Source organism: Telmatherina bonti, assembly GCF_933228915.1.
Source record: "Telmatherina bonti genome assembly, chromosome: 1".
In the NCBI taxonomy this organism is placed as follows: domain Eukaryota; kingdom Metazoa; phylum Chordata; class Actinopteri; order Atheriniformes; family Telmatherinidae; genus Telmatherina; species Telmatherina bonti.
The window spans coordinates 31,675,444-31,730,637 of NC_136619.1; the positions used below are offsets into that span (position 1 = coordinate 31,675,444).

Consider the following 55,194-nt stretch of genomic DNA (forward strand, 5'->3'; position numbering starts at 1 on the left):
GTTTTCTTGCTATTTCTTGTAAGACTGTGCGGATCATTTAGACATTAAAGAGTCAGATGACTGGAAACTGACGGTGAGTCAATTATAACTGAATGGCAACTTAATACTGGACTGTTGCTTCACATCTGCCTGATGCACAAGTAAGTAGCTTGTTCTCTGCCAATGACAAAGTTTCACTTAAAACAATTGAAAGCAAAACATTCAAATCCTGTTTAGAGATGCTGTCTTTACAACTGCTTAAACAATGCACAGGACAAAATAACTGACAAAAAATTGACAAAAAAAAATCTTAAATAGCGTTGTTACTTGTAACTGAACTTTGCTCAACTGTCATCAGCTCATCACAGGGATGTGTCAGTAGCCTGTGTGACTCAACTTATAAGTCGGAAGATGAAGTGCCACTGTTAGCACCCTTTACTTGTCAAACCACTGCTGTCACTCTGTAAGTGGCTCCACCCAATGTGTTCTCCATGGTAACGGTGTATTTTAGCACAGTGTTGTGGAATCTTTGGTGAGTGAATGATCAGAGCTTCATCTTTACCCGGACCACCCTTCCTCAGTAAGTTCTAATGTGTCACCAGCGGACCAGCAGACGCTCTTTACATCCTGTGCAGAAAATTCAAACTGATTCAGACTTGAGCAATGATGAGGAGTAGGGAAAATGCTGACAATCTTATATTGTGTTGCTTAACTTGCTCAGCGATCACCCAAAGGCTGTCTGGAGAACACACTTCTGCATTTCTAGTTTAAGTCTGACATGGTCTTGCATTCTAGAAAATTGTTGGATTTATTATTTTTAATTATGCAACTCAAAGCTGGAAGCAAACAGCAGAACAGCTGTGCATGGGTGTGATAGGCCAAGGTTGCTGCTCATCAATGCCTCCACCTTTCAATTACATAAACCTACTACTGTAACCTCAAACTTTCTACCTCTCCTCTAAAGCAGCTACAGTTTCATTCAAATCATCTCCCAATCCATCTCTCCCTCCCCCAAGGTACTCAATCCAACTGTGACCATCTGGCACTCATTCTCTAGATTGCCCATTTGAAGTTTGGTGATGTTGGAGGTAAAGAACCGCACAAAAAAACCCCCAATTGTTCTCAAAGCTCTCCATCTTCAGCAGCTTTTTTAGAGCCTGGAGTCACTGGAGACTCCAGACAGCTGGACTTGCAACTGGTATTTCTTCTAGTTTAGATGTGGATGCCCTAAATCAATAGCCTATTGTTGTCTTCTGATGATTTCTGTTGCTGTACTGTTTGCCAATGCTAAGATTTGGAAAGCTGTATTCGTTTTTTGGTTTCCACTTTGAGCCTTGGGTGGATTTCTTGCTGGTATAAGTGAAATGATTTTACATCTGTCAGTTGAATATCAAGCCTGCAAATCTGAGCCAGAGGCTGGTTAGTTTAGCAAACCATCCAGTGATAAATAAACAATAATAGACTTTTAGACAAGAGGTATATGTGTTGAAGGAGATGTAAACTGACATTACAAATTACACATATCAAATTCTGTTAGCAGGTGTTAGAAACCACACTGGCATAACAAACCATCATATCTGAATGTGTCTGACTCAGCTCCTGGCCGATTTTTTTTTTTTTTTTGTATATACAAACTGAAAACACTCTTCAAACATTGTCAGTGTTTATTTGAAACTGAGAAAATAAGTAAGATTGCTGACATAAACGAAATTTGTGAAGTGAAGATTTGGCAAAAGAAGCCAAAAAATTACACAAGAATAATAATTTAGGTTAGAACTTTGTGTTAAGGGAGGGTGTGTGTGCGAGTGTGTGAGGCATCCAAACGAGAACTTACATGATGAAAATATAGAAGTGATTTATTTTAGGAAGAGAAAAACACACCAAGCAGGGACAAACTGAGAAGATGATGATGAACAGACCAATAAAACCAAAAGGTCGAGAGAGTATTTTCCCAATAAATGATGAGAAGAACCAGGTGTGTGTGTCTGGAACAGAATGAAAGTAAGAATAATCACAAGAACTCAAAACACATCTGGATAACGCAAACACTAGAAGCAAAACTAACACAAGTGAGCTGGGTCAGACTACCAATATGTTAAGCCAAAAAGTAGAGCTAATAAAAATCCAAACACGAAATCCAAAATGACAAGATCATACAAAAATACAAAGGAACACAAATCCTAGACGTAGCAGAAAACCCATAAACTCCTTTTCCTCTTCATAACATTAGAATCTAAGTTTTATTTTCACTAGTGGTCAAAACATAAACACATCTCAAAAAGTTTAGATTTTACCATTTTCAGAAAATAGTTAAACTTTTACTAAAAAAGAAATGAGTAAATACTAAAACCTAAAAACCCCTAAGAAAAAGATAATTGTTCTTTCTTACTAGCAAGCGAGAAGTAATCAGGAACAACTTTACTGAACTGCCTGTCAGCACGCCTGTAATAACTTTCAATGGAGGACCAAATCATACGTGTCAAATGTTTGAAGTTTACCTTTAAAATCAATTAAACCACCTCCTTCCATATATTGAGTACTTACCGGTATTATTAATAAATTTAGTTATTTTTAATTAAATTAGTATCACCATTATATGATCTCTGATTTTTTTTTGTAGCATATTTAATTAATTGAACCTAGTTTTATAGTTATTACCCTTAAACTCTGCACAAAAAGTATGCTACAGAAGAACTAGCTGAATATTACACTGAAATCTCAGTAAAGATAAACTGTGGAGGAAGCATCTTCATTTGGGGCCACTTTCTTGCTTCTGAGACTAGAAAGTTTAATCATTTGAGAGAAAAAGCATTTGTTCATTCCTTTATCTTGTAGGATTATGTATTTGTGGCTGTCTTCCAGCTGCAGTTTAACAAGTTGGGTGATACAGAAATATGAAAAAAAAAAAAAACTCAGATAAAGATATATGGTTTCAAACAATGAAACACAGACCACAACCATGGTGTGATATAGTGTGACCTCTACAGAGCCATGCACACCAGATTTCTTAAGAGTTTGGTTTATCTGAAGTCGCTATCAAGAAAAATAAAAATGTATATTTCCTGGAAATTTAATCCATTAAACCAAGTAATGCTTGTTTGACTTTATTGTTGCAAAATGATATTTGAACAGTTAATAAACTCATGAATTTACTTGAATTGAATTGTTTTCACCACCACTGCGAATGGAAGTGCCAGTGCAAGTGCCAGCTTTTTGGCACTATTATGTATTATAGTGTAATATAGTGGTCTCATTAACTGTTTATTAATAATACATTTTTTTGTAAGAGTTACTTGTGCACTTCAAATGGTAGCTAAAGACTTAATGCATACTGTACTTTATAACTTTTACCGTTTTCATAATATTGCTGCTTTGTAATGCACAGCGGACATTGTTCTTATCAACTTTATTTCTTGATCTGTCTCACATTTACATTAAAATGTAAATGTAAAGCAGCTTAAATCACAATAAACCAAAATGTTATACTTATGCATTGTTGAGTGCTGTTTTGATATTCACAAAAAATGGACTTTAAAAGTTAAAAAACAAACACTGTTACACTCCAGAAATGTTCTGCAGCATTGTCAGTACCAGTTATTATCAGCTCTTATACATAAATCACTGTGTGACAATTAGGAGTGGATATAAATCTTAGTTGATATATGGATAATATGGAAAACAGAAACGGATAGTGAGGAAGAGATGAGGTGAATTGCTTTGACAAAAGCCAGGCTGTCTTCCAGAGGCAACGACAGCTCATTAATTTAATAAGGTTGACCTAACATCCCTGGAAATGAAGTCATGCCCAATATAATAGCATTATGCTGAAGGCCTGTTCTGTTGAAATATTTATGTTCTTTTATGCACGTTTTCCACCTATGCAGCGTGCATGTACATTCACGAAGAAAGTTGTACATCAGTGAAACTGGAAGAAACAGTTAAGTAATACAGTTAAGTAATACTGGAAGGCTTGAAGTGTTTTGATGCTCCAGTGTTTGGCACTGTTTCACAGTGGAAAGTATGTAAAAGCTGTTTCCACAAAAAACTGGTGACTCAGTTTTGCTCACTTGAGGGAAAAAAGCAACAAAAAACAAACAATAAAGATTTTTTTCACCATTTTTCTTTTACTGTTTCCTCAAACCTCAGTTTTTTGCACAGCTTGTTCATTGAATCCTTTGACAGGAATTGTTAAACCGCAACCTCACACGCTGTAGCTGCTTTCCAAAACAGATCCATGAGTAACTTTAGTGGAACCAGTTGTTCGTGCACCATGACATGACCAGGCATGCTGTAGTCTGATTCATTTTTACTTTCCTTAATCATCATTGTTTTTTTTAGTTTTTTTTAAAGACACTTGTTTGTATCTTTCTACTCAGGATGAATGTCGTATTTATTGTGATCTTCTTATATTATATTATAGTATAGTATAGTATCGTATAGTATAGTATAGTATAGTCCAAATCATGAAAACAGATAGCAGTCATAAGTAACTAAGAATTTTATTTATTTTTACATTATTTAATGGAGTTATTTAGCAGCAATAATGTAATTCCGACAGAAATTAAATTGCTGGTTGGGATGCAATTGTATTTTCCCTTTCTGTCTTACAAGCTGCATGACAAATAAAAAGGAGGGGGAAACATGATGAATGTGTAGCAGATGTTGAAGAAAGAACCAAAAGTTGGAAAGAAGCTGTGTTTTGTGTTTTTGTGACTTTAGCCTGGTATTTTTTATGTCCTGCAAGTACTATTTAGCTGCAGGCTATAGGTAAGTGTTAGATTTAAGTTCTGTTTATTTCCCTCATTGCAGTTATCCACAGAATTACGACTACCTACATAACGTCTAACATATATGAAGTATATGCATGATTTATTAATTGTTAGGAGTTTAAACTTATCTAACTAATCTTATTTATTAAATCCCCTCTGTAACAGCAGATGTATTCCGGCATACAAACTGTGTCGGAAACGGAGAAAACACACAGCTGAGACGAAAATACTGGACTGTTTCTCCATGGTAACGTCGGTCTTATCTATGTTGGCTGTCGACAAAACTTGAACATCGGTGATTAACGTCCATCAAACACGGTCGAATAGAAAAACAGTTGCCCCGTGTGAGGCTCGAACTCACGACCTTCAGATTATGAGACTGACGCGCTGCCTACTGCGCCAACGAGGCAAAGCTAACAAGGCTAAACCTAATAGAAAAGATCAAACAAGAGCCAAAAGGGTAATTGCGTCGAAATAAATAGAATTTAAATACTCCTTTAGTCTAAAGTGTAAACTGAAAACCAAAACCAGGACGGTCAATCTACATAATATCTCTGCATCCAGCCTATCATCTCCCCAACTTATTTTCCATCCGTCCAAAAATTTGGAAGTTTAGCTACTCAAGTTACCATAATAACTTGTCCCTTTCATCTCTTGTGGTTTTTTTCTTTCCTTAAAAAAATTAAGCGAGGACCACATTTTGCTCACATGCGGGCGGATTATCCAAGCTTCAGCCAAATCCCTCCCCTTGAAAAGACCGGAGCGAGTATAAAACCGTCGCGCTGCCCTGTCCTCAGTCTGATGCATCAGCTGCGGGGCGGCACTCCGGACCGCCTGGTAGAGCAGCAACAGAAAGCTAAGGAGGAGGGCACTATTCAGATCTCTCCACGCTTTTTTTTCCTGCTCTCTTGCTTCTCTTTTCCCAGCTTTCTTGTCCTTTTACAGCTAATTAATATATTTTTTTTCTTTTTGGCAATCCTCCCTCATTCACAAAATGACCGGTGCCCCACTGACAGGGTTACTGGTGGCTTTGTGCATAAGCAGCACAGTCCACGGTGCACCAAAGAAGAGCAGAAGACAAACTGGCCAATTTCAGATGCTTCCTGAACTTCATGACACAGCAGCTGTTTCTCCAGGTTAGTAAAAGAAATTCAGCATCTGTGTTCCTGAGTTTATCCCCCCTTAGACATTAACTTTGCGCATAAAATGCATTTTCTAAAGTTGTTTATTATATCATACCAACTGTTTTTATATTGTTTGTAGAAAGATATTTTCTGTCATAATGAGTCAAATTCTTTATGAATGTTTACAATGGCCTTATATTTTTCCTAGTCGGTTGTGAGGAAAATGGTCATTCGTACAGAATGAATGAGCAGTGGGAGAAACCCTATCTTGGCAACACATTGGTTTGCACCTGCAGTGGAGCAGCAGGCATCAAGTGTAAAACCAAGCCGGATGGTTAGTGAGACCAGTGCATAAATTCAAAGCAGTATTGACTTTCTAAGACTTTTTGGCCTAATACCTACCATATTTCTATATACACTCAGTCAACTCATAATTTGGAATAGAGCGAAAGATCAGCACTGCTTAAATCAAACATTCAAATCACACCCGCCTGACCTTTTGGTGTTTGCTCTGCTTTTCCTCAGTGGAAGAGACCTGTTATGATAAGTACAATGGCCAGGAATACAGAGTAGGTGAAACCTATGAGAGACCAAAGGACGGGATGATGTGGGACTGCACCTGCATTGGGTCCGGTCGGGGCAAGATCAGCTGTACTATTGCAAGTGAGTTTAACATGATTAATTAGGCGTACAGCCATTTTAGTGGTTTCCCTTTCAAATTTCTGCCTTAATTTGTTTCCATGTTTGTATGCTATTTCTTGTCTAAGCATTAAATATTAGATAAGATTAGACTGATTAGATGACCTCTTGGTGCTTTGGATTATTCCTTTAATGATATTGTTTATTAAGTCTATTTAGTTTGATGTGATATTACAGATTCTTTTAACTCTGACACATTTTGGCATCCACAGATCGTTGCCATGAGGGTGGCAGGTCATATAAAATTGGTGACACTTGGCAGAGACCCCATGACACTGCTGACTACATGCTAGAATGTGTGTGCCTCGGAAATGGCAAGGGAGAGTGGACATGCAAACCTGTGGGTGAGTACTTTTACCCCATAGATTCAAACCAACAGGGCAATCAGCGTAGGCATCACCAAACCTTTGCACTGGTATAATTTCAGGAGTTTACTTCTAGCAGTAGGAGAGGACAGTAACAAAGGACAGTTGTTGTACACCTACATGTAAATCCAAATAGTGCAGTTTGATGGAAATGCAAGCTCCAATTTTCTCTGAATTCTACATTTAAAATAATTCTGAATGGTCTCTGAAACTCCCAGTTTGTTTCAGAAGTGAGGTGAGCAGCACCTGAAGTAACACACAGTCTGATAACAGCAGTGCATTGGGATTTAATGTAAGAACAACACAGAAATTCTACAAGTTATTACTGCTAACAGCTCTGAGATGTCGTGGTAAAAACATTTGATGTTTTATCAGTATTTTATGTCTTTGCCAGTGGTCAATCGGAGCAGTGGATTCCTTGAGGTCTTTCAGATGCTATCTGAAAAACTGAATGCAACCTAAAAAACACAATGTTAACACCAAGTAATCTTGGGTTGAGCTGGACCAAATGAAAGACACCATTCCATTTTATTTCAAAAGCACTAAAAACAACATAAAAGTTGATTTTTAAATAAGGTAATGAAAAAAACATATAATCAGCAGAAATTAAGTAAAAGGATTAAAATGCAAATGCAGATAAAGAAGAACCATGAAATAGAAAAAAAAAAAAAAAAATATATATATATATAGGAATTTTCCAATTTTAAGGCCATATGGAATGCCAAATAAGACAGTCTAGTTGATTTATTTCTCCTGATCATGCAACATGTTTGATTCTGTGATACAAAATCACCAAACCATATAGATTAATCATTTCAATCAATATGATGTTTTTCTTTTTAGCTGAACACTGCTATGACAACAGTGCTGCAGTATCCTATGTTGTTGGGCAGACCTGGGAGAAACCGTACCAAGGCTGGATGATGCTGGACTGTACTTGCCTAGGAGAAGGAAATGGACGTATCACATGTACCTCAAGAAGTAAGTGCAACAGAAGCATATTTGCATCATCACATACTTTTACTCCAGGGGCAAGTCCTCACCACTCCTGTTCCCCAACCAGATCGTTGCAATGACCAAGAGACCAGGAGGTCCTATCGTATTGGAGACACCTGGAAAAAAACAGACTCAAGTGGACAACCAGTGCAGTGTCTGTGCTTAGGAAATGGGCGTGGAGAATGGAAGTGTGAAAGACATTACACAGGCCGTAGTGAGTTTTGCTACAAACTTTTACATAAACTTAAAACTCTTGTGTTCTCATCCCTTTTACTTAAACTTTTCTGTTCGAACGTATACAGCAACAGGGTCTTTAGTGCTTACCCCAACCCAAACCCTGCTGCAGCACGTGTCTACTACTGAGGGAACCTGTCGCACCGATTCTGGTGCCTCTTACCACGACGGACAGCGCTGGTTTAGGAACCAGGGCAGCAAACAGATGCTGTGCACCTGTCTGGGCACAGGAGTCAGCTGTGAAGACTGGGGTGAGTGTGTGAAGTAAAGTATACAATAAGAAAAACAAAGTCAGGAAAAATTATTTAATCAAATCCCATGTTATTCAGAAATTTTTGCTCTAATTACAATTTTGGTGCTTATTGCTCTCTTGTTTGTTTAGAGGCCAAGAACCTGGTGTATGGCGGTAATTCAAATGGCCAGCCATGTGCATTCCCCTTTGTCTTCATGGGGAAGACCTACTATTCTTGCACTTCAGATGGACGTACAGATGGGCAGCTCTGGTGCTCTACAACGTCGGACTATGAAAGAGATCAACAATACTCTTTCTGTACTGAAAAGAATGGTGAGACTCCAGAACAGGAATGTACCAAGGGGTTGAATTTTTACAATCTGTTACTGATATAATAATGGTTATGTAGTACTGTAACCAGATCAGTTTTAAAGTGATCATTGTGTGCTTGTCTCTATCCCAGCTATTGTGGCAACACGAGGTGGAAACTCCAATGGGGCTCTCTGTCACTTTCCCTTCCTCTACAGTGGTCGCAATTACACCGACTGTACGGCTGATGGGCGCCGTGATGGCATGAGGTGGTGTGGTACTACTCACAACTACGATGGAGAACAGCTCTTTGGATTTTGCCCCATGGCAGGTGAGCAAGTACTGCATTCTTTGTGCTATTCCATGCATACAAATACTTTGTATGTTGAAAGTGAAACGTGTGTGTTTACTTATTGAGACATGACCACCAACAGCTCAAATGTTCACTGAATGTAGATTAGTGATCTCAGTCATTATTAGGAGAGCATGTAATCTAGTTGTGTAATTCTCTCCCCATTAAGAGCAAAATGTTCTGCTTATTTGACCAACATGGATGGGCTTGAGTACAGTTCTCCAAAAAACTAGTTAACTGTTTTTGCCATTGTCTTGTCTTTTTCTCACAGATTGTTAGGGCTGTTTGCTTGCAAGGGTCATTTGCAGACAATTGGGTCATAAATAAATGGTGCTCCAACTGGTCATGGGAGAGTAATTACTTTCAAGGGTACTTCATACCAATTAGATTACACACACAAACTAGACACTGGTCTGCAATAAATTAGGGAAAATACAAAACCCGAATCCACACAGCTGTGAATGTTATACACATACACACACTAAAAAAACACACATACTACAAGTTCACAAAGCAAAGTTTTTCCCATCTTTCTTTTACTAGCCCATGAAGAAGTATGTACCACCAATGATGGCGTAATGCACCGTGTAAGGGAGAAATGGGACAAACGCCATGATGTCATGGGTCACATGATGGAATGCACATGCCTTGGTAATGGGCGTGGCGAGTGGAGCTGCATCGCTCATTCACAGCTGCGAGGTGAAAGAAATGACTGTTCTTTGAAAACAAACAAGCAACCAATGAAATATGATGTAAGATTAGCACACGACTCTTGTGTTTTTATTCTAATCTTGTTTGTACATTTCCAGATCAGTGCATTGTTGATGGCTTGACCTACGAAGTGAACCAGGAATTCTCCAAACGCCATACTGAGGGATACATGATGAACTGCACCTGCTACGGGCAGGGACGTGGACGTTGGAAGTGTGATGCCATCGGTGTGTCCGTGGCTCATTTATTTGGCTTTTGAAAAACCTATGAGCTGTTGCAACTGAAAATTAAACGCCCCCCCCCTTTTGTTCTCCATCTGTTCAACTCTTACTTTTTCTATAATAGATCAGTGTCAAGAGCCCCAGAACAAGGCTTTCTATCAGGTTGGAGAAGAATGGGACAAAGTCCTCCATGGCATCCACTACCGCTGTTATTGCTATGGCAATGGAGTTGGGGAAATGAGGTGTGAACCTCAGCATACCTACCCAGGTAAAAGAAAATAATCTTCCCAGTACAATGAGCTTTTCACCCTATAACTGGGGAACAGGTCTATTTGGTAATTAGATATGGATGATGTGTTGTGTCTTGGGCCACATCAACACTGTTGGTTAGTTGTTTAAGCATCTCTATTTATCAAAGCACAATAAAAGGGATGCAGAAGCAAAGCCAGACTTTAAATAAAGTTTATTGATACAATTTGTGCGAAGAATACACGCCTCTGTTGTCAAATTTGAGTTTATTTAAACTATATAATATACAGTAAAGTAACAATTTAATCTACACAATCAGACTAAGCAGCATAGAAATGAATAAAAGTCTTCACAATTTTCTTCAAAATCTTTTCAAATAGATATTTTTGTCAGAAATTGCAACAGTAAAGGGAATTGTAAAGAAATACATTTTACTTAAATTTGAAGATAATTGCAAAAAATAGTGTTTTTATTGCCTTAGAAAAAGACATTTTTATAAAAAAAAAAAAAAGTGGTGTTTGTATTTATCCAAGTTATGTTGCATCACCATGTTCCTACAGCCACCCCAAAACTGGTCCTAAAGATGTTATCTCTTGTTTTCCATGGTTTTAGAAATAAGTGTTACTGATTCCGGTCCTAATAGAATCACAATCCAGCTGCTTTTCCACGTTTCCTGCTCCAACACACCTTATATAAATTAAGAAGCCATTGTGCAAACCTTGTTTGGCTGTTAGAGCAATTTAATTTCATTCAGATGTGTTGAAGCAAGAATACAGTAAAAATCTACTGAATTTCTGCTCTCGTTGGACCACACTGAATAAGCGAATCAAATCTTCTCCATGGCAACAATATGCCTATGCATACGATGTACATAAATAAAGGCAGGAATTTGAGCACATAGGTTATCCTCTCTGCAAAGTGCCTACTTTGAGTAACCGAGAGAACCCCAGAGAAGAGGGATCAAGCTGGTCAATAGGTGTCCTGCAGCCATGTATACTTCAGTGGGCATGACATACATGAAAATTACAGCACAAATTAAACTTTTCCTGTATTTTTTTTTTTTACAGACATAGCCATCTATTAGTTTCCGTATATGTACTGTATACAAATCTATATTATCAACATTGTAATTCCATACATATCAAAAACTTACGTCTATTGCTGCTGAAAAGAAATGCTTTGCTTGCCATGTTAGTGTAGAGATGCAGGGGTTTAGGAATTTTCCTGCCTTTGAAGTCTGACAAATACGAAAGTTTTAGCTAATAATGTCAATCATGTTTTCCCTTGTGGTCTCTTTGTTGTTCTTTCCCAATTGCTGTGGAGATTTGTTGGCCTTCTAAGGGCAAAGAGATAAATTGCTAGGCAAAGACGGTGGGAACTGGAAACTGTCACTTCCTGCCTCTTCTTAGCTGCCTAATTTGACACTTGGTGCAATAGCACACCATGAGTCCTCCATGAAAAAAGGTTACAAGCTCAACATTTATCTCATCACCAGTAAAAGAGGGCAGTGTTACCAGAGTGGAGAGGAGTCCAAGGCCATATGTTTGTTCATGAGGGATCAGTGGCTAGATGAGCTGTGGTGAATATAGTACTCTGCTGTTATGTCAAACTGTGAAAAGTCCATAAGTGTTGATCTGGTTTAGCGCCATTTGGTGGTTTGGGTCTGTCCAAAATTGACAAATGTTTTGAATTTTAGCTCAGTTAAAAGGAGCCAACTTTTGCCCATGCCTGTTACACCTAATATTGTCACATAAGTGCAAGTCTTTCTCATTGCTGACAACAGCTTTAGTCAATGCCTAACACCTGTAAACTCCACAGATGGCCACAGACCTGTCCAGGTGATCATCTCAGAGGCGGGAAAACAGCCAGACTCCCACCCGATTCAGTGGAACCCTCCTTCATCTGCTCACATCACACAATACATCCTCAAATGGAGAATTGTGAGTCACACTGCAAGCTATGAATAGCCTCCTTCATTACTTTTTTCTTAAAAGTGTATTTTAAATTCTTGACTAGTAGGGTCATTAAATGTGGATCATAGGTCTAAAGTTGGCCCCAGAGGGTCGCTGTCCTGCAGGATTTTGATGTATCTCTGTTCTAACACAACTGGCTTCCATTAAATGGATCCAATAGCGGATGAAGTTCGGCAAAATGACTGATTTGTTTGAGTCAGGTGTGTTGGTACAGGGTTACTTGGAAAACCTGCAGGATTGTGGCTCTCGAGGACTGGAGCTGGACACCCCTGGACTAAATGATCTTTGGCTGATGTTATCTGAAGTTGCAAGCTCAAACAAACACGATGATTTGACAGAATGTGGACTCTCTTTTACAGTTTGTTTTTATGCAAACACTGTGTAACAGCTGTCACCAACGTCCTCACCAGTGTGTTATGACCAAGCCAAGTCGTAACACACTATAACAGAATGGCTTTGCCTGGAGTTTGATTAGTTACTATAATGTCAAAAGACTTCAAAGTGATCAGCTTACTTTTTTATTCTTACGCTTGTAGAAAAATACTCGTGGTCCATGGAGAGAGGCCACCATCCCCGGCCACCTTAACTCCTACACCATCAGTGGGCTGCGTCCAGGCATCACCTATGAGGGTCAGCTGATCAGCATTCTACGTTACGGAGGCCGTGAGGTTACACGTTTTGATTTCACAACCACAACCTGTGAGTAAAACAAAGAAGTAACCCTTTCTGAATGCTGCCTATCAAAGGAATAAACAACTTTTTAAAACTTTTTTTTTTCTCTCGCAAGTGGAGACATCAGAGGGCAGCCGTGAAGCTGCTCTTCCTCCAGTGGTGGACACTTCTGAATCAGTGACAGAAATCACCTCAAACAGCTTTGTTGTGTCCTGGACATCAGCTTCTTCTACCATCTCCGGCTTCAGGGTGGAGTATGAACTCAGTGAGGAGGGATCCAAGAGAAATATTCTGGGTGAGAACCTTTGATCATCGCTAAAACCACTCTTACTAATAATTGTCCATTTTTTATGAAGTCCTGACTGATTTATCTTAGAATGTATGTTATTAAAATATGTTTATTCTGTTAGACATGAGCTGTATCGATAACATTGTGGCATATACTTACACTGAGGCATTATTAAGATAAGCCAATGAAATCCAGCTATTAATACTCTTACATGCAACATTACTTCAGTATCCACATTTAGACTCCAAATGCTCATCAAATACTCGCAATCTTTTGTGTGTTCCTCCAGATGTTCCTCGCACCACCAACTCTGTCACCATCGGTGATCTTCTGCCCGGACGCACATACAACATCAGCGTCTATGAGCTGGAAAAAGATAAAGAACCAACCGTTATTCTGACCACGTCACAGACTACTGGTAGGAAAACACCCTCTTCCTTCTACCTGTGAAAGTAAACTCCAAGTAGTGCAAAGATTTTTGTGCAGACAAACTGTCTTTTCATACATCAGCTCCGGACACACCTGCTCTTCGTAATGTGGATGAGGTTGAGGAGACCTCCATTCGAATCAGCTGGACACAGCCTGAAGCTCCCATCACTGGTAAGAAACTTGTTTCTGTTTGTCTGGATATGCAGATCTTAGATGTTTGTCTTATTTTGTTGGAATTTGTAACCGCATGCTTTTGCTTGCAGGTTATCGTGTGGTGTACACACCATCAGAGGAGGGCAGCAGCACTGAGCTGACCCTGCCAAACTCAGAAACCTCAGTGACCCTGGTGGACCTTTACCCTGGTGTGCTCTACAACATCAGCATCTATGCTGTGAAGGATAACCTGGAGAGTAAGCCAGTATTTGTGCAGGTCAACACTGATGGATCCCCAAGACAAGGTACGCATTTTTCAAATGCATATAATGTGCTTCAAAGCTCAAATTATGTAATTCAGTTCATGTTAAAGTTTTTTTTTCATCAAAAACATTTAAGGTTCAACTCTTCCTTACAAGACTCATTATTCTTTTTAGTTCATTCTTGGATTTTGATTGAGTTCAAGCTGAGCAGACTGAGTTTATATTTTTAGCTTGAAGATTCCTTATAAGGCCTGGAAAATTCAGCAGGGAACTTTCTGATGCTGAGTTAAGACACCTGTCAAAACATCACTTTGTCAAAAACGGCTTCATCATCTGTAACTTTACTTTTGTACTATTTCTTCTCATTATTGCCATTTCTTTTATTATTTTGGCCCAGGAATGACATTTAATTACGAAACACCTCTTCGTGTAGCCAAAACACATAATGTATGCAGCCAACAGCCCATATGGAGGCAAAACACCTCATAAATCCTCAGTTTGCAGTATATAACAGATTTTTATTTTTTAAACCCTCTTTATGTTTGGCACAGGAAAATTTACTGCTTGAAAAAGAAAAAAATACATACCTCAAGAAATGACCGTGCATCTTTACGTTATTTGTCTTCTACTTTCCGCTTCTTTTAAAGCCGAAATCTGCAAATATGTCAGCCTAGATACTTTGTAAGATTTTACATCAAACTATTTTTGATGTATGTTTGTTCCTAAATAATAATAATTCACAAAGTGATATTTCTAAACCCACCTAGATCTAAACCCAGGAAAGATATAGTTTTATTTAATCTATTTTAGAGGCATAAAGGTAATGTTTATATTGAATTAATTAGCTAGTTCTGTTGTCTGAATGAAAAGAGAGTAATTACGGGGGTAGAAACAACACCATAAGAAAGCCTTAAAGCATGTTCTTGTCACTCAAAGCATTTCCTCTCCTCAGAGGAAGTCCCTGCTCCCACGGACCTGCAGTTCTATGAGGTCTCAGATGTAAAAGTCACCATCATTTGGACTGGTCCACCCAGTGAAGTGACTGGCTACAGGGTTACCTTCTCCCCGATTGGAGATGACGGCACTGAGCTCCGACACCTTCATCTGCCTGTCTCACCTAATGCATATGCTGAGATCAGCCACTTGCAGCCCGGCACACTCTACCGCTTTTACGTCTATGCCATCAATGGCGGAACAGAGAGCAAGCCACTTGTGGGAGAGAAAGCTACCAGTGAGTAAACAAAAAAACCTAAACACATAAAAGCATAATTTCAGTTTAATATAAAACAAAGGTTTTCTTACACTTTTTTCCGTATTTTTATCCCATCTGCAGAACCGGATTCACCCACAAATGTGCGTTTCTCTGACATCGGCCCTGACAGCGCTTTGGTCATCTGGGAAGCGCCCCGTGCTGTTGTCAGTGGTTTCCGCCTCTTCCTGAGCATTGAGGGCTCCAGCCCCATAGAGAAAAGGATCCCTGGAGGGGTCACCCAATATCCATTAAAGAATTTACGTCCAAACACACAGTACACTGCCACTCTCCACTCTGAACTGGACAATGAGCTTAGTGAGGGTGTCACTGCATTTTTTACCACTGGTGGGTATAAAGAGAAACAAAACTTTAACAGTGACTAAAATAAATATTTTCATTGGGCTTGATATGGTTTTTCCAATTCTGTTGTTTTTCCAGCTCCCCAAATGGGAAATGCTCCTCCTTTCAGCACTGAAGTCACCGATACCTCCATCATCATAGCCTGGATTCCTGTTCGCAGGTTCAGCTACAAGGTAGAAACCTTTTTCCGCTTGTCACAAATAAAGCAGTAAATTGTATACAAAAAATTTTCCAATCTGTGTTTTTATACTGTCAAAGAAAATCGAGAAATTAAGTAAGTAGCAACAAAATGAGCAATTGCCAAACTCTGCAGCTTCCCCAAGCTCAGGGTTTTTGTCTTATAGCCTACAAAGTAAGTGTTCCTGATCAGTCTGGCTTTACTTATCAGGCTTCACTTATAACTATAGTAGTTACACAGTTCTCTAATAGTTTAGTATTGAGTGTCAGACACAACAAACATCCAGCTGGTGAATAGAGTATTCAGAAGGTAAAGAGTCTCATATTTCCCTCAGATTCTGGTGGAAATCTAAACATAGCTTGCAAATAAGGGTGCTGAGCATCTACTTTGGCAGGACTTAAAGCTTTTTGTCAAAATCTTAGTGTTCTTGCACATAGTTTATTAGCTGTGAACACAACGGATCACAGCTGTTCACAGCTCATGAGCTGTGAACTCCTAAAACCAGATTTTAGGTCATGTGGTATGCCTTTATTCTTAGTTTTTGACCTCTGTGTTGGCTTTTTCTTTTCTAGCTGTCTGTGCTTCCTAGCCAGGAGGGCGAATCTCCCAGAGAAGAGACCTCTGACAGCGGACGTATTTACATTACTGATCTGATTCCTGGAACTGAGTACACCTACAGTGTTCAGCCCATTTTCAATGGCCGCAATCGTGGAAACCCCATCACCCGCAATGCTGTCACTTGTGCGTATACTGTTTATTCTGTGAAAAAGGCAAACATGATGAATGCGTGTGACCAATAACCAGAATGAATTCATGCTTTTGTGTGCTACTGTGGCCTCTTTCTTTTTTAATGTGTCATGGTCTTATTTTCTCCTGTGCAGTGTTGTCTCCTCCCACTGACCTCAGAGTTGAGTCCAACCCCAACACAGGAGATCTAACAGTTTTCTGGGTTGCCTCCAAAACACCAGGTAAATATTGACTGTGGACCCCCACACACTGCTAGCCAATTGAATCACTACAAGTCTAGACTTTGGCCTTTGAATGTCACATTTTTTCCCCCACCTGGACGAATGGGTCTTCCTGGCATATCCTTTAATCACGCAGTGATTCAAAATCTGCAAACACCACTTTGCATCGTCCTTATTTGCCTTTCCCTTTCCTCTCTCTCTATGCAGGAATCACAGGGTACAGAGTGATAAGTATGCCAACCAGTGGTCAGAGAGGAGATTCCCTGGAAGAGTTTGTTCCTGAGGATAAGAACTCATGTGTGCTAGAGAACCTTAATCTGGGTGTGGAGTACAACGTTAGTGTGTTCACGACCAAGGGCAATGTGGAAAGTGTGCCAGTGTCCACTGTTGTCACGCCAGGTAGGAGCCAACTGGAAGACATTTACACGTTAAATACAGCTGTGTCCACAGAATATACCAGAAACGTCTGGTTCAGAGGAAGGAAGGAATTTTCATTTTGTCATTAACGATTGGGTTTGACTCAGACTGGAGCCAATTTGAATATTTTCACCCCCCTTTCAACAATATTTTGAGTCCCAGCTTTACAATACTTCAAAAAGAACTAAAGCTGCATTAGTTGACTTTTGGCCACAAGGGAGGAATGTTCCTGTGTAACAGGGGAAAAGACAGCAGAAGCTCTGCGAAGTTGTTTTCAGCAAGAAGATTTGGAGAAAATTATTCACTTGCACATGCAGGAAAGATAAAACCTTGCATGGTATAACGGCACCATCCCCAAAATTTGAGTTGTGTTGTTGTCTCAACCACCTCCTGAAAAAAAAGACAATATTTTCAGAATGCTGCAGGTTTATCAATGACAGCAATGAAATCAGACTGAAAATGAAATTCACTTAAAGAGGTCAATATTTTGTGCTGGTCTTTAGCTCAGCTGGTTAGCAGCTACTTCATCAATCAATGAAGGGTACAGCTCCTGAACCAGGTTAAAATATGCCAGACTGGCACCTTTTTGCTGCATGCACTCACTCCCCCCCCCCCCCCCCCCCCCCCCCCCCCTCCCCCCAGCCCACCCCAACACACACACCCCAACCTAATCTCTTTGACCCCTTTTTTCTATCTAGGTACTGATACAGATTAGGCAGATATAAAACCCAGACAAATACCTGTGAATCCTTATTTATAATAAAAAGTTACTAACATGAACACAGTCTAACTGATCATATGCATGGAAATTATTTGATAATTTCATTTTTTTCAGCATGGCCAAAAATATTAATCATTGCCTGCAATTTGTCTTTTATTTCTGATTTTTTTTTTCCCATCTCAGTGCTTTGAATGCTTTATTGGGTAATGACATAAATATGTTCTTCATGTAATTATTTTTTAATTTTCTGTCTAATTCTGCTTGCGCTTTGCACCTGGCCTAACCCTTTCAGAAATCCCCGAACCAAGTCACATTGACTTTGTCGACATTACTGACACCACCGTTGGCCTGCGCTGGATCCCTCTGAACTATACCACCATTACTGCTTACCGGATAACGGTAGTTACATCAGGCGAGAGCATGCCAATATTTCAAGATTTGGTGGAGGCCTCTACGGGTTATTACACCATTCATGGTTTGGAGCCGGGCGTGGACTATGACATCAGTATCGTCACAGTTACAGAAGAGGGAGAGAGCAAGCCGACCACACACACAAAGCAAACGCATGCTGGTGATTTATTCTTTCACTCCACAGTGGGGAAGGGCTTGGGTTTTAATCTAAGAATCCATAAAGGCAGTAATAGTGCTTTTATGAAGTGGGGACATATTATGCTCTTCCATGCTAATCTCATTGCCTGCTTTGGCAGCATCATATGTAGTTGATACTCAGAGTAACCATTGGTTTAGGGAGACACTATAGAGATCCATTTCACTAATTAAATTATCTGGTTTTTACTTTTATAGCACAAATTTTCCTTTTAGTCTGCAGCTTAACATATTTCAAGCACATATTATTGTAAGAATTATAATTGTTGTTTTAAACAGGGTTATTGAAAAAACAAGTTCTGTTGCAAAATGGACAGGAAAGCACAGAACAGTTACTAAAGTCAGTTTGGTGTCCTGCCACATGCAAAGCTCTTTTGGTGCTGTAAAGCTGGAAATGAGCATAATATGTCTCCTTTAATGCTTTAGATTCTACAGTATATTCCTGACATTAATCACATCAGTCACTCCTCTATGAGCTTAATGTTATGGGATTAAACTTGTTTTTCTGCATTCATTGTAACATAAGGTCTCATTCTTCCAGCAATGCCAGCTCCCACCAACCTGCAGTTTGGAGGGGTGGGCCCTGACCATATTAGGGTGACATGGACCATTCCCAGTGTTGCCACACCCAGTGACATCTCCCGATTTGTCATCCGTTACCACCCTGTGACCACAGATGATGACCTAAAGGAGGTTAATGTTGGTGGAGCCACCAACACCTTCTTGTTGCAAAGTAAGATGACATCCAATAAATACAGAGTACAGTGTGGCTTCATTTTGAAAAGGCTTTTTAGTTATTTACTTTGTGCTGCTTTGTGTAAATCTATTCTAATTACATGCCTTTCCTTCTGCATAAAGACTTGCTGCCCAACACTGAGTACAGTATTAGTGTTGTGTGTGTCTATGCTGAACGGGAAAGTGAGCCAGTCAAAGGAACTCAGAGGACAAGTAAGTATGACTGTTTTCCACAGTAGTGTAGCGAAACTTTTTCTCATCTATTTGTTACTTATTTTCAACAGCGCATTGTAGCTATAAAAAATACATGAACTGTTGTGTTTTCAGATCCACTAAAACAAGGAAAATCAAGAAATCACTTATTAAATAGAAGAATAACTGCAGAATAATTAACTGCAGTGTTCACTGATAGCATTTATGTTTGTTAAAAACAGCCTTATGACCGATATTATTGGTATTGTCAATGCATATTTTGTGGCGATAGGATTTTAAAGTTATTTGAGATGCCTTCCAATTTTCTATTGCAATCATAATTGCATGCAACTCAAATTTGAGCTCAGTCCAAACCATTTTTTTTTCCAGCTCTGGATTCCCCCACTGGTTTGGACTTCTCTGACATTCGTACCAACTCCTTCACCGTCCACTGGCTCCCACCAGCTACTTCTATCACTAGCTACCGAATTCGCTACATGAAGACAAGCGGTGGGCGAGCCAAGGACGAGAGGCTTCCCCCAACAAGGAACCACTTTACTCTGACCGGACTGACACCCGAGACAGAGTACATGATATATGTGTATGCTGTCAGCAACAATCAGGAAAGTCAGCCTCTGACTGGCACACAGGCCACCAGTAAGTTTCTTTTCTGCGTTCAACCATCTTTTTTTTAATTTCTTCTTCTTATGTTCTGCAGCCCAGAAGAGATAGTAGTTATTTGACTTCTTTATAATTTCATATTGTAAATGAACCTCTTTTTCACCACCCCTCTCTTCTATTCCTTTGTAGTCTCTGATGCACCCACTGACCTCAAGGTAACATCATCCACCCCCACCAGCATCAGTATTAGCTGGGATGCCCCCTCTGTTTTAGTGAATAACTACAAGATCACCTATGGAGGCACAAGTTTGTACTCATAATTTTTTGTATTCATTTGCACACATTTCCTCTTAACTGCAAATTTCTACATTTGACCCAACCTTATTCTTTTTTTAGGTGGTGAAACTCCTCAGGAGTTTACAGTCCCAGGCACCCAGACTACAGCCACCATCACCGGGCTGCAGCCTGGTACTGTTTACACCATTACGCTCTATGCTGTTACAGCACGAGGAGACACCCCCGCCTCCAACGCTCCTGTTTATATAACTTACAGAACTGGTACAGCTATGTTCAAATAAATACATTCCTAAATTTTTTAGACGTTACTGTCAACCTAAACATTGTTATGCAACCATCTTTTTGTAGAAACCCAGGCCCCCACTGGCATGACTATTACTGATGTGAAAGACAATGCTATCTCAGTGCGCTGGTCTCCAGCTCAGGGGCCAATCAGAGGCTACAGGATCACAAGCATTCCTAAGAATGGTGTGGGACCCTCCTATGTTGAGGAAGTTCCCCCTAGTAAGTAAAAAGCGATTCTTCCCTGCCAGGACAGTCAAATGTGATTTCAAATATTTAAAAAGGAAAATTTCCTTGTATTTTATCTTTCCCTCATCGGCTTCTTTTTCTGCTTTTTTTTGTAGATCAGAGAGAGATGACTTTTACAGGTCTGATGCCCACTGTTGAATATGTTGTGAGTGTTTATGCCCTGAGCCAAGATGGACAACCCTCTTCTCCTGCAGTGGAAAATGCCGTCACTGGTGAGTCTGATTAATAGCTGTTTATGTATACAGTACTTGCAAATTATATAGTAAAATATAATGACATTGAGATCCATATATGGGCGGTTCTGGTGATGGTCTTTTTTTTATTTATTTTTTTTAAATTTATTTGTTCATTTCATGTTCAGTTTAACTTTACATGGTTATGCATGAACAAAAAAGGACAGATAGAAGATTAAATATTGTATAATCTGCCCCATAAGGCACCTTTTGAATAATGATAATAGGTTGAGTTGACTTAACTAAATTACATTAACCTCCACCCTAACCATGTCACCACGCACTACTTCAGCAAAAAAAAAAAAAAAGAAAAAAAACATTTGTCTTGTGTATCTGAAGATAGATTCAATAAACTTACAATTGTGTATACAGTCTCATAATTCCATCCATTTATATATTTTTGAATATGAAAACACTTGTGCAACATTATAGCTCTTTGTTTAAGGAGTTCCATAACTTAGCTCCATAAACAGACACACACCTCTGCTTAAGTGTCGTTCGAGCAAACAAAGTCCAAAAATCATCTCTCCGTCTGTGAGAAAATTTCTGTGAACTGAAGGTGAAAAGTTTTTGAACAGCATCAGGTAAATTTCTCTGTTTAGCTTTCCACATGACAAATGAACATTTTAAATCAACCAGATCCTTAAATTTAAGTTGTCTGGTTGTCAAAAACAAATCATTTGTGTGCTCATTATACCCTTTTTTGTTGATAATCCTCATGGCTTTTTCTTTGCAACAAAACCTTCTGGCAACTTTGAAATACATTAAAATTGAAATACAATACAATTCATTTGAAGTTGTTCTGGAGAATCTGGTCTGATTTACAGGTACAGTCTGTTAAGAGCTGAAATGAATCCTCTGTTTTTTCTTTCTTTACTCTGCAGCGATGGACAATCCCAAAGAGTTGACCTTCTCTGACATTGACTCCACTTCAATGCGCATCACTTGGGACAGTCCAGATGGCACAGTAACATCATACAAAGTCTTGTACTCCAGCTCAGAAGAGGGCGAGAGGGAGTTGCGTCCAGCACCCAGAGGCAACCAGGACAGTGCAGTGCTAAGAGGCCTTCGCCCTGGGACCGAGTACACCATTAAAGTCATTGCCCTACATGGCCGAACGCCCAGCACACCGCTGGTGGGAACCCAAGCCACAGGTGCACAGAAAACATCACCTCACTGATGCTTTAGTTTAACATCACCGCTTTAATGTTTTGACTCATGATTGTGTTTCTTTATTTCAGTGATCCCTGCACCTACCAACATAGTGATCTCAGATGTTGGCTCATCGACCTTCACACTGTCATGGCAAGCTCCAAGTGCTCGCTTAACTGGCTATCGTGTGGTTGTCACCCCCAAGAACATCAACGGCCCCTGGAAAGAAATGAATGTTGCCCCAGACACCACTCATGTTGTGGTACCAGGACTCATGGTAAACATTCTTCTTCTTCTTGTCATCATGTATATATGAATTTATTAATAGTCAGTGATTAAACATTTGCACTGTCTGTACTCTGTAGGTTGCAACTCCATATCAGATTCAGGTTTATGCTCTGAAGAACTCTGTCACCAGTCGACCACTGGAGGGAGAGACAATGACGTTAGAAGGTAACTCCCAGCATACATTGGACTTTTGTATATTTATTACTGCTCTATTTACTGATATTTTTCTCATTTGCTCAATGCAGAAATAAGTCCTCCTCGGCGTGTGCGCATCATTGATGTGAAGGATAATTCTTTCACACTGACCTGGCGCTCCAAAGGGGAAAATATCAATGGTTTTCTTATTGAAGTCACGCCCGATGGCAGCTCTTACTCTACTCTCAGAAACACTGTTTCAGGAAATACAAACAGCTACATCGTCACAGGTAAACCACATCTTTGTGCTAATTAAATTGTCAAAAGTTTCTACTCTTTCTTTTTTTTTTTAATGCAGATGTGCTGTCTCAGTCTTACTAAAGACAATTTGTGCATGTGTATCTTTTTTAGGTCTGCAGCCAGATACCATGTACAAGGTTAATTTGTACACTCTGGTTGGCAACACAAGGAGCAATCCATTATCTCTCACGATTCACACAGGTACAAAACAAATCTGTGCCAATCCCTCTGGTATATGTAAATGTCAGGCTTTTCAAGAGGTATTGATTTTCCTGGGAGTACTGTATGTAATTGAAACATTTAACTAAATATGTCGATAGTGACAAATTAAGCCTTTCATCAACCACAACAGCTTTTTGCAGTGTGATCAACAATGGAAGATGTGCTCTAAGTCAGTATTTTTTTTTTTTTTTAAAGCTAAACCAGTGGTCGAGGCTCCCAGCAACCTCCAGTTTACATCTTTCACCCCCACCTCAATCTCCTTTACCTGGCAACCACCTGCCTCACACATCACAGGATACTACGTCACTTACGAAGAGTCGGGAAGAGCGCCACAGCAGCTCATCCCACAACCACATGCAGGTCAAAGCTATGCCACAATAACCGGTATGTTGCACTGAAATTATCCCTGAAATTTATAGCCTCATTGAACTTCACTGAAAAGATTGGTTGAGTCTTTATTTAGTTAAGATTAAAAACTCTTTATATGATTCACACTGCCATGTGGCAGTTTCAGCCCATTACTGCACATTAGTTGTATGATCACTTCTTCTTTGCTCAGGCCTGAAACCAAACACGGAGTACATCATCAAGATCATTGCAGTCCAACATGCACAGAGAAGCCCACCACTGGTGGGCAGGGCCAGGACTCGTAAGTATTCTGCCAGTTCTACTTCGTTCATGGAAATTTGATCAACCTAAGTGATAAAACCAAGTGCTTAAATAAAAAGAGTTTGCAGTAAACTTTACATAAAATGTCAAGATAGAATTGCTGCTTTTTGCTGCTCAGCCTGCTCTGTTGCTAAAAGAGTCCATCAGGTACAATGTGCAGCGTTTGGCTCCTAAAACAAATAATATCCCTTTTTTTTATTTTGAATGTCTTCATAAATGTCATTCAAAATACTGATGTGTGTTTGTAATAAAACATTATGACACACTTTGCAATATTGTCCCAGCAATTTTGCCTCCAGTTGGCTGAGATATCTTAGAGCAGCTGGGCTTTGCTGCTTTCCTGTCTTAACCTGCTTGCTTCCCTAACCCCGTCTCTCCCGCCCAGAGTTAGACTCCTTGCTTCCCCTGCCTCTGCCACTGCCCCACCGCCCTGGATCTGCTGGCACGCTGGATGTGCCTGAAACTAACTTGGACAACAGAGTCCAGTTAGTGGGCCCCAACAGCCAGGATGGGTTTGGCGGTCAAAGCCAGCATGTGGAGTACACAGAGTTCAACAACAATGGAGACAGCAGCGGGTATAATGGGAACAATGGAAACCCCCAGTCTCCCAGTGAGCAAGTTCGTGAGCCCCTGGTCTTTGTCCCCCTCCCTGATGCAGAGGGTCGCAGACAGCCCGTTGTGAAGCTTAATGTGCCCATTGGAGCCACATTTGGTAATGACACAAGGCTGCCGCAGGAGGCCCAAACTCAGACCAGCATCTCCTGGAAGCCTTACAGTCAGAGCAATGCCTACATAGTGTCCTGCCATCCTCTCACAAACTTAAATGAGAAGATGTTCCAGGTGAGAATAAGACCTTACATGCTAGATAAACATGCTGCCTGAAACCAGAAGGAGTAAGATCATTTTTCTCTCTACTTATCTAGGTCCGCCTGCCAGGCACAGCCACTACTGCTACCCTGATTGGACTCACTCCTGGATCAAACTATAATGTTATTGTGGATGCATTACTGGGTGCACTCAGACACCGGATACTGGAGCAGGTCATCACAGCTGGAAACACAAGTAAGCGTCAAACAGCAAGTGATGTGGGGACAAATTCTTTCTAAGCTAATGAAAAGATAAAGTTTAATTTACAAGTTAATTTTCTCACATTTCCACTATCTATTTCCTGTCAGTACCAAATGGAGTTCCTGCCAGTAGAGACTCCTGTTATGATGCCTTCACTGCAACCTACCATGATGTTGGTGCTGAGTGGGAGCGGATGTCTGAGACAGGCTTCAAGCTGTGGTGCAGGTGCTTGGGCCTGGGCAGCGGCCACTTCAGATGCGATTCATCAAGTAAGTTCCTGCAATACATACAGAAATACATTTTTTCTTTAACTTGGAATATATTTGGAATGAAATACATTTACTCTGTGATTAGAGTGGTGCCATGACAACGGTGTCAACTATCGCATCGGAGAGCGCTGGGATCGTCAAGCAGATAATGGTCATTTGATGAGCTGCACTTGTTTGGGAAATGGCAAAGGAGAGTTCAAGTGTGAACCCCGTAAGGCTTGTGATATATGTAGAGAAATCTTCTCAGTGTCATGAATTTTAGGTCTCACATGGAAATTTTAATTTGTCCACCCAGATGAGTCGGTGTGTTATGATGAAGGCAAAGCCTACCAGGTAGGCAACCAGTGGCAGAAAGAGTACCTGGGTAACATCTGCACCTGCACATGCTTTGGAGGACAACAGGTAAGACATGCCAACCTCTCTGGATTCCCATATCATGTAATAACTGTTTTAATTATGATTAAACAGGAGCTACATGAGTGATGATTCAGCTTTAAGATTGCATGTTTTGTTTCATCAGGGATGGAGATGTGAGAACTGTCGCCGACCAGGCTCTGAAGTTGATGTCAGTCTGCAGCCTGTTAGATATGGAGATCGCCCACTGCGTAAAGTAAGTAGAATATTTAAGTGCCTGAATTTGTGTAAACAAAAGTCAAGCTTTTTAATAAACTGAATACCTGCAGATGAATAATATTTATCTTTTTCAGAATAGTGCACACTCAGTAAAATCTAACCACTACTCTTTCTCCAGAACATTCACTGCCCCATCGAGTGCCTTCGACCCGACCTGCTGGCAGATGGACTTGCTCCTCAAAATTAATAACACCAGATAGATCGAACAATATCTGCTTCGCTCCATCACCATCCAGTTGATGCACTGTCTCACCTTGTAAAAGCCACACCGTTTGTGTGACTGAAACTGCATTCTCACTTTTCTGACACTTATATTCCATGCTTCTCTTCTGTCTGATCAACCTGGATCATTTTAACAAGTCAGGTTTTTCACTGTGTGTTTTACATTTCAGATCTGGTAAAAACTCCCACCAAATATTTTCTTCTACACACACTCAAATTTACAGTACCTTCTTACCAATCTGGCATCTGTTTTCCTAATCAAAACTATTGTCAGAAAGCACTGTTGAAGGACGCCAGTGTAGTTATTAACAATGTGGTTTTGATTGTCCATAAAAATGAGCTTTTCTTTCTGGAGCCCTTCTATTATCGAGGGGTTGCACTGCGTGTGATTGACACACTGATTTCTGCCTTTTTACCAACTTGTCCCTTTAATCTCATCTTGTGATTGTGTGAACAAGGATGTGAGAATGTGAACTGTTCTATTTTTGTACTCTGTGCCAAAGTGGTTTCCACCTTTGAAGAAAAAAATGTGCCTTATTTTAATAAAGCTGGGGAGATCCAGACAAGTATTCTGTGCATTTTTAAAAAAAAATATTTCTAAACTTTTGAATAAACAGGTGTCAATCTCTTTTTAGGTTATATACCTTTGCTTCCATGTCTTCTTTCAGACAACTAAATAAACAAACCATCAATTCATTTTTCAGTTTGTGGTGACTTGTGAACCACAAAAAATCCCCAAGAGGCTGAGGTTGGGTTTTTCTTTTGTTTGACAGGCTGCAAATTCTGCTGAGATCCAAAAAATGTTTTATAGCTTTCTGACAGAAAACAAACATGAACTCAGCACAGCATGCTCTAACTTGCAGCAAAGCAAAGGAAACATAAACTAAAAGTGGTCAACCCAAAAAAAAAAAAAAAAAAAAATTCATTAACCCACTTTTCCTCTCTTTAGATCAGAGTATAGAATAGTCACCATTTCAATATGGCCAATCAATAATCACTGATTTAAACTGATTATGAAAAATCTAAAATACATTTCATCTACTAATCATATATGGCACTTAGTTATTAAACTATATGTTGCACATTAAATTTATTTATTTTATTTTTTACTTCTGAGATTCATTCTGTACTTTTTTCAAACAAACATTTCAGAACACGGTCCAGTCCAGGATGTGCCAGGCCTCTTGCCTGATAACAGAAAATAGAAAATTAATGAACATTTATTATGCAAGTAATCTGATGAGGAAGTTTCACAGATACATATTTGTTAAAACTATGTACTGACAAATGCTTAACTAGAGAAAAATGGGATTTACCCATGCATATTTATAATCTGTATGCAAAGTCCGGAAAAATCATATGCCTTATTTCTGACCCAACGACCCGCTTGCATTTGAAAAATAAAAAGACTACCATGGAAATTAGGAAAAAAATTCTTACAATAACCTTTTCATTTTCTAATTCTATCTAATAATTAGTCTTATGACAATTTGATCTCAGCAGTGCAGATAGTTTGCCACAGAGAAATGTTTGAACACTTCCCAAACACATTTCTCTAATGAAAGGATTGACAATCTGATAATAAAAGACAACAGTCAGTCACCAGCAGTTTATTTCACTTATGCACATGAATGATGAATGATTAACATGAACAACTACTCCATCATTCACTCATAAGAAGGCAGCAGAAATGATATCAGCAATGTTAGAAAAAGAAGTTCTCTTTGTAGTGTCGCTCAGTGATGGAAGAGTCGCAGTTTGGTGTGGACCAGAGTGATGCCTTGCTCATTACAGGCATTAATCACAACTTCATCAGCAGCAGAGCCAGCTGGAGCTGCAATGTACTTAACACCACTCTAAACAAAAAGATGAAAAAAGGAAAGATGAAAAAAAACCAAAACTGTTTTCCAAATCCAATTTTTTTAAAACATACACTGCATATATGCATGCTTTGTGATATTTACCCGTTTGGCTCGATCAATGTTATCTCTGAAGGGAAAGAACGCATCAGAGCTGACAGCGACGGCCTGCATGGAGCTGATCCAGTTCTTCTTCTCTGTGTCCGACAAAAGCTCTGGTACTTCTTCATACATGGACTTCCAAACTGCTAAGTCTGGGCCCTGCAAGTCACAATACAAAATGCAGAGCTTTTCATTTACTTTCAGCATCTCATGCTTTAACTTGGACATCCCAGAGCAGAAAGAAGTGGACTTTGGGAAAATATCCAGCCAGTGAAGGAATCTTTACTGAAAGTTAGTAATTAGTAACCGAGCTCTGGGTTCTAGTGTGTTATTATATTTGCATGTCTTTCATATCTCAGGCTGCATAATATATTAATAATGGGTCATTATCACTGTATCAACAAGTATTTTAGTGAGGGCTGCATTATAATTAGAGGAAATAGTTCTTGTGTATGCTGACAACTAACTAGCATGCATGAGTGCAGGTGATAAATGCAGCCCTTGTTAAGACACCAGGGATGAGCAACTCCGATTGAAGTTGTCCTTTAAATGTTGCAAATAATTTTGTTATTATAGAATTAAATGTCTTCCTAATATCACAGTCATATTTTTGTCTAATAAAATGCTGCTGCCATGTTGGTCTGGCATTGTTACGACAGAAAACTGCTCGTCTCTTAAAACCGGAGAAGTCAGATGCATTTTGAGCACAATATGCTTATTCTAGTTGGATTACTTTCTGTGGAAATTCATCCAGAAATATATTCCTCTGCTTTACACAAGAAGTGATGCAATCAACTCAAAATGTACACTTTTTTTTTTTTTTACTGAAAACAGTACATTTACCAGAATTTATCTGTACTAAACAAGAACATTTACATGCAAATGTAACAGATTGCAGCACAGCTACAACGTTTCACATGACAAATTTCCTTTTAAGAACAACAGAATTATTTTGGTTTTTAAGATGCCTGATAGTCTGTCTGTGTGCATCGGTTTAGGCCAGCTGTAGCATCACTTAAGTGAAGTTTAACATTTTAGCTCCTCACCTCTCCAATTGTGTCGCTCACATACTGGTCGACAGTGTTGGCCATCTCTGCTCGCTTCACACCACTGCGAAATTTCATGTTCAGCACACGAGGGTGGTGCCTCAGCCACCAGTTATCAGCCTTGTCACCTGCCAGTCGTGTGCAGTGGATACGAGACTGCTGACCTGCACCAATACCGATAACCTGCACGACACGGAGAAGAGAAGCATGATGCAAAACTTTCACCTCATTAGGATTTTAATCCCCTTCATCCGACTGTTCTCACCTGTCCATCTTTAGCATAGCAGACCGAGTTGGACTGGGTGTACTTGACAGCGATTGTAGCCACAGTGAGGTCACGCACAGCCTCCTCAGGCAGCTTGTAGGAGTTAAAGAACGATCATTTTGTGAATGGAATCATATTTAAATGGTTTAAAGCAAAAAGGACACGGCAGCAACTCACCGAGCCCTTGGAAACAACATTGCTGAAGAATTCCTTATTAATAAGTCCCCCATTCCTCTTTTGTTTCAGATAGAGGCCAAACAGCACTCTAACCTCGGTATCATCAGGCTCATAGTCAGGATCCATCTGGGAATAAGACACATCACAAAAACAATGAGCAATTTAAGTATATTAAAAAAAAAAAAAAAAAAGGCATATAGTCTTTTTTTTTCTCTTAAATCTAAAACACAAAACCTGGCAAATTAAAACAGTAAACATCTGACATGGGCTGAATGGTTTATTTTTTTTATTTATTTTTTTTAAAAACAGACATTTCCTGTTTTTTTTCTCCAAATAAGTGGGCAAGTAAAATAGGTTATGAACACAGTTATAGTTTGTTTTGTTTTTTCGCTGCCCTCACCTGAAGCACGCAGTAGCTGCCATTTTTCTTTTTGGAGAGGATTTTCAACGCCTCTTCTTCATAACCAGGGGCAATAATACCATCCGACACCTAAAAAGGGCACAAATCAAGTAGCAAGTAGGCAACATAATGTTTGTTTTTCTTTTCCAACCCAAGTCTTTCTCTTTTATTTGGTTTTTACCTCTCTGGATATAATCTTGGCGGTGGGAACGTCGCACACGTCAGACAAAGCAATGAAGTCTCCGAACGAAGACATTCTGTCTGAGCCTGGAGATGCACAAAGACGTTAATATAAGTCCACACATACAGAAAATTCCTCATGGCAGTGTGTAATTCACCTCTTGCTCTTGCATATGCTGTAGCTAGTGGGGTGAGATCCTTCAGCATGTCATGAACCATGCATACTTTGGCCTCCTCCTCAGTCAGAGGAACTCCTACAGCAGCTCCTTCAGACAAGAGGTGCAAAAAAAATAATCTGATTTGAAAGTGATCTAGACTTTTGCACTGTTAGGAGTGTAAACGAAGATATCTTCATCTTACCAGCAGGGCTAACGTGTTTGAAAGAAGCGGCAGCAGCCATGCTGAGGGCGCCTTTCAGCTCTCTGACCAGCTGCCAAGCATTCAGAGCATCACACAGGTTGATAAAACCAGGAGAGCCATTGACCACTGAGAGGGGACAATGATAAGAATTAAAATAAAAGGTGGGAAATTCGTCAATTAATGAAAATGAGTGGAATTTATTTTTTTTTAACAATGACTTTCTTTCTGTCTTCTCTCTATGATTTGTCGACAAGGAAACATCCTGCACTTCCAGCTTTTTCAAAGTCCAACCAAAGACTTTTAAAATAAGTGAAGATCCATCTGATGAGTGTACCTTTAAGTGGGAGCTCAGACCGAAGGGTGTATATTTGGGCGGGTGCCTGGTGGGGGTTCATGCCATAACGCAGAGGCAGCTGGGACACGCCACGGCTGTACTGTCCACGGAAGTAGTCCGATATCGCCTCGTCATATTGCGCTGTGTGTGTGAAGGCCTGAAGAAATAAAAGACAGATTACAAATCATGAAAATCTGTTGACCAAGTTTTCACAGCTCAGACTTGTTTTACTCCGTTTCTATTGTGAAAGAAGCGTTGACGTTTGGAATAATTAGGAAAATCTTGTCTGAGCATGTCCTCATGTATGAGCGGTTATCTAGAAACCTGATGGCATTTAATTCTCACGAACCATTAAAGGATACAATGATTTTAGGCACAACTACTCAAATGACAGTTTATTCTCCTTCATGACAAGAATGTAGGTTTAGTGAGGACAGAAGATCCTGAGGATAAGAACAAGGAGGCTCTGTTTCCATTTGCATTTGTTCAGGTTTTGTTGTGTTTGTGCCGAGTTGAGACACATCAAGAGACAAAGTCCAGAGGTGACTTTTTATCACAAGTGTGGAAATATCTGTCAGAGGGTTTAAAATGTTTTAAACTTTGTGAACTCTCACCTGGACTGACTGCTGGGTTTGATATTTGTCTTTTTTTGCTTTAAATGGATGACCTACATATATACAGCATTTAATCAACTACGTTTACAATCTACTACTGCTGCATGACAACAATAACAGGATGGAAATATTCACCAGTCAGCATCATTTACTCATCTCTGTAATCTGATTTCTTTGAAAGCTTTAGCAGTTGGGTTCATAAAAAGTTTGTAAATGATCAATTATGTTAATTTTGCAGACAGATTATTCTGTAAATTCACCAGTTCTGATTGCCCAAAATATTCCAGGAGAGTCAAGATAAAAAATTTAAAAAAAAAACTATGAAAAAGAGTTTAACTTCTCTTTTTCCAAAAGAAACCTCACCTTTTCTGCTTATTTAAAATAGAAAATAAAATTCAAAACAGAAGATCTGTAACACGAAAACACATTTAGAACACAAAGAAAAAGAAACACAACCCAAACTACTGTTGACAACCTATGTGGTCTTAAGTTCAGACATATGTATCTTTATGTGCACCAAATAAATCTAAAGTACTGCTACAAAACTCAAACATCTCAGAACTTAACATTGATTTAAAGCTTTAAATTAAGCACAAAAATGTCTTAAAGGAAATATATAAAAGACAAAAAATACAAAACTTTGGGTTTAATATTAAAAACACTTTTAGGTCATAAAGCTGCAACAACAATGATCAAGTTCCACTTTCGATGTTGAGTGTTTTATAAATTCATCTCACACTTTTGCAAGTTAAATTTGTGAAGAAAACAAAAACAACAAAAAACAACTCTCACTTTAAGGGCCAGAGTCCGGCGTGTTTCCAGGGCTGTGTCTTTGTCCTCCGAATTCTCCATCTCCTTGGCAACCTGGGAATAGTCAGCAGGATCACACACAATGGTGACCCGAGCATGGTTCTTGGCTGCTGCTCTCAGCAGAGTCACACCACCTGAACAGAACGAAGAAAAACAATTTTTAAACAAATTATTCAAACATTAGTGAGAAGAAATGCTAAATGTACTCTAAGTCACTAAACTTCACAGCACTGATTTTGTTTTAGCCTTTTATAGACTCCTGCACTACTACACATGAAAGCCAGATCCTCAGCTCAACTTACCAATATCAATCTGCTCCACAGCATCCTCCACTGTAACAGTCGGGTTAGAGACCGTCTTTACGAAGGGGTAGAGGTTGCACACCACCACTCTTAAAAGGGAGACACGTGGTTTTCTTGAACAATGTAACCATTCTGACCGTGGACATGACAAGCAGTAGATATAAAACCCACTTTCATGTTCTGTGAGCCATATAAACTCATAATATTCAAGCGCTAAAATTACAGATGCTTTTCTCTGACAACACCGCTATCAAATAAGTAAAACTTTTCACTTATAAAGTTCAGATTAATATAATAATTTCACAACAAAGGCAGAAGAGGAAATGGTGCAACTCTGGCTGTGCATTTATCTAGATCATCAGGAGATTCATTCAAACCATTCAATGAAAGAAAGAAGTCATTGATTTATTCATCAAGTACATGTGTTAACCAGTCGTCATTGGCCATGTTGTATTTGTTGGTCTCAATCTAAACTGTTGCATGATCTGTCTATAGTCACACAGAAATCTGGGACCTAATCACATTCTTCTTGACATAAGCAAACAAGAGTCACAAGGTGTGCATCGTTTTCCAATTATCCAGCTCCTAAATCAATGACACATGTATCGTGATTACAGAAACAAGCCTGCACCCAAAGCATTGGAGCTTGTGACATAGGAAGCCACGTGCTACACATTGTTTTAATCATCTGAAATTTGTAGTAATTTAGTCTATTTCTGCTTTAAAATTCACATTCAAATGGTGTTTCCTATGCTGCTCAGACCATTTTAGAATATGAGTGAAAAATGTTTCTGTTTTTTTCTTCCTCCTCTCACCTGACCAGGCTGTAGCCCAGCTTCTCCATGTCTGCTGCGTCAGAGGGGGTTTTTCTGGCCAGGATGCCTCCATGAACAGCAGGATGCAAAGTCTTCACTCTGCCTCCCAGCATCTCTGGATGTCCAGTCAGCTCAGACACATCCCTGACACACAGCAGAAACGCTGACAGGTTAGAAAGACTCCTCACAATGTGACAAACAAGATGTAAATACTAAAACACAGTCAACCTGACAATCAGTCCAGCATTCCGCAAGGCTTTGGCCGTGCCTCCTGAAGCCACCAGGGACAGCCCCACATTCACCAGCCTTTTGGCAAAGTCCAGCAGTCCAGTTTTGTCCGACACGCTCAAAAGTGCTGCGATGCAAATGCAAAAAACAATCTTCATCTATTTCACACGCACAACATCAGGGCAATGTTTCACTGACGCAAAGCTGTCCACGTTGGCTAAGGTTAGCAACAGAGCTAACACCATGCATGTGGCTAAGTAAAACTTTATAATGGCGACATTTATTTTAAAAAAGAAAAGGAAAAAAGGAGAAAAAAAGTTTAAAAAAACAAAACAAAAAAAAAACTCACCAAGCTCTGAGGAGGCCATTGTTACAGTCACAGTATCAAGACTAGGCTAGTCTGGATGGCGGCTGGCTTTCTGTGCAGGTTTTCCTGCAGAAGTAAACCAAGGAGGCTGAGACAAATCTGCAAGTTTTTTTTTTTTTTTTTACAGCTTCATCATGTGCTTCAAACCAAAATGACCCGCCCTTCTGAATTGCGCACCCCGCCCCTGCCACAAGCGCACCCAAGAGAGCCACGCAGCGCAGAAAATGCGCATTTTTTTGTGCAAAAGTTAGTATTCAGTCGGTATAATTACTTGCATTTTTAATTACTTTTTTTTTTATTTTTTATTTTTTATTTTTTTTTTATCAAGTCAGACGTCAATGATTGGGTTACTCTGGTTTATTTATGAATAAATACATAAGAACATGGGAGCATCAAGCAAATTGACGCATACAGGCCGATGTAAGGTTGTAGGGCCAGTTTACACATTCCTTCATTTATATGACAAACAATAAAAGTTTTATGCTATTTTTTTACTAAATTTTTTTTTCGATTTCTGTAACTTGAAATTTAAATCTCAAATGAGGGGAAGTCTCTTATAAAAATAAATAAATAAATAAAATTGGTGCTTTCTATCAGTTTATTTCCGTAATATATATTCAAAACATACCAGATTTAACAGATGAAAAACTAAATATATTGTTATGCCACGTGTCTAGATTTGCTGCTGAAACAAACGGAATAAACGCAAGAGAAGTAATCTGCTATTTTGCCACCAGAGGGCAGACATGAGCCTTGTACAAAAGCTTGACTCGTGGATGCATTCAAGGATGTTTTTTCCAATACTGTACCAGTGATATTTCTGTAAAATACAGCTTTCACAGTCTGTTTTCTCATTCAAATGAAAATATATAATATAGACTAACAATATATCAATATACAATATAATTTGCAAATGCAAAATGCAATGAACGCAAAAGTACACGGACCGACTTAGAACAACTTTAATTTATTTATATATTGCTATGAGCACCAAACATACATGTATTAATCCATTGAAATGTGCAAAACTAATTAACATTCAAAAAGTAAAAGCTCAAAATATCTTGACTCATTTTTAACAAGACCACTTTACAAGAACTTCAAGTCAAGTTTGTTTAGAGGCCCACAAATATGAAGAGTGAGAGTGAATTCAGTATTGACTAGGCTATCTCTTTGGCACTATTACTTTATGTTTAAAAAAAAATTACCTTTCCAATAAAATATGGGTTTCTCTGAATCAGTTTACAGTAGAATCTCCAAGTTTGCTATTCCATATTTTGCAAAGAAAATGATGTAATCAGCAAGAAAACAATTAAAACCAGAGTATCAGTACTTTCTTTTCTTTAATGAAGTTTGGCTCTTTCTGCTGACCAGTGTAAAGTGAAGGTTACATTGACACTAGCTGGGACACTATCCTCACTATAATTGGTAAAATACCTGTAACATACATTTCCTGCAACAATAAATGACTCTCATGAATACATTCACCCTGAACACGCCTTTTCAATAAACTTTACTGGCAAAAACACTGCCTTTTTCTTGCTTTAGAACAGCATTTTAAGTCAGACAGATGTGAATTTATTGGGCCCTGCCGCTCACTGCCTTACTTGTCCATTAGTTAAGTGACAGGACAGGGCCTTGGGAAAGCTGCAGCAATACGTGTGATTACGTTAAAAGATCACACAATCTGTTCATATTTACGTAATGAGCCCAGCATTTTGCTGATTGATTAAACTACAGGGTGTAAATATTTTAAGGGGTCCCTGATTTATAATCCAACAAAGCAAAAAGAGACCAATTTATTTGTGTAACTATGAAAATGGGGATTTCTGGTAACCACTCTGACATCTCAGGGGTGACTTGAGTGATTCAATAGACAGTGAAACGTTTTTATGGAAAGACTGACTCACTATGCATTATTGGTTAAAAAAATGAAAGAGGTAAAAAGCTGTCAGCACTTTTGTCAGGCAGCTCCTTAGAAAACTGACAGCATTATCAGCAGTAACTGTAATTTACGCGGGGAATTTTAATCAACATCACTGCTGTATTCAGATTAGATTAGAGGAGAAATAGAATCAATGACCTTCATATATTTCCTCTGCTGCTTTATCAAGTAGTTGTGAATTTTGTACTCTGTCAAAGAGGCCTTTAGTCACTCAGCTGACAAGTCACACAACTAAGTGAGCCTCTATTGATTCCAATATTTTTCATCAGCCAAATTAAAAACGTGTCGTTTGATAGAAGTTCAGTCTAAAAAGGTTGTTATGAAGCATTTCTGTTAGCTCCTTTTAAATCTAAAATGTTAAAACAGCAGTAATACCTTTTTGGGTTAAAACGGATACAAAGCTGGGGGATGCAAATGATTTGCAGAAGTGTTTTATTTATATATATATATATATATATACACATAGCTTCCTACATAAAGCCTGGGATAGTTGATTATAGATATTAGGATGTGTTGATAATTACAATCTGTTCAAACTAACCAGCATCGTTTGGGTTTCAAATTATGTGATTATTGCTTCCAAAGTTTACTGGTATTGAACTGAAAAGATTTATTCCATATACTAATATAATAATTCTAAAGATTTTGCTTTCATGCAGTTTTTGACCTATTTTCTCCTTAGAAACACAACTTTGTGCACTGGAACAGACAGCATGCCACCATTCCTGACTCTGCTGCTCTCTGTATCTGACCCTACTGTTAGAACAAACCTTCAGGAGTTAAATTATGAAGCTTTTGAATGAAAATTCCTGTTTTATTATATATTTTTTTCTCCTTGTGCATCGTGCTTTGCTTGCTGCTGCTTACTGCAGGACACCTGGTTTGCTCATTGGCGCCACCTTCTCCTTGTTAGTTACACTAGTTATTTATCCTCAGTATATACATATATATATATATATATATATATATATATATATATATATATGGCTGTAGATTTATGTCCAATCTATGATAAGAGAGATATTTTGCAACTTGTTTCAGCCATCTCACTGCGATTTGAATAATTATGCATATGTCAGTCTTCTTAGTGCTCTATGATATTTTGCTGCTGCTTCATGAAAATTTGGAGACAATTCATAGCAAAAAAAAAAAAAAATCCTAAGTTTCATGTGCGGTTGGTGTTAAATGGCATTTCTGATCACTTCATTGTTCTGCTCTTGTCAAGGAGGAGACAGAGGCTGTCCAGCCAGTTAGGAATGTATTTAATCACCATATAAATATTTGGCTGTGGTCTGAGAGGGGGTGAAATGACACCACACCGCATGTCCTACAATCTGCTCCTTAATCACAGCCCTGACATGGGTGCCCAATAAAACGCCCAGCTGCAGCTGCACACACTCATCATGCTGTTGCTCTTGGTAATTAAAATGGGTCCGTGTGATCACTCACCATCAGGCTTTTGATTGCTTTACTTCCTATTCATTAGCTTAATTATTTGGCTATCAGTAAACCCCACCAAGTAATTAATATCTGAGAAGCTTTGTAATAAATAAAAGCTGGAAAGCGAGAACTGGTTTTGCTGTGCTTTACAACCACAAGAAGCAGTTGGAGGAAGCGTAAAACAGAGATCGTTAATAAAACCATGAAACTCTTCAATGAGAGATTTATTCATTCATTTGTGGTGTTTCTTTTTGAGCATAACAAGTCACAATGCACTGTTGGTGAAGAGCAGCCTGTCTGCCATTTGAGTTCAGTCTAAAATAAATTAGGAACTGTTGGATGGACTAAGAATTTGGTTCAGATGATTTGTTGGGATGAATATTAATCTTGTCAATAATTCAGAGTTTTCAGTTGGAAAAAAATCAATCTATTTATGATAAGGCAAAAAACAATGCCTGTTTCGTTCTTGTCCACTGCTATAATAACAAATGCCTGTGTCCTAACACACTCAAACAAATTAGCGACCAGACTAAATAAAGCTGAATGTCATGTTGAGTTTTTAGCTAGTATGTCGCAGAGCAAGCATAACAGAATTTTAAAGTACTACTAAATTTTTGGTAGATTTTCTCACTGTAACATCTCATAATGAAGCCTAGTTTGGTATCTTTCTTGCATCCTGTCTCTTCTCTGAGCTCTATATCAGTCCAGTGTTGACTCATCGCTTTGTCACTTTTTCTCTTTCTTGCTTCCTCCCACAATATCTTATTGTGTTTCTTTGCTGAATCAGTAATGATTCACATGGCCAAAGTGTTGATATAACACAAAGTTATGAAGTGTGGTACCTCATCTGCAGGCTGCTGCTAGGCAACGATGTGCATTATGAATGTCAATGTGCCATCAAACATAGTCAGAAGATTAGAAACATATGAAATGCACAAAGTATTGTTTTAATATTATAATATGCCCTTCGTCTGATAAATAATGATAATAGCAAAATAAAAAATGAAACAGTAGCAGAGACATGTAGGCTTTCTTTTCGAACAAATACACTATAAACCTTTTTGGAGGCATAGGTCTGTCTGTTTGTATTAGGTTTTTTAAGTCACTCTTTTTTACAGTCATTAAACATAGTTAATTTGTGTTATTAAATGCCAGTAATTTTAAACAGGCCTTAAAAAAGTGTATTAGTCTTAGAAATTGAAAAAACTTGGCTGTGTTCTGAAAAATTATCACAGCTCAGATCTGTGAGCAGCGCCATATGAATCATTTTTACCCTTTACATCCAGGTGCTCTCACAACCACTAGAAGTTACAAATGCTTTAAATGTCATTACACCCTGCATGGACACATTTTGCTGAGGACAGTTTAAATAAAAAACAGGATAAATCAGTTGGCCCATTCAAATTGTTGTAGACATTATATATTTAGTGGCTTGCCCTAAATTAAACCAGGTTAAAACATAGCATATATTTGTTGATATAATGATAATAATAATAATAATATTATTATTATTATTATTAATAATAATAATAATAATAATAATAATAATAATAATTAATAATAAATAATAACAATGCACTGTCTGTATCCATCTTTACAGTTAAAAAAAAAAAGTCAAACTCATTTCAAAACAGCCGTTTTCTTTGCAGATCAATTATTTTTCATTGATTGCATACTAATTATCATTGAAAAAACTTGGAGAAGTTGTGGGATTATAGGTCTGTTTTTGCATCATTGTCCTGTAGAAAAAGTTGTCCTCTCTTTAAGTAATGCTGAATTAAAGTTGTATCTGCTTCTGGCACTGGTTGCCAAAACCTCTAAATGATTTAACAGATGTCAATGTGATCTTGTCATTAAATGAAAAGAGATTAATCAGTCCAGAACACAACTGACTTTGTTGACTTTCTCTGACTGGGACTCTTTAATGGAGACCCTGTAGTACATCAATAATTAACAATGAATATCTGGAATTGTCATTCCTGCCTTCCTGCGCTGCTGTGTTACTAACCAGAAGACTTACAGCTTCACTGATTTTTTTAGTATCTGTATTCAAGTTTTTTTTTTTAGTTGACATGTTTTTTTTCCAATTACAACTTCTTGGCAACATTTCATATAATGTAATAATAAAAAAAAGATAAACAAACTCTAAAGTGATGATATTTTTTTTTATTTTTATCATGCCTAGTTATCCATTTAAAATAAAGTTTGTTGGACTTCAATTGTAAATATTTCCCAGAATCAAATCCACAGCATGCATCTCTATTAGGTTAAACTATAGACCTGTTTATATCTTCTAATGACAATGAAGCTGATCAGCAAAGACATTGAAAACTAATCAAAGTCAACCAAATTACTGATTAATCATTTAGTTGCAATTTATAAAATAAAAAGACCATTTTGCGTATTTCAGTAAATGAAATAAAAAGGAGGACATTTGAAGAAAAGTTTATTTTCTTTCTGCTGGTGTAAATCGTCACGATCTGTTTGCCATAAACATTTAGTCAAACATAAGCAGGAGCATCTTTTAAAAATCAATCTCTTTTCAGTCCTTTTTTGCCATTTTGCGTTCACTTTTTTTCACAGTTTCACAGTTACACAACAAACAAGTTTAAAATGAATACATGTATAATTAATCTTTACAATCTTTCAAAATAAATTAACTTTATTTACATATAAGTGACAGCAACAATATCAATATTGCCAAGGGGAAAAAAAACATTATACACATCTAATGCACATAAGTAAAGCAGCGCATATTATACGCTGCACAGTTTTGGACCGGAAACATCTAGAACATCTAAATCTTTCAGCTTGTTTCACTGCAGGGAGTCTACAAACTGCTCCGATTGTTCATCCTCAAGCTGAACGTCCAAATGCACAAATGTTCACTTTGTCTCTTACATTCTTCTTCACTGAACACCTGTTGATAAGATGAAGCTCCAACTGTCAGCAGGTGTAACAAAGACAATGCTACATGAGGGCGATTGGCAAATGTTCATTTTAAGTGTTTTTTCAGCATGCTACAAAATGTACAGTACCTAAAATGATTCTATTTATAGATTTAACAGTATATACGTCCTATTCTTTCTCCTGTATGTGTTTGAATGTCTATTTGTGATAACAATGACAATTAAAATATTCATAGAACAACCCAGACAGATATTTAGATTTGGAAACAGTCTTTCAAGTAACAACAAACACTGACATTTTGAGACACGTTACTGGTGTTAATGTCTCTGTAACACTCAGGTCATCAGCCGGGTGTCTTCTCACAATCCTGCTCCAATCTTCCTGTCTCCTCCTCCTACTTGCATGCCGTCAAGTGCATCATCAGAGAACGGGCTGTGGGGATCGTAGCCAAGGTTGTTGCCGTGCTGCAAGAAGTCTGTGGACCTTTGCATTGCAACTCTGTTGCCAATAGCAACAGGATACCCATGTTGGGTTTCCTCTTCTTCGTCTTCCTCCTCCTCTACATCCTCTCCATCTACCTCTTCTCCATCATCCAAGATGAGATCTATCCCTCTGTCATCCGGATTTACAGCTCGCCTGTTATCAGATTTGTCGCTGGTTATTTTTCCTTCGTTGCGTAGTCGCTCTGTCTCAGCCTGGTTAGAGGTGGTAGCCTGCTCTTTTGCCTTTCTGCTGCGCTTCCACTTCATCCTCCGATTTTGGAACCAGATCTTGACCTGCCAATGGATGTTAGAGTTCAGGAAACATATAAGACTAATAGAGAAAATACAGTTCAGAGTTTTCCTGCAAAGTTTTAACTACTTATTGCTGCCATTAAATGTATCAGTAAGTTTTGATGATGTTTAAAATAGTTTTTCTCTATTCAAACCTGAAGAGAGGTACTCCTTTTGTTGTTGTTGTTGCTCAGTCAAATCTTATTCAAGTCAAAATTCAGAACACAAACAAATCAAAGATAATTAAAGATTAATTAAAAATGTTTTGTTTTTTTTTTACTTTAAAAAAAAAAAATTCAAAGCTTTTAGATATTGATGTTTTTTATTAGATCATCAGATAATGGAGACAATACATTATAGAAATCAGGACAACTAGGAAACCACACACACTAAGTGGACTCAGACCATTTTCTATGTTCTTATACCTAAAAATCACATCTTTGTGATGGAGAGCAAATTAAAGACCTTTTTAAACCTGAATAGACATTTTTATATTAATTTGCTAAAGGCTCAAAATTTCTAAATGAATACTTTGCCAAAAAATTGCCAAAAAATTTTTGCATTTTAATAATGACACATTTCTCTCACAGTTTTGTGTCAACATATGTCATTACCATTGCCAGTTAAACAATTGTTACATTTGTATAAAACTGTGAAAAAAGACCTTTCCTGTTGAAATCCTGTGCCTTGAATCAAACTTCGAATCAAACTTTATTTATAAAGCACTTTTCCTACAATAAAATGCAACACAAAGTGCTTTACATGATTTAAAAAAAAAAAAAAAAAAAAAAGTAAACCCAACAAAGAAAATCCATCAGCCCCTCCCTTCTCACATTCAGACGCATACACACTCATACACACACCCAAACAACATCAATTTCAACAGTACTCTTAAACATGATGCATGCACCTACTTAGTTATTTATTCCTGAGCACAGATGAGCCTGGTAAGGAACACCATCGCAGGAGCCATCTGCACCAGGAGTTGATCAAACAACAGTATCAGGGGCACCGTTACAGACCAAAGCATGAAAAGTGCCCCTGCAGCCATGGCCATTATGACACCCAGTGCAGAGGGAATGAGTGTTAAATGAGTGCAGTTTCTGGACTAAGTTGCAGATTTTTGCTCCAAGAAATCCCTCCCTCGAGGCATAGTTTTGTACATATGGGGAATATTTCATGATGAAATCTGGAGTTTGCCAACTTACTTGTGTTTCAGTCAGCATGAGTGAGGTGGCCACTTCAAATCGTTTGGGTCTGGACAGGTATTTGTTTAGTTTGAACTGGTTCTCCAGCTCCAGGAGCTGCTGACTGGTGAAGGCAGTGCGAGGCCTCCTGCATTTCCCCAAGAGGCCGGACTGAGGGCCCGCTGGAAGACGTGGAGAAAAATAGTTAAGTCTGTTTGGCTGAGTGCAAGTAAGATCTGAGATGATGTTATAAAAACTTACTTCTTATTGGCTGAATGAAAATTCATATAGCTGAGTGTTAATATATCCCACAACATCTAAATATTTTTGTTTCAATTCGCTGAATTTAAGTCTAAATATTTGGTCGGACTCTAGAACTGAAAAAAAAAAACCACCAAGGACATAAGATTTTCACTGTATGGTGGGAACAGGCACACATATGCCAGCACTCTCTGGCCATCATTAACTGTAATAGCTTCACTCCAGTTTATTGTTGACGGGGGGACACGGCAGAAGCAGGCGCAGGGGCCATAAAAACACAGGCATGCCATTAACTTAATGAAAATTCAATGAAGGCTTTTGGGTTTTTATTGATGAACTACAGAACGTTTTAGGTGTTTGTTTATAGTTTCTTCGTCACACAAAGACAATTTTCATCTTGTTGGCGTTTATAGAGAAATAAATAGGGCAAAATTAAAATATGACACACAGATAAGCAGTAAAACGAAAGCCACTGAGCTGTGAGGGACGATGCATGGCTTTGAAGACCAGCATATGAATTTGAATGAAATATTCTGTAAAGCATGCTTTAAAAAATTGACTGTAAATTACAGTGCTAAATGTTTATGCCAAGGGGCAACAACACAAATAAGGGGGAAAAGGGAAACTGAAACAATGTTTTTATTTAAGATCTTAAATACAAACTTGAAAGTGTTTTTTAAAATCTATAGCTATTTGACTTTCTGATTAGGCCTAATAGACCTGAACTATATTTCATGCTACCTTGTAAATCTGGTGTCCATATTTATTTTTCTGCATAGGGAAAAAAAAACAAAACAAAAAAGGGGAAAAAAAACCCAGTGATATCTGGACGATTAAGTGCAGTGTATTTATCATTATTAGGGTCCGAGCCATACGAAGTATGGCAGGGCCCTATTTTTATTGAAATGTTTATTATTATTATTATTATTATTGTTAGCACAACTCGGCCATTTTTGACCCCCTTGGACCCCGTGAAAAGTTGCGAAACTTGGCACACACCTCAAGCGAAAATGGCGATATTCTAGTTATCATTATTATTATTATTAATAATAATAATAATAATAATAATAATATAATAATAATAATAATAATAATAATAATAACCCTTCTTTCCCAATTGTCCGATATAAATGGCACAGTTTTTAGTTTTTATTAAGTCTAATATTAAAATACCTGGAAGAAAAAAAAACAACCGTTGACATTTTTCTCAATTTCTTGTACTTTAAAGTTTGTATTAAAAATAATCTAATTTAATTTCACTCACTGTTGTAATCTGGTAGCCGTGGCATCATGATCCCGGCGCGGATCCAGTGCTCCAGAGGCAGAGATCCCGCCATGGCAGCCGCCTTCAGGTGCTCCGGGTAGGTCTGCGTAAGCTGTGTGAAACCGGTGTATGCGAATGCAGGATGCTGGCCGCCCAAAGCCGACAATGGGTACATGGGTGCAGGATACATGCCGGGAATCGCACCTTGAGGCAGAGAAGCAAGTCCTGGATGCGGGAGATTTAGAACAGTCGGCTTGGGGATTATTCCGGTGTGCAGCTGCGCGGCCCGCGGGGACGGAGTGTCTGCTCGGCGGCAGGAGACCGGGCTTCCTCCAGGGCTGTCGTTGCTCAGACCAGGAGAGAGGTCTCGGCTGCACCGGTTGGTCTCATCGGCGAGCAGGGCGTCAATTCTGAAGTTCTTCGACTTTTCCATAACTTTAGCAATAAGTAACACCGACAAGCGTTGAAGGAGACACTTGGGAGGTTTCGGAGCACACCTGTGCCGAGCAGCGCTCGCAGACAGCTGAGTGTCGTCTGTCTTTATCTTGTATTCTTTCTTATCTTGGTATAAAATCAACCTGAATGCTGTGAAGTCTGCTCCAAACCTTGTATTAATTAACTAATAGTAGCCTACAATAAACCAAAATTATTTTTTAAATTATTACTGCCGGTTCTCCATACCTCCATCAGTTACTTAAATTACACTTTTTCGCGCCACATTCCGTCCCTCTCCAACTATAAAAGTGGCCCATGTGTCTCTCCGTCAGCCACCCCTCTCTATCGCTGGGTGTGCTGGGATTGGCTGGAGGTTGAACTGCTCTGACTGGCCTCTAATCAGCTAATTACTCGCTCGTTTCTCCCCCCAGAAAGCATTCAGAGTGAGGTAATGTCCAACCCTTGTCCCGCCTGCGAACACCTTCAACTGCATCAAAGTGCAGAGGTACATTAGAAGATTGGCCAATTGTATTTTCAGTCTCTCCCTTCCTGCCAGTGAACACTACTCACCACAGATAGCTGCTACCTGCTACAAACCCACCGAAAATCAGCACCCACACAGCAAAAAGCTCGCCGTTTCAACACCAGTGTTATTTGGATACTTTTGAATGAGTGATACTCCGCAAACATTGCGTCCAGAATTTAAATCTTCAATATGAATTGCTTGCTTCGTTCTCATACCAAGGGCATACCAATGCCATTAAAGTTTACGACCAAGAATTGCACACAAACCGTATAAAAGCGTAATGACTTGGCAGGGGAGGCTATAAGTTAATTGGCCTTCTGCTTAATGTGGACTAATGCAATTTTAAGACCCGGAAGAGTCGAGGTGCATCAGCCATGGTTTTCACACAAATGGCATTGCAAGGGACAGGCATCATAACTTATATAAAAAATAAATAAATAAGTTGCAATTAAATAAAACGCCGAAGAGTGTTCGATTTTTCATAACGTATTAAAACATGTCTTCTTGTAGGAAAAAAAAATATTCTACTGAGATTATTATTTTTTTATTTAACTTTGTAAAAAAAAAAAAAAAAAAAAAAAAAAAAAAGAGAGAGAGAGAGAGAGAGAGAACTACTGCTAAAAATAAGCCCATACTCACTCTTTTTTTTTTTTTTTTTTTAAATGAGATGCTCGTTAAAGACAATATCGTATGGATTGCAGTAGGATAGTAGGCTTAGATGGATGAGTTTATGGTCGGAAACCCTCAACAACCTGCAGCTGTGGCCCGCGAGGCCTTGGTTTGCATGCCACTATAAGCTATTACAGAATAATACGAAGTGCAGCTTTCAGCCCAGAAACATCCACATTACTAGTGCAAACTGAAATCCACCTCAGCTTGTAATCGGTTAGTGCACGTGCCGGGTCTAGTTGACCTACGGAAAATTGAAGCCTGCACTTGCGCAACTGTCCCTCAACCGTAGCTCGCGCGCAGCTTCTGGCGCAGATTGATACAGGTAATTTGCTCAAAGGGAAATCAGCGCCGCTTTCTGTGTGTTTCTCTCAACCTTTCCCCCTGCAGAGCCTCGTTTCCGCGCTTTTATGATATGAGGGTCATTTAAATAACCAGGCAACGGGTAAATCCGCCATCCAAGCCGCTAACAGAGGAGCACAAATGAAATTGAATCAGGGCCTCAGACTACTTCCAGTATGAGCTGCTTTTTTAAAACATAGCCTGCAGAGCCTCTGTCTTTATCCATGAAAGCAAATGCTGCTTTGTCTTAAATAATTCAAAGATGACACCTTCACTCCAAACTCAGACTTTTCGCTGAAAGTTTTTACTTTCAAATATTCCTCTGAAGATAAATCTCTGCAGTAGTCACACAAGGGCAACATCTGACCTCTTCTCTACAACCACTTATCAGGTGCAGTCAAGAAATTTGATTTGTAATTAGTTCTGCGTTTAAAATAGTTATAGTCGGACCTGTGATTACTGTGTTTAAAGCCAAAGCTACAGATAGAGATGACAACATAAAACAGCCCAGAATTCACTCATGTCTCCCTTTAGTTGAATTTGAGCACCAAAGATTTTCCATGATGATCAAGTGCCCAGCATTTTGCCTCATTGTAATAACAAAAAAGATATTTTATATTTGTAAAGATTTATTTTGAGTTTAAAATCAGCATTAGATGAGCAAAACAAGCACTTTTGTTGCCTGACATCCAGTATGTAGGTTGCTAATATCATAAAAACTTTTGATATCTATTTTTTCCTAAATTAGTTGTGTCAAAAGGAGCAAAAAGTTATTTTAGAAAACTCAAATGTGTAACAATTCGAGAAGGAGAAGAATCCAAATGCTGGACTTCCAGAAAATTGGCAGATGGGCAAACTAAACAGCAATTTTTATTCTTTTTAAACCAACAGAAAGTGTTGCTCTGTATGTTTAAAGTACTAAAGAGAAAACCAATGAAAACAACTCAAGACAGACTGACTATAACTATGATAACAGAAATAATCTGGCAAAGAGTAAAGGAAACTGAACTGAAAAAGACAGGGACAATTGACAAATAAGGAGCAGGTGAAAATACATCATATTACACCAAGAAAAACTTTGTGAAGCAGACAGTTTAAACACATAGAAGACCCCACATGAACTCAAACAGTTTGACCTAATAGGAAATCTCACCTTGCTGTTTGCAAGATACTTTTCTTAACATTATCTCATGACAATCAATAGAACTATTAAGCCACTTAACATACTCCTCATATGTCATTTATATCCTCCTGACTACTAGTAGTTCAATTTGTCCTCTGTGGAGGACCTTTGTAAACCTAAATATTTTCATCTCCCTGAACTAACACCTTTTTGGTCTTTAAAGAGGACATTTAGTGCTTTTAAATGGTACCTCATTTGTGGGGGTGGGGCTTTGTGAACTTTCTTTCTCTCTTCAAGAAAAATGGCCTCCATTGCAACAAGCATGTTTTATGGGAAGAGCAAAAGTGCATAATACTTTTCTTTGTGCTGATTTTTACTTGAAATTTTGTAGTTATATTTTCATTGAATGTCTTATAACCACATGAAATCGTTTTTTAGATAAATATAACTACATTTTACCACTATATTTAAAAGTTTAAGCAATGTCCTCCATAGTGGACATTTGTAGTTACACATTTTTTTTCCTGATAGTCAGGAGGATATGCATTTTTAAAGGTATCAGCATGTCATTTTACATGGTTTAAATAGCACCCCAAACAGGGTTGGGGCAGTGTGTCATTCTCTCACTGTATATAGTGTGAAATGCTCCAGGGAAATGTAAAAACACATGACATTACTTAGTATTTCATAATTATGCCTCTTTTATAAGACAAGTCTGCCTTTTCTCTGACTTTAAAATTTTCCATTTAAATGAGAAAACAAAATGTTTCCTCAGGAAATTCGTCAGGCAATGTTGGTAATTTTGCAAATTTGGTTGAGACAGATGCTTTTTTTAACCATTGGAAATGTTTTTATTTCTGCTTTATTTTCATATTCAGAGTTGTACAGTAAGAGGTTTATGAAAGTGCATCTTTAACTCCAATAACATTATCAGACTTAGCTCAAGTGCAGCTTCATACAAAACTCAAATTGCTGTGAGAAACTTGTTTTCCTCTTGCTTCACAGCTATAAACTGTAGCTCCAGTTAATGTGATCAGATATTGATCAATGATAGAAAAACCTTTGAGAGGTCACGACCAGGTCTGGCGCAGCAAAATGGAACAAAGTCTGGTTTACTGTGTTGATGATGTTCACAAGCGTTCAAGGAAGAGCAACTGTAACTTCAGTCTGCAAAGCTCCTCAGCTGAGCTTTGCTGGCTCAAACCCATGCAGGTGGAAGATTTAAGAAGCGGCTGAATTTTGACTGTGATCTGATCTAAATTATCATTACCTCTTTTTCTTTCCTCTGTCACACATGTCCTCACACGCACATGCCCTCTTGAACCTTTAGCAGAGCTCTCAAAACACAGTGCACACCCTTCGTACTGAGAGCACAACTGGTTCAAAGAGGCCGCCAGCCCTTGACTACAAAGCCAGAGTTTATCGACAACTTATGTGTCAGTAAACTCAGCGGCCAACGGGAGTTTACTGAAACATTAAAGAGCTTATCAGCAATTACAGGCATATTTTTCAATCATTACCACAGCTCTGAGACAGTTTACCTCAGCCTTAAACTAATCCAGCTATGCTTTTGTGTTCTCTGTGTACTGGCCAAGTGAGAGCAATATTCTGTCCCGCAGGGTCACCGATTCCCACTGATTTACTGAACCTTTCAATGAGATAATTCACATTTCAGACAGATGAGACTGAAAAAAGCGGAAATGAAGTAACACATCTGAAGCTTGTATGGTTTCTTAGTTTGTAAAAATCATACTGTATTACAGTGGGCTCCCGCTGGGGGTGCCCAGAGTTATCACGGGGGGGCTAAATAAAACTTGAGAGTTTTTACACTGGATAAATTTGTAAAAGTACTCATTGGAAATGATGATAAACCAACAAGAGATACTTCAAGTAATAAAAAAAAGAGAACAAACTATGATGGAGCATATCTGTCCCTGCTTGACAAGTAATAGTAATAGCCAAAGGTAGGTAATAATGAGACTATAGTCATTTGGATGTACCAAAATATTATCATCTAATATAATGAAGCATGAAGCCAAACAAGTTACATCACCACTTGGGTACGTTTCATCCTCAACACAAAGAAAAGCCTGCAGGTTACTTTAGAAATAAACAATCCAACTGTCATATATAGCAGAGTTGTTTTGCTAAAGCAGCATCGTCTCAAGGAAAACTCCTCTCGCCTAAAGTAGTTTGCAGAGATTCCTGGTTTAAAATGTTTCATACTAAAGCAGAAGAATAGATAATAGTACTGACACGGTTTTAATTATAATTACCTACAATACAACTACTAAAACTAAAGACGCATTTCTCAGTATGTTTCTTCAGTTCATGTGACGGGTGGGGGGGCTCAACATTATTGTGGTCGATGAAAAGGGGGCCCTGCAGAAAAAGTTTGGAAACCACTGCTGCATTAAAACATGTCAAATACAGATAATATGCCATCAACTGTTAAAGATTATTTTTGTCACTATTACTGACACACTCCAGGCTTCATGGCTGTGACAGTGTACATTCCTCTATCTGCTCTTACTGCAGGCATGTTGTGACACATGAAGCGTCCAGGAACACTGTCCACCAATGGCATCTTTCCCACCAGCATCCAGTCCATGGCCGTGTGATAAATGATCTGAGTGCACAATGAGCTTTCTGTGAAGTGAAAATCAGCTCTCTACACCCCTGGTAATTAGACTAATTCCCACAGCGTTAAATGCACATGATAAATCATCTTGCTTTCTGCCAGACCTTGAGACCAAAATTAATGTTGTCTCATTATGGAGATAAAGACAAATTTATTAGAGTTTTACTTCTCGTCCCAGTCTCTGTACCTCGTCCCCATCATTTATTAACCAATATTGAGCTTTACCATTTGACATCCAGCCCACTGCATGTGAATCTCCTTCTGTCTGCCTTTGCTACTTTGCCCCCTTCCCACTCCCCTCTCTCTCCGTCAAGCGAATATCCGCACTTCCATGAGCTGCTAGCAGCGAGAAAATTAAGCTGTTTGTTTGTTCAGCCTGGACGTCATGTATTTGTGCTCTATTTGAGTTTTCCTTTTTGTGCAATTTGTTGTTGTGAAGAGCTGTTGGCAGAGCAATGAAAACAGGGATGTGCGCAGATATAACAGATATAACAGGCCTAGATAACTGCATACACTTGTATTTTCAGATGCATTTGTGTTAAACACTTGTTTCACTCCTAAAATATTCTAATCAAATTCAGGCAGACAAAAATAACAAAATCAACCAAATGATAATAAAAATAATTGTAAAAATAGAAAATTTTCAGAAAGCTTGTTGAAAATAGTGAATATTCACCCCTATTTAAAAGTAAAACCTTCAGATGTTTGCATCTGAAGCATCAAGGTCTTGACCAGTGTAGCATGCAAGCATTAGAAGTTGGCCATATGAAAAATCATTAATGTATTTGGGAACTTTCTCTTCTTGTAAAACTGCCAGGTGAGAAATGAGGTAAGTGTTGCTGATCATCCACAACTCTTTTTCTGGCTTCCTAATGTCCTTGGGGATTTCGTTTCCTAGTCAGCCATGTCTTCATCTTCATCTTCTGCCGCTTATCCGGGGTCGGGTCGCGGGGGCAGCAGCCTAAGCAGGGAAACCCAGACTTCCTTCTCCCCAGCCACATTTGCCAACTCTGCGGGGGGGGGTTCCCGAGGCGTTCCCGAGGCGTTCCCAGGCCAGCCGAGAGATATAATTCTTCCAGCGTGTCCTGGGTCTTCCCTGGGGTCTCCTCCCAGAGGGACGTGCCTGGAACACCTCACCAGGGAGGTGTCCAGGAAGCATCCTGACCAGATGCCCAAGCCACCTCAACTGGTTCCTCTCGATGCGGAGGAGCAGCGACTCTACTCTGAGCCCCTCCCGGATGACTGAGCTCCTCACCCTATCTCTAAGGGTGAGCCCGGCCACCCTGCGGAGGAAACCCATTTCAGCCGCCTGTATACGAGATCTCGTTCTTTCGGTCACGACCCACAGCTCATGACCATAGGTGAGGGTAGGAACGTAGATCGACTGGTAAATCGAGAGCTTCACCTTCTGGCTCAGCTCCTTCTTCTCCACGACAGACCGGCGCAGAGTCCGCATTACTGCAGATGCCGCACCGAACCGTCTGTCGATCTCGCGCTCCATCCTTCCCTCACTCGTGAACAAGACCCCGAGATATTTAAACTCCTCCATTTGAGGCAGGACCTCACTCCCGACCCAGAGAGGGCAATCCACCCTATTCCGGCTGAGGACCATGGTCTCAGATTTGGAGGTGCTGATTCTTATCCCAGCCGCTTCACACTCGGCCGCGAATCGCTCAAGCGAGAGCTGGAGATCACGACCAGATGAAGCCAACAGGACCACGTCATCTGCAAAAAGCAGGGACCCAATCCTGAGGCCACCAAGTCGGATCCCCTCAACACCACGGCTGCACCTAGAACTTCTGTCCATATAAGTTATGAACAGAATCGGTGATAAAGGGCACCCTTGGCGGAGTCCAACCCTCACCGGAAACGAATCCGACTTACTACCGGCAATGCGGACCAACCTCTGACACCTGTCGCACAGGGACCGGACAGCTCGTACAAGGGGGTCCGGTATCCCATACTCCCGTAGTACCCCCCACAGGAGCCCTCGGGGGACACGGTCGAATGCCTTCTCCAGGTCCACAAAGCACATGTAGACCGGTTGGGCAAACTCCCATGCCCCCTCCAGGACCCCAAAGAGGGAATAGAGCTGGTCCACTGTTCTGCGACCAGGACAAAAACCACAATGCTCCTCCTCAATCCGGGATTCGACTATCCGGCGGACCCTCCTCTCCAGGACCCCTGAATAGACCTTACCAGGGAGGCTAAGGAGTGTGATTCCCCTGTATTTGGAACACACCCTCTGGTCCCCCTTCTTAAAAAGAGAGACCACCACCCCAGTCTGCCAATCCAGCGGTACTGCCCCCGATGTCCACGCGATGCTGCAGAGGCGTGTCAGCCAGGACAGCCCCACTGCATTCCAGAGCCTTAAGGAACTCCGGGCGGATCTTATCCACCCCTGGGGCCTTGCCGCCAAGGAGCTTTTTGACCACCTCAGCGACTTCAGCCCCCAAGATAGGAGAGTCCACCAGCTCTGCTTCCTCATCGGAAGACGTGTTGGTAGGATTGAGGAGGTCTTCGAAGTATTCCTTCCACCGACCCACTACATCCCGAGTTGAGGTCAGCAGCTCCCCACCTCCACTGTACACAGTATTGATGGAGCACTGCTTCCCCCTCCTGAGCCGCCGGATGGTGGACCAGAATCTCCTTGAAGCCGTCCGGAAGTCTTTCTCCATTACCTCGCCGAACTCCTTCCATGCCCGAGTTTTTGCCTTGGCAACAGCCGAAGCCGCATGCCGCATGCCGCATGCCGCATGCCGCTTAGCTCGTCGGTACCCATCAGCTGCCTCCAGAGTCCCACAGGCCAAGAAGGCCTGATAGGACTCCTTCTTCAGCTTGACGGCATCCCTCACTGCTGGTGTCCACCAAAGAGTCCTGGGATTACCGCCACGACAGGCACCAACGACCTTACAGCCACAGCTCCGGCTGGCCGCCTCAGCAATAGAGGCACGGAACACAGCCCATTCGGATTCAATGTCCCCCGCCTCACTCGTGACATGTTCGAAGCTCTGCTGAAGGTGGGAGTTGAAGCTCGCTCTGACAGGAGACTCAGCCAGACGTTCCCAGCAGACCCTCACAACACGTTTGGGCCTGCCAGATCTGACCGGCTTCCTCCCCCACCATCTGAGCCAACTCAACACCAGGTGGTGATCAGTTGACAGCTCCGCCCTCTCTTCACCCGAGTGTCCAAGGCATGTGGCCGCAGGTCCGATGATACGACTACAAAATCAATCATCGAACTGCGGCCCAGGGAATCCTGATGCCAGGTGTACATATGGACACTCTTATGTTGGAACATGGTGTTCGTTATGGACAATCCATGATGAGCACAGAAGTCCAATAACAAAACACCATTTGGGTTTAGAGGGGGGGGACCATGCCTCCCAATCACTCCCCTCCAGGACTCACTGTCATTGCCCACGTGAGCATTGAAGTCCCCCAGCAGAACAATGGAGTCCCCAGAAGGAGCACCCTCCAGCACTCCCTCCAAGGACTCCAGAAAGGGTGGGTACTCTGAACTGCTGTTTGGCGCATAAGCACAGACAAAAGTCAGGACCCGTCCCCCCACCCAGAGGCGGAGGGAAACTACCCTTTCATCCACCGGGGTAAACCCCAACGTGCAGGCACCAAGCTGGGGGCTGATGAGAATGTCCACACCTGCTCGGTGCCTCTCACCATGAGCAACTCCAGAATGGAAGAAAGTCCAGCCCCTTTCGAGCGTACTGGTTCCAGAGCCCAAGCCATGCGTCGAGGTGAGTCCAACTATATCTAGCCGGAACTGCTCAACCTCGCACACAAGCTCAGGCTCCTTCCCCACCAGAGAGGTGACATTCCACGTCCCCAGAGCCATCTTCTGCAGCCGGGGATCGGACCGCCAGGGTCCCCGCCCTTTGCTGCCACCCAGCTCACATTGCACATTACGGCTCGTCCCGCAGATGGTGAGCCCACGGGAGGTGGGGCCCATGTAACCCTTTCGGGCTGAGCCCGACCGGGCCCCATGGGCGAAGGCCCGGCCACCAGACGCTCGCTCTCGTACCCCACCTCCAGGCCTGGCTCCAGAGGGGGGTCCCGGTAACCCGCGTCCGGGCAAGGGAACATTCATGCCCAGGTTGGTTGTTATCATAGAGGTCGATGAGCCGTGCTTGGTCTGGTCCCTCCCCTAGACACCTGTTTGCCATGGGTGACCCTACCAGGGGCATAAAGCCCCCGACAACATAGCTGCTAGGATCTTCGAGACATACAAACCCCTCCACCACGATAAAGTGACAGCTCAGCCATGTGTGTGTCTAAAATGGCCAGTGTATTGATATCCAGTTGCTGGTGTGTGATGTCGTGCTGTAAAGTGAAAAACAGATGTCATGTGATGTTCAGGGCTGGATTAAAAGATGCAAAGTGAGGTCTCTCATCCCTGGGACCCTGCGGGGCACCAACAGCACCAGTGGGCAAAATGTGGGCACAGTATGTCATCAAAATGAGCCACAAGCACAGCGTTCAAAAGTCAAACTTGCACGGTAATTTTTTAATAAACTATTGTCTAACAAATATAACTATCATGCTAATCTCTGAATTTCCTCATTTTAAGTTTCTGCGTGAGCATGTTCACAGAGTTTTTCTCACAAGTTTTGCTGCCTCGTAGTGGCTTGTACAAAGCTGGTAAAAAAAAAAACCCAAAATGCAGGTGATGAAGTACAGAGGGAAACTTCTGACTAGCCAGTGTCATAAGAAATGCTTTGCACAAAAAAGCAGCTTTCACATATGTAAAAGAGTCTTATTGAAGGAGTGAAAATACATATTGTTGTCTGTAAAATTCTTCAAAGGAAGAGAGTGTTCTAATTAATCAGATCTCAAATGACTGAATGCAGACATCCCAGGGCCTCGACACATTGCTATGTTTGTAAAGGGGAATAACTAAGCTTAAGTTCTTCATGACCTTTTCAGAAAGCCCATATATGAAATATATGAAAATCTAAGTCAGAACATAAAATTTCCACAACACATATACAAGATATTAGTTTTAGTCTTAGTAAATAAAAGTAATATGCTCGTTGAAACTTTAAAACTATGGACACACAGTAATAAAGTTTCCAAAAATAATGAATACCTTAGATAATTATTTGATGTAACTGGCTAATCTGAAAACTAGTGCATAATCAATTTAAGTATTAATGAATAAAAAAAAAATAGATAGTGAAATTAGCCGTACTGCATGTGCTTCTCTGCATGACTTTTTATTTTGGTAACACCTTGCCCGTTTGAACCAGTTGTTCTGCAGGTGTTTCCACATACCTGATCTGAACAGCTCTCTTATGTCTCTCATTTTCAATCTGAGTTAATTAATGGCAGCTTTCTAAAGTTTCACATGTATGATAAAACTACAATGGATGTAGAACAAATAAAAAAGCCTGAGTTCAGAGTCTAAATTGGGGAATTCTAACCTTCAATCCCTCCAATCTGCTTCCAAGCTCACCTGTTTTCTTTTCTACAGCGGAAACAAAAGCTTCTTTTCAACATTATCCAACCCAGTGTGACTTTTATGACCATTTAATGGGTCCTTCTATCTAACAGCCCATGTTTTATTGTCACCCATACAAGGGCTCCATTGTGCGAAGATATGGGAGATACAAGATAAATACACTTTATCAGCCACAACAAGACATCATTACTTTCACCCTGCTATCTCACCATCCCTCTCCATCATGCATTATCTGGCCACTTATGAGGATATTCA

At 39.8% G+C, this 55,194-nt stretch overlaps 3 protein-coding genes across 3 annotated transcripts; 1 reads left to right on the top strand and 2 right to left on the bottom strand.

The window, feature by feature from the left end:
• Nucleotides 1–5,559: 5,559 nt before the first annotated feature.
• Nucleotides 5,560–26,673, top strand: fn1b (fibronectin 1b). Its single transcript, XM_079240548.1, has 45 exons — nucleotides 5,560–5,884; nucleotides 6,081–6,206; nucleotides 6,398–6,535; nucleotides 6,784–6,915; nucleotides 7,780–7,917; nucleotides 8,000–8,146; nucleotides 8,235–8,417; nucleotides 8,549–8,731; nucleotides 8,862–9,038; nucleotides 9,603–9,758; nucleotides 9,869–9,997; nucleotides 10,116–10,259; nucleotides 12,059–12,180; nucleotides 12,750–12,912; nucleotides 13,001–13,180; nucleotides 13,464–13,592; nucleotides 13,685–13,774; nucleotides 13,867–14,061; nucleotides 14,972–15,250; nucleotides 15,353–15,616; nucleotides 15,710–15,804; nucleotides 16,382–16,550; nucleotides 16,691–16,777; nucleotides 16,985–17,176; nucleotides 19,063–19,254; nucleotides 19,380–19,469; nucleotides 19,839–20,105; nucleotides 20,259–20,375; nucleotides 20,466–20,627; nucleotides 20,715–20,870; nucleotides 20,993–21,109; nucleotides 22,015–22,284; nucleotides 22,372–22,559; nucleotides 22,648–22,735; nucleotides 22,816–22,995; nucleotides 23,117–23,206; nucleotides 23,423–23,611; nucleotides 23,787–23,876; nucleotides 24,282–24,736; nucleotides 24,820–24,958; nucleotides 25,072–25,233; nucleotides 25,319–25,444; nucleotides 25,529–25,635; nucleotides 25,754–25,843; nucleotides 25,985–26,673. The coding sequence occupies exons 1-45, from the start codon at nucleotides 5,743–5,745 to the stop codon at nucleotides 26,051–26,053; spliced, it is 7,104 nt and encodes a 2,367-aa protein (XP_079096674.1). The 5' UTR covers nucleotides 5,560–5,742; the 3' UTR covers nucleotides 26,054–26,673.
• A 1,078-nt stretch (nucleotides 26,674–27,751) lies between these two features.
• atic (5-aminoimidazole-4-carboxamide ribonucleotide formyltransferase/IMP cyclohydrolase) lies at nucleotides 27,752–33,702 on the bottom strand. Its single transcript, XM_079243771.1, has 14 exons — nucleotides 33,581–33,702; nucleotides 33,353–33,496; nucleotides 32,538–32,626; nucleotides 32,218–32,369; nucleotides 30,812–30,968; nucleotides 30,478–30,603; nucleotides 30,276–30,383; nucleotides 30,119–30,204; nucleotides 29,938–30,027; nucleotides 29,538–29,663; nucleotides 29,361–29,453; nucleotides 29,096–29,278; nucleotides 28,053–28,208; nucleotides 27,752–27,944 (listed from the first exon to the last, which is right to left on the bottom strand). The coding sequence occupies exons 2-14, from the start codon at nucleotides 33,463–33,465 to the stop codon at nucleotides 27,825–27,827; spliced, it is 1,599 nt and encodes a 532-aa protein (XP_079099897.1). The 5' UTR covers nucleotides 33,466–33,496; nucleotides 33,581–33,702; the 3' UTR covers nucleotides 27,752–27,824.
• Nucleotides 33,703–40,601: 6,899 nt separating this feature from the next.
• Nucleotides 40,602–44,160, bottom strand: mnx2b (motor neuron and pancreas homeobox 2b; the record flags this gene model as incomplete). The annotated part of the gene is made up of 3 exons (XM_079245567.1): nucleotides 40,602–41,018; nucleotides 42,224–42,384; nucleotides 43,728–44,160. The coding sequence occupies 3 exons, from the start codon at nucleotides 44,158–44,160 to the stop codon at nucleotides 40,602–40,604; spliced, it is 1,011 nt and encodes a 336-aa protein (XP_079101693.1).
• Between the last annotated feature and the right edge of the window lie 11,034 nt (nucleotides 44,161–55,194).

Excerpts from the sequence above, each read along its gene's own strand:
- fn1b (XM_079240548.1), top strand. The coding sequence starts at position 5,743 with ATGACCGGTGCCCCACTGACAGGGTTACTGGTGGCTTTGTGCATAAGC. Across the intron at positions 20,376-20,465 it reads GATCACCTATGGAGGCACAA|GTGGTGAAACTCCTCAGGAG; the intron begins GTTTGTACTCAT and ends TTCTTTTTTTAG. Across the intron at positions 24,959-25,071 it reads CATCACAGCTGGAAACACAA|TACCAAATGGAGTTCCTGCC; the intron begins GTAAGCGTCAAA and ends ATTTCCTGTCAG.
- atic (XM_079243771.1), bottom strand. The coding sequence starts at position 33,465 with ATGCTGGGAGGCAGAGTGAAGACTTTGCATCCTGCTGTTCATGGAGGC. Across the intron at positions 32,370-32,537 it reads TGTGGAGCAGATTGATATTG|GTGGTGTGACTCTGCTGAGA; the intron begins GTAAGTTGAGCT and ends CGTTCTGTTCAG. Across the intron at positions 27,945-28,052 it reads ACATTGATCGAGCCAAACGG|AGTGGTGTTAAGTACATTGC; the intron begins GTAAATATCACA and ends CTTTTTGTTTAG.